This window comes from Cupressus sempervirens, chromosome 7 (genome assembly GCF_028749045.1).
Source record: "Cupressus sempervirens isolate cs-2001-9-10 chromosome 7, ASM2874904v1, whole genome shotgun sequence".
Taxonomy (NCBI): domain Eukaryota; kingdom Viridiplantae; phylum Streptophyta; class Pinopsida; order Cupressales; family Cupressaceae; genus Cupressus; species Cupressus sempervirens.
The window spans coordinates 143,962,135-144,034,223 of NC_143124.1; the positions used below are offsets into that span (position 1 = coordinate 143,962,135).

General features: G+C 36.4%; 2 protein-coding genes across 2 annotated transcripts; both read right to left on the reverse strand.

Annotated features, from left to right (window-relative positions):
* Positions 1–27,526: 27,526 nt before the first annotated feature.
* LOC149545934 (uncharacterized) lies at positions 27,527–29,892 on the reverse strand. The gene is made up of 5 exons (XM_089793863.1): positions 29,587–29,892; positions 29,153–29,475; positions 28,689–28,987; positions 27,834–28,573; positions 27,527–27,708 (listed from the first exon to the last, which is right to left on the reverse strand). Exons 1-4 carry the CDS (start codon positions 29,890–29,892, stop codon positions 28,158–28,160), a joined length of 1,344 nt encoding a protein of 447 aa, XP_089649989.1. The 3' UTR covers positions 27,527–27,708; positions 27,834–28,157.
* A 6,743-nt stretch (positions 29,893–36,635) lies between these two features.
* Positions 36,636–40,309, reverse strand: LOC149545935 (transcription termination factor MTERF8, chloroplastic-like). The gene is made up of 2 exons (XM_089793864.1): positions 40,263–40,309; positions 36,636–37,446 (listed from the first exon to the last, which is right to left on the reverse strand). Exons 1-2 carry the CDS (start codon positions 40,307–40,309, stop codon positions 36,636–36,638), a joined length of 858 nt encoding a protein of 285 aa, XP_089649990.1.
* Positions 40,310–72,089: the final 31,780 nt, after the last annotated feature.

The following is a 72,089-nucleotide window of genomic DNA, read 5'->3' on the forward strand; positions in this document are numbered from 1 at the left end:
TTCTAGCTCTTTGATGGCATCACTAGGATTAGTAGAGAGAACCTGTGAAGTTGTAATAAGCTCAATAGTAAGATCACTTTGCTCCTCATCCTCCTTTTGAGTTAAATCTGGATTGACAATAGGGCTTGGATTTTCATCTAACGATCCCTCTTCCATAAGTAGTCCCATTTTTTGCAATCAATTACATTTCTAATCATGGCAAGAACTAACTAGAATATTTTTTTGACTAGATTCCATTCTTCCATAAATGCATAGGACATTCCACATTGTGTCATCCTTTAGATACCTCACTTTATTATTGATCTTTGATTTAATACTGATCTTAATATTTTGATAATCTAACAACTAATTTGATAAACATATAATTAATTTTTAGTTGTTGATTCATTGAGTAATGACATCATTCTCCAGTACATTCGCCAATGCATTATATATATTTTCCATCAAATGGGGAAACTCACCTAATCTAATATATATATTTCCTATCCATTAGGAAAAATTGCCTAATCCAATATACATTATTTCTAATAAACCAAAAAAATTGCCTACTGCAATATATATTTTTTCTATCACAAGGGGAAAAATTGCCCATTAAATTTTATTTTATTTCTATGACAAGGGAAAAAACCATCTCAAATTTATGAAATTTTACTATGATCAAAGAAAAATTGCTCCTAAAATTAAACTTTCTCCAATGTCGAAAAAATCACCAATAGAAATTAATTTTTTCCCTAGAAAACTAATGTTGGATTCCCCATGAATTTATATATTTTTTGAGGAGGGGGTTTCTTAAAGTTATCCCTAATCATGATTTTGTTCATGTCGCAAATAGTAAAATTTTGTATATTGTTCATTAAAATACTTATCAAATTATGTGAGATCACAACATTCTTACCTCCATTAGATTATTGTATGTGATACATTGGATGGCATCATTGTGACCAAAAAATATAAGAATAAGTTGATTACATACTACATCTAATCCTACGACCAACAAGTCTTCTCTATACTAAATATCAAATCTATCCTAGGTGCTTCTAGCTATTCCTATAATTCCATTTAAGGCTTGGAGAATAAATTCTCTAGGATGGACTATAGGATTAGTGTTGATATTATGTTGCGCCCATGCTCTTAATGCCTCAATACATTAGAGATTATTGATTGGACCAAAAGAATTAAAAAATGACCATGGAGGATTATCCACCTTGAAATTTTGTAGATTGCAGAATGGACTCGAGTAACCATTGTTGTCTCCATTTTTTATGTTTTTCATGAGAGCTTGTTGTTGTTTGATAGGGAATGTCGTTATATGTTCCTATAGTTGGATCCCAATGTTGGACAAGCTGAGGAACTTCCTTTCTAGGTAGAAATTTAGCAAGTAATCATGAATGCTCATGAATTTCCATACTAGTTGTGCTCAAAGGAAAGGACATTGGTTGATGTGTAGAAAGGCTATGTTGCTTAGGGGATCGCAAGACTTCCTTTGAAGTAGTCACCAAGGCAATTGAAATGTTCGAGTTGGATTTCTTTTGGGATTCCCACCATGCTTGTGCTATATTTTAGAAAGTAAAAATCTTCCTTATGCAAAGCAACTAATTTAGATTGAAGGTATTGAAGATGGAATTCAGAGAGTTATTTTTCAAGTACAATTAGGCATGCAATGACATCATGGTTGTGTTGGGTTTATTGATTATGAAACTTTTTTTGTGAGAATTCAACAAGCTATTGGGAAATGTGAGCATCGTGCAAGAGAAAATTTTGTTTGTGTAAGCAATGGTTAGTCCAATTAAGCAATTTGGACCTAGAAGGAATATCATCACCAATGGGAGCAACATGTTGCGACTAGTATGGAATATGAAACTTTTGGCGCTTGTTTATATGCATAAAATCACAGTCTTTTGAAATAAATCCAAGGGTGTATGAGATTCCATATGAGGCATCATTTTGGGTGTCTATAAGTTCAAGCATATATTTTGGGATTGAAATAGGTTTGGCAAAAAACATGTGAACATGCCCAAGATGAAACCTATATGGACAAGTACGACATTTTAGCCATCTAGAATCATCAACTTTAGAATAAGAGGCATGTAGACAAACTTGTTCCATGAATTTTCTTGTTAGAATGTAAAGTCCACCAATACAACTAGGAGGGGAGAGGGAGGGAGGGAGGGAGGGGCAAATCAGTTGCATGCTTTATCAAACTTAAACTTAAACTTGTCAAATCCAACTTCAATGACAACAATGAACAATGCCAAGAGATGGAACATACACAATGACAATAATATGTTAACTAGGGAAACCATTGATCAAAGGGAAAACCCTGGTGGTGATAGTACCCAAAAATGATGTACTAATATAAAATTTCCTTGTAAGAGGATATGACCTTGTTAGGAGCCAATTACATATAGTCAATATATGAGTCTCTATTAGGAGACTTTGAATCCCTGTCAAAAGATTTTAGCCTTGTTAGTAGCAATATGGAACACATCTAAACTCACTATCCAAATTGCTTCAAAAGTGTTACATTAAATAGATCTCTAGGATAGCATATCCCAAGTAGTGAACTAACCAATACAAGAACCCCTCTTTGCCAATATAGCTCCTTTGAAGTTCCCAACATCATCTATTACTCTACTCTTATCAAACTTGCATCCTTTGACCACATTTGCATCTATAGAATACAATGTGATTATTACAACCAAGGAAACAACCTTTCCTTTATAACTTGTCCTAATAACTAATTGAGTCATCCATTAAGGGATTTCCCAACATGCAATGAGTAATATAGGACCTCAATAAGATATTACAATTAAGTTCCACATGCTACAACATACTTTACAACTTCCAAAATAAATCTCAATTGCAAAGTCGACTTCTAGTGAACATGTCATGCATTACACTCCACCAACTTCCAAAGAATGATCTTCAACATTTGATATCCTAAACATAGCATTGTGAACATGCCTTCAACCATGATCTAAGCTCGCTTACCTTCATTCCATCTTTTTTTTCAAATACAACTGAATTACTAGTACATTGTTTCTTGCACACTAGCCTACAACCAATCTTCATTAAATCAACTACAACTGATGAAATCCTCCAAACAAACTTGCACGAACATAGATGTAGGATCTAAACACATCCATGAATATAAATCTAAGTTGTATAGCTTAACTCACTATACCCAAACCTCGTTGATCAAATTTTCCTCCACGATGTATTGCAACTCTATCTGTCACATATCAAATTGCAAATATGTTGACATCAATAACAAACCAAGTCATGAATGAAACATATAAGAAATCAATCCAAGTGCCAACCACTCGACAATCTCCCCCTTTGGTATATTCTTAACAATATGCTAATATTTCTATCAAGTATTGGAGGCTACAACGAACACATAGATCTAGCCAAAGAGCTTTGTTTAGTCAAATTAGACGGTTGTGAACTCATTGGTTCATCAAAATTTATAATGGTTGAGCTTGGAGACTCTCTTCTACAAACACTACATAACTACATTGGTCTAGAATCTTATTGATCTTCACTAAATAGCTCAACTAACCATTCTTTGGGCAACCAAATATCTCTCCCATCTTATATTTATACAAGCTCTCAACTGAGATGTGGCATTGGAAGAGGTCTAGTTGGTAGAAAATTGTTCATTGAGAGGAAGATCTCAATGGGGCGTCATCCATAAGCGACATGATAGTATTAAACAAATGAAAATGAATAACAAAATAGAGGTTGCGATCTTTGGAACCCTTCTACATGAGAAAATTTATGGTTTTGAATTTAAATGTAAGGACATTATCAAGGTTATCATCCCACAAACTTACTGAGAAATTTAATGACGAGTCAAATATAATGGGACCATTGGCCATCCTATCACATACAATACCAAGAACGACATCAAGTATAAGGCTAATCCATACAAGTTAAAATAAGGAATATTATTATGCTAATGAGGATGGTTATGTCAATGAATCTAAGAAGAGTAAAGGAGAAATTAGTTTTGTTGGTATTGAAGATGAAAATCTTATTAATGAAGAAAGAGCTTTTAATGGATGTTCTCATCATATGATAGGCGACAAATGTAAGTTTGTGCAACTTAATAAGTATGATGGCAATGTTGTTAAATTTGGAGACAATATGCCTTGTTTGATCAAAGGAAGGGGTTCTATAACTTTTATTGGTAAAATTAATACGAATGATGTTTTATTTATTGATGGATTAAAACATAACTTGTTGAATGTTGGCCAGTTTGTAACTCAAAGACGGAAAATGCACAATCAAAGATCAATCAAGAAATATGATTGCATCATGTAAAAAGATAAGAGGTAATGTATTTCAATTGAATCCTTTAGAAGTGAGTATTTTTGTTGCAAAGGTAGATGACACTTGGCTATGGCATAAGACGTTTTGCCATGTGAATTTTGATAACATGATAAAACCCTATAATTCTAATATAGTTAGAGATTTTCCTAAGATAGAGAAGCCTACTAACAATATGTGTAAAGAATGAGTTATGGAAAAGCAAGCAAGGAGTAGTTTTCAGAGAGAGACCAATGCTTCTAACAGAAGGTTGGATCTACATTCATACTGGTCTTTGTGGTCCTACAAAAAGGAGGTCATATTGTAGTGAGATATACTCTATCCTTTTTCTTGATGATTATTCTAGCATGATGTGGGTTGCATTTCTTAAGGAGAAGTCTAAGGCATTTGATAAGTTTAAGATCTGCAAAGTAGAAGTTGAGAATGAATCAAGTTTGAAAATAAAATGTTATGAATTTATATTAGACAGATTTAATGCACTTTGTGAGGAGCGTGGAGTTTGCATACTTTTACACCTAGAACTCCACAACATAATGGAGTGGTACAAAGGAGAAACAAGACTATCGTTGATAGTGCAAGGTCAATGCTGCTAGAAAGAAAGGTTCCATGAGTACATTGGAGAGAAGTAGTTACTCTACAATCTATACTTTTAATAGAGTTCAGATTAGGCATGGTACTGGTAAGACTTCACATGAATTATGGTTTGGTCATGTACCTTTTGTTAAGTACTGTAGAATATTTGGTATTATATGCTATATTAGGAGAGATGATGAGGTAGGCAAATTTGATCGTAGAAGTGATGGAAGGGATATTTCTTGGTTACTCTACTAAGAGAAAAGCATATAGATGTTATAATTTCAGATTGAAGAGGATAATTAAAAGTGCTCATGTAAAGGTTGATAAGAGATTTTTGATAAAGGAGAGTTTATAATTTTAAAAAAAATCTGGGAAAAATATACCTGCACAACATACCAGGATAGTCCAAATAGTTTTAACAATGCAATTTATATGATTTTATAAAATTGTAGATTCAATACAATGTCTCTTAGAAGAATAACATATTTACACACACCTTCATACATGTATTTAGAGTTAGTGTTTCATTAAAATATCTAATAAATTGTTTCTTGAAAAAAACATTAGTTAATGTTCAGCCTTTTTCAAAGCACCTGAAATCCTAGGTTGTTACGTGTCTGGAAGAAATGGTGTTTGCTTCAAAAAAATGCCAGCAATGTTTTTCTCTTTGGAATCTACTTTAATAGCGAGGAATTGTATTGAACCACTACTAATTAAAATAGATCACTAGCTATCAAGCACAAGAAGTTCTAATCTACATCTATTTCTAAGAAGTTGCATTACAAATACCCAGAATTAGTCAATATAACAAACAATGATATGTGGGAAAAAAAGCCTACAAGGGGGAGTTGTTTGTAAACCCAAAAGATATCACAAGAGGAAAAAGATTGCCTAATTCAGCATAATAAAAGGAAACGGATGGATCCTAACCACTCGAATCATTCCTCAGAACAAAAAAAGGACATGAATTTCAAATGGAGTAAAGTGTCAACTGTTTCTTTACCTTGTTTTCCTTTGGCCAAGTACAAATTGGAAGAGTAAATTTGGTTTAAGAGGGCTCCATTTGTACATGATGAATCCTCCTCTTTTCACAGTGAGGAATGACATAATTGAGGGTCACACTGGCAGGGGACTGTCAATGAGGAATAATAATCCCTCCACCAACACAACACCTCTGCAATGCCTTTGAAGCACACCATCAGGTTAAGGGTTAAAAATGTACACGAATCAAAGGAACCTAAGAAAGTTGCAAAGGAAAAGGAACAAGCTCAAAGTCTTAGCCTCAGGAGGTCTACTTCTTTTCTTTCCTCAACAAATAATACCAACAGTAAGCTCTCTTCCTCTGTTTTAGCTCCAATTTGCAAAGGCAACAACAACAAAGAGAAAGAGAGAGTGTGCCATTCATGATAGGATTCGCAAAATGGCATGGGTATCAAGGAAGAGGATGAAAGGATGATGATACCCTGTTCACCTAAACCACCACCTCCTCCCCCCACCAATGGCATAGCATAGTCAAGGCATGTGGGCTTGTAAGTTTCCACATATTATAACATTACAAGACATCCATAACCTCCCCAATTTTACGTTAATTTTGAAGCAGCAAAAGGAAAATTCAAATAGCAAAAATGACCTCAACCAATAAAAAGAAGAAATTAAAAGTCTAAAATTCACTTTAATAGAAAAGTGCAGAAGAAGCTTAGGTTGGTTTTTGCAAAATTCCCAAAACCTGAATTAATAGGCTAACGCAACCAAAAACATTAGTCTCCTATAGGGACTAATAGCAATACAAAGAAATAGTCAGATATAAAAAAAAAACATGAGCATACAAGGATCAGACTCTTAACAGGATATGGGGCTGTCATTAATGGAATAGATTTGCTGATAAAAACACACACATTAGCAAATTTCAAGAGATGAACATGCTTATGTACTATACAAAGTACCAAATAGAAAATCTAATCTAAAAGAACAAAAAAATGTCTTCCCCATGACTCTTTTAATCTTAAAGAGTACAGTTTAGTATACTCAACGAATAAGTGAATAATTTAAAGTAAAACCCTCCTGTCCCAGGTCTAAAGGTCAATCCAAGGATGCCGTCTTCATTTTCACAGAACTTGGTCTAAATAACTCTCACATGAATTTGTGCTTTTTCTCAAATGAATATAAGTTTTGTTCAACAAATTAAGGTAGAATAAAATGGTTTGGAAATATTTCACAGATCAGGATTTTTTGTCTTCTTTTAGCATTTGGTTTTGGCCAATCCAGGGATGTTGTCTTCACTCTTATGTTTGAGTAACTCTCTTGTGAATTAGAGTTTTTTTCTCAAACAAAAATAAGCTTTGTTCATTAAATTAGGGTAGAATATAATGGTCTAGAATTATTTCAGAGATCAAGTTTTTTTTTCCTTCTCTTTTAACTATTATATCGGATCAACGTTTTAGAATAAAATTTGTGGATTTAACTAACTTAGAACTGATTTCTATTTATATTTTGATTCTTTGAAGATCAACTCAATAGACATGGTGACTGTTCGAACATAGGACTGAAGTCCGTGCGCTGAACAGTGAACACTACATCAATTTCAGTGCCTCATGACATGTTTGGAAGCGTCTCTTCCTTTAGCTCAAAAATTATGAAATGAAGAAGCAGATGTCTTATGGACGTCTCAGAAGATTATTGAGGGGACAAATAATTTGTTATTCAGAATTATGTGTTGCTTAGTGATAGGAAATCTATTCTGAAACATTAATTTAAGGAAAAGATAATTATAGATCTTTCATATATAACTATTTTAAACAAATTAGTTTGATATTTGAAGTTCCTTTCCACCTGAAGAGCTTGTGCTTGACAAAATGGTCTAGATAAAACTTCCAGATTCATTAAGAATGTTAAGTGATTTGAGTTCTGATTGTAGGAGCGGGGGTGGAATGGACTGGAACAGAATATGATTACCTAATGTCAATTGGTGGGAGGGCTTTTTCATAATTCGAATTTGAAAAATTTTGTGTTTGTTTCAAAATTGACAAAATGGAATTAGAATACCTGACTTCTAATTTTGTCTCAAAACCAGGTTATCAGACTTCCATCTCCAGACTAGGAATTGAGATCTAAAACCCAATTTCACTTTTTGGGGAGTAGATCAAAATGAAAATCGACAATTTTTGGCATCCGCCCACGTTTTTTGGTGATTGCCCACATAAATATAAAGATGGAGAGAGTGAAGTGAGATTTAGAGGCATGATAAAGAGGAAATGGGGGAAACACGTGGCAAAAATTAGGTCAAGAAAAAGATCACGAATATAATTAGGATCCTTCTTCACTGTTGATGTTGCAGCATGAGCTTACAATATTGCCCTCTTGTGCCTCCAAGGACCCAATGCAACATCTTTCAACTTCCCAGACTCAACTACATTGGAGGTGGCAAATGCATGGAGAAATCATTCACCCAACGTTATTTGTGCAACAATGATTGCAGTTGGGTCTGAGATTGACACAGTTCAGATACTTTTGCTACAATGATAACAATCAAATCTTTTTGGAGGCTACAAACAGCGCTGAGAATAAACAAAGGACTAGTTGAGGAGAAAATGGGAGAAGAAGAATAGGTGATATGTGATGGAAAGTCTTCAGTATGAAGACCTTCATCTTCTGACTTAGCTACTTTAAATACATGGACTTCCAAGGTGCCCCAAATGTTTGCTACACAATTTTCAAACAAATTTTATCTAAATGCAAATTGTAAGTAAGTCGGTATAATTAGATAACTTATTTCATTGACTGTTTTCACATGACTTGGCAATCTAGGACAAAATTAAAAAATCAAATTCCAATTTCAATTTGAAGAACTAAATGCATAAAAATGTATCTTCCTACTCATCTTCAACGTGAAACAAACAATTCAAATAAAATCTCAAAAATAGGAATTAAGATTTGCAAAACCTTGATTTGGCAGACCCTTAGAAAACTCCCCAAGCTTTAAACATTGATATTGAGGAACTTGGCATTAGGTGGGGAATTGACTTTGAATAATAGTAGAGTCAAGATCACTGTCAGCCTTCAAACTATATATATTAGAGATGTGAATAGTGCAGAGTACCTTCATAGCTTTAAATCCATTCCCTTTGAGTGCATGGAAAATTTAATTAAAGTGTATTTAGGATTGGGAGCCACACTGAATTTCCAGACAGGGCAAGTTTTATGAAATTGGAGGTAAAAGAGTTTTCAACTTCTGCATGCCAAGACAACTTAGAGAGGGTAATCATCAATGGATTTCTAGAACTGCAAAAGATCATAGGTATTGACGGCTGGGAAGGATTCAGAATCAGCTAACACTCCTTTTCTAAGTAGATGCATGTCATATAATTTTATATCTCATTTGCAAGTTACAGAAACACGCTATATAAGATTATATGAATATCTAATTTTCAAGTTACATACCTCGACATTATTCACAATGCCAATGATAGATATGCTGATTACTGGGTGCAAGGTAATGAATGTTTCAATTGTAAGTTGCAAAAAATTTCAGATCACTGAGCAAATGAATTGGCTTTTGCTTGTAAAAGACAAAAAATTCAGAGTCTTCTAGTGCATCTCTGCTAGATTGCCAGACAAATTAAACGACCAAAAATACCTTGGAAAATTGGCAAATAGGATGAAATAAACAAATAAAATTAAATAGCTTGTGCTTGATTTCCTGGCCATGGTCAAGTGCATCAGCCCAAGTTTCTTTTAACAATCATTCATTATTTAGCAGGGGGTAGTTGAAACCCTGTAAAATAAATCTTGGTCAGATTTGCGTCTTGAAATTGCTAAAATCTTCATGTCTGCAACTTGCAAGCTATAAGATAGAGAGGAACAATTTGATAGCACGGGACTGTTCACTTCATTTTCAAGCATTTTAGCTTCTCCTTGTTCTGTTATTATCCCTTCAAATTATTTCCTGCCATGTGGCAGTACACTTGAGATACCTTTCAATTAATTATTTTTCATTCAAATGCTATTATAAATATAACTTTGTCAGCTCAATATAATAGACTATGATATGAATGTCAAATTTATCAAAAAGGCAAAATATTTACAACCAATTTTGCTTCCATTGTAAGAAGCCTCTCGACTTAACGAAAATGAGATTTTATTTTTTGACAAAATGGATACAGAAAGAAGAAGATAGCTTACTAGTTTTAAACGCAAACTTCCGTGCTTTCAAATACTGTCTTTTGTCTTCCTGTCGCTTATTCGTCATCAACACAGTCCCTTGAATTCTCTTCTTTGAATACGGTTGGTACATCTTTCATCCTACATTAGACCCAAGCCAAAAGTCTTTGTTTTGTCTCTATCCCAGCATCCTGTCTGGTGGCTCTCTCCAACAAATGATTTTAGTTTCCCTTCTCCAACATTACCTGTTCCTAAAAGGATTTGATTCGTCCCAATTTATGTTTTTGTCTCCATTAGTTGTAGATGCTCTTATCATTAATTGTTGATGTTGTCTCCTTGCCAAATTGCACTGAAAATAGGGGTGATGTAGAAATCTACCCTCTGTTAACAGCAATTGAAACACCCTTGAAGAAAGAAAAACCTAGGCTAATTTTATTTTGAAGCTCCAATCACTGTTCTAAAATTCTTTCTTTGACCAATATATTTTTAAAAACCTTGCTAAAAAAATTTAACCAGATTAGGTAGATCGTTAGAGTCTGGACTTTCCTCAAAGATTTAAAAACTTCACTGTAGGGTTTAAACCATTTTTTAATGCTATAACCCAAAATTGTTAGATACAAAGCAACAATCCCAGGCTCAAGACTTGCAGTGTGTACTGTGTACCAAGAAACTCGTGCTTTCCTTCAACTTTTTGGTTAAGTAAAAAGTGCTATAGGATCTAACTAAAGAATTTAACTTATTGGTGGCAAACAAATTTGTTCTTTTGATTATGACCCTTAAACACCCAAGCTTGGAACAATATCTGGTTACAAACAACTGAAAAGCCACCTTTGGGTAAATAGGCTTTTCTCTGAATTGGTAGGTACAACTCCCTGAGATAGATTTTCAGTCAATTATGTTTTATTTCTAAAGCTATTTCGGAGTATGTTCTTGACCCGAGAACAGAAGAGGAAAAACCAAGCTAGATCTAAAAAGAATCTAACTCAGGCGAATGAAAATTTCTGAAGATTTGATTAAGTTCATGAACCCACACATATTATGCATTCAAGAGACTTAACAACACTCCCGACAACATTCAACTTAGCTAATCTAAATCTAAACTATAGTTAGTTAAAGGAAAACGCTTAAAGGGATTTCTCTTCGAACAAACAACAATAATTCTTATCACATTTTTTTGGTGTCTCGAAACAGGGGAGCAAAACTATGTTCTTTCCTTGCTTCAATTCAGGCAAAAGAGAAAACACAAACTAAAAGTGACAAAAAATGGAACAGGAAATAATTGACACAAAATACCATTAATTGTCTTTGCAACATCAAGTATCTCACACCAAAAATTTGCCAACCTTTCATTAATCTTTCCATTTCATACATATAGAGTTTCGAGATGATAGTTACAAAAGAAGCTTAATCAGTTCATCTTCTGAAAATGACAAATGGCAAGATGCCAGTTTGTCGTATTACAAAAATTACAAAAGAAAATGAAAAGAGGGCATAATATGAATCATTTAGACTTCTTCCCCCTTTTCGTTTTCGCTCTATATGCTTTAGCAGCAACTATAATTGGAATTAGCTCTTCATGGTTGGGCACATGTATATTGGTGAATATCAAGAGCCATTTTGAATGTTCCCTGGCCAGCTCTTTCACATCATTCAACTAATTTGGCAACTCTTTCACGGCCACATGTATACAACCATTGAGTGTCTGGAGTTCTGTAATTCTGTTTTGACTATGGAAGTTTACATCAGATAAACTATCCAAAAATCTAGAAAAGTTCTCCTTCATGACATTGACTCCAATAGGTGCTTTTCCTTGGCCACTAGTTTGCGAATCTGTATGTAATCCCCTCAGAAGTTCAAATCCTCTATCTTGAGTCTTTCTTTCTTTATCCTCTATTTCTTTAAGTCCTTTTTCAGCTAGTTGGATCATTTCTAGCTTGAACTGCATATTTTGGAGCCATTCGAACAGAGGTTCATTTCCCTTCTTCAAAATCTTTGCTTCGACTATTTCTTTCACTTTCATCTAGATGACCATCTTTAGAAGAGAGATGCAATCATCACATTTGACCCTCTCTTCAGCCAGAGTATTACTATTAGATAGGATGTTTTCCCTTTCTGTTTCCAGTTTGAGGATAACATTACCAATTTGATCTATGATAGAAACTCCTTCTGATTTGAGTTTCTCAATCAATTCCTTTCCAATTTGGCTGAAGTGTCTATCCTCCTGAAGTTGAGAAATGAGGGCTTGTACTTCAACAGTAGTAGGATTCTGGGTTACTGACACCCCAGAGATAGTGGCCAGCAGGGTGACCAGTTGCCTGATGAACTTGTTCAACTCTTCTATCTCGGCTTTCATCTTGATCTTTGATAACTTAAGACTTTCTAATTGTCCTTCTATTACTTCATTTCTTGACCTCCACAAGCCAACCTTTGTATCATGTCTGGCCTCTCCAAGATCAATTGAATGCAAAGTGAAATCATCAACCATCATATCCTCCATTCTCCCTCCTTTGTTTGGTTTGGCTATTTCCATTGTCAAATGCCCTTTTTTTGGATCTTTCCCAAGTATTGACAAAGTCTTTTGCTTCTTAACTTTTGTCAATGCAAACCTAGAACGAACTGCGAGAGATAAAATATCTTTTGTGGAAACACTTTCATCCTTTCTCTTTCTCTTCCTTTCCAAAGTATCCTCTAACCATGAATCTATACCTATCACTTTGGAAGTTGTTCCAAGTGATTCAATACTGAACATCTTTTTCTTAACTGGAGTTACTATTACAGCAGTTGAAGAGAAAATATTTTTTGAATCTTTAGAGATAAACCTAGAAGAAGTCTGACCCTTTTCCACTTCTAAAGTTTTCTTCGCCACCTCATCTAACTTAGTAGACTTGCTGCTACTACTCTTTCCATCTCCCAAATCTACTATTTGTACAGGGGAACCACTTGGCCTCAGAAGTGAAGCACTTACTGATGGAACGAGGCTATGATGAGGAGATGGAATTAGAGTGGTATGAGGAGATGAAACCGGGGTAGTGTGAGGAGATGGAACTGGAGTAATATGAGGGGATGCAACTGGGGTGGAGGCACTATCCTTTAGCTCTTCCATCTTCTTTTCTTTAGTACTAGTCTGGGTTCCTATGACTGGGAGGGAACCATCTTGACAAGTCTGAGTTATTGAAACGCTCTTGTCTAGAGGTTGATCACCTCCTCCTCCAGGTTCAGCTGGTCCTTGACTGGTTGTTGCTATTACACTAGGTGTGGCACTTTGAGAAGAAGTGGGAGTAGCAACTACCGAAGAAGCTTAAGTGGTCGTGCTCTTACTCTGACTCTTTTTAGCTGTCTATTCAACCCATTTCCCAATTCTCTTAATGATTCGAGCCACCATGACATCAAAACTCTCCTCAACATTTACATAAGGCTCTAAACTAACAGGAAGTCCCTTTAACTTAGTTAAATATGTATTACTATACATATTTTGGCCATCGTCCTCCAAGCCTTCTACATCAAAGTTGATACCATATGTTTTAATCTGATCCACTGTGACCCTAGCAAAAGCACGATCTCTGCTTTCAAGCTCATCTCTACAATCCACCAAATAGTCTTCAATAGTGGTAACATGCTTAATCATGCTCCCAATCTGCAACACATCTCTTGCATACCCATTTGGGTCAAACATAGGTGTCACGACCTCATATGTCTCTAATTTATATTTAGTTTCGAATGCCTTAAGCATATTTTTCACATCAGAACGAGACTCACAACTATAAGCTCCAACCTTCATAGGGAATTCATACCCTTTCTTCGTCAAGCTTGCACTTAGCATGTTCACCTAGATCGCTTGCCTCATGATCTCTATAAGCACAATCAGATCACTTGGGTATCTAGGCAGCTTCAAAGGGAATCTATCGAAAGCTGCAAGATGCAAATACGAAAAGGATGAGAACTAAATAAAATAGCTACCAGAGTGACTGATGGTTGCCATTGCCTCCGGGCTGAACCTCCTCTCTAGGCATCCTTGGAGTTCCCTGCAAACTCTCATCATAAATGAGTCATTAACACATATTCTGCATAGCTATTCTGTAAATACAAGCATGGATAAAATTCATAGCTTTTCACATCATCAGGAAAGTTCTCTACTCTGGGAAGTCCTAGCCATAGTTGTAGAGAAGCTAACATAAAAATCAAGAAAGAAGACATGTAGAAGGTATTGTAAAACTTTGTGACACTGAGGGCTCTAGACAGATGCTCACTTACCTCATAGGCCCAATCAACATAATGTGTATTTGAACAGATGATTTGTATCAAAAAGAAATATTTTTCAACAAAATTGAGCGCTTCTACCTCACCTTTCAATCGAAGTAAGAGAACCAAAATGTCTATGATCTCAGGCTTGAGATCGGTGCCGAATAGAGTCTTATGAACCTTACTCTTAGCTCCCCGTGGCTTTTGGAACAATGTAGTGCCTCTCCCATTTGACTTCTCTGAGTCATCCTAATGGATGCAACCTTGTTGATCTCTCCTCGAGATGGGATCATGATTGTGACCATAAGTGGTCTACATCGTAGAGGTGATTTGATGTATGTTTCTATATCAGTTGCCTTGATTATGCTTTGACTGATTTATGAGATTATGATAATTTATGGTTCACTGAGGTTTGTGCCAGTGCTTACCAAGATCAATGTGGTATCATGAGGTTGTTCCATGATTACCCTGAGATGTGTGTAGAGATTGCACTGTGTACTATTACCATACTACACTGGACAAGGTTCCTGTAGCAGTGGGTAGTCATGTTTATGACTGTGTTCGCTTATGTGTTTTAACTGTCTTTTTAAAGTTGTTTAAACAACCATTATTAAATGCTTAAGTAATTAGAAATGGATTGTCCATGTTGGATTATTTGGTTATGTGCTGTGGATATTTACCTTGTTATATTTTGATCTGAGAGATATGTGTTACTTATGTTTTACATTTGAGATGACTTGAGGGTCAAATGTTATACCTGGATTTCAGTATCATAGATGTTAGACTACTATGTTGTTCAGTTAATCATATTGCATGACGATGTTATTTTGAGATGATAGTGTGTTTTATGATGATGTCTAGTTATCTGGTATTTGGACATACCTCTGATTATGTTAGGTGATGGATTTAATGCTATGATTATTTACTTCATTCCTGCGTTGTTATGCTTTATGTGAACGTGAGTGATGTAAATAGATTATTTTAATATAAATTAATAAAGGGTTAAATGAGGTGATTTAATGCATTTATTGCTTCGGCTCTATTATTATATGCAATTGCACTTGAACTTGTTATTTAGTGTGCAAGATTTATATCCCTGGTGTATATGAGCAATGTTAGTATGCTAATAGAAACCAAATTTAAATAAAGCTTCTACAAACTAAACAAAATTCATAAACTTCAAGATAGACTAAGATGAGCTCTCAATTGAGAATATGAGCCATTAATGGACTCTCTCAATAAGAAGCTCTCTTGTTGAGTAGCTTTATCTAAATGGATAGGATGTATGCTCAATATGCTTCCAAAGGCTTCAATGGATGATTGTGGATTTTTGGTGTGGATAGATGGCTTTAGTATGGATTTGGCTCTCAAAATAGCATTATAACTTTACTTCATGGATTGTGTTAAAATGGCTTGGGAGAGGATTCCTTAAATAGGCAAAGGGCTTGAGGGATCAAGGGCTAGGATGCAAGGATGAGAAAAAGCTCATGGAGGGCTTAGATTGCATGAGAGGAGAGCACATGGATTGTGCTTCCTTATAGCCAATCAAGGAGTGACACATGTCACATGGTGAGAGGATGGAGGAAAGGGGAAGGATGAGTCAACAAAGGAGGCTCAAGGGATAAAATCTTCATAAAGACCCTTCATAAGTGCTTTGTAAGAACATTTATGACTTTGTGGGTTTTATAAAGTTTTGTGGTTGAAGATATTTGTGAGAGATACCATGAAATTCGAATTTGAGGGTTTAGGGGGGTTTTAAGCTTGCTTAGGGTTGTAAAAATGATTAGAGGAAGGGTTAGAGATGGCTTAGGACTAGGCAAGTGGATGGCAAGTGGATTGCAATTAATGAGGGTGGGTGAAGGAGGAGATATTTGTTAACTTTGGCTTGAGTTAGCAAGTCTTAACCCATGTTTAGGGAATGTGACAAGGTTAGGAGGGGATTAGGATTAGTTTTAAAGACATCTTCTAGAAGAGTCTAGACTTTGGATGAGGATAAAGACTTTCTAGAATAGTCTAGAATTTCCTAGGATGAGGATGAAGACTTTCTAGAAGAGTCTAGAACTTCTTAGGATGAGGATAAATTAGATTTTTAGGAAATAAATAAAGTTTTATTTATTTCAAGGGTTTGGGTTGAGGAGGTATTTATTAAAACTCTTTTAATAAACATGAGGATTAATATTTAATCTTAATTAAATATTTTGAGTTGGGATTAGGGGTAGGAAATGATGGGATTAGCCTTTAATTAAAATTAAAGAAGGATTAGAAGATTTTGGAAGAGGTTAGTGGTCTTAAGAAAATTGGCCAACTTTTGGAGAAAAAAAAAATAAATTATTTATTTTGAAATTTTTGGTCAATTTATTAATTAAATAATTAATAAATAAGGAAATAATGTTTAAATAAGATTTAAACATTTTTGGGAGGGATTCCTTAATTAAATATTTTTAATTAAGATAAAGGGATTTAATGGCATAAAAATAAATTAATTAATTAAATAATTAATTAATTAATAAATGATGATGTCATCAGGACTTTTTCAGAAAATAAAAAAACTTTATTTTCTAAAGGTTTTTAGGTGTCTACATTTTGCCCCTCTTTGATGTGATGCCGCAAGTGGCATGGCATCAAAGATAAGAAAATAAGATGCCTAAGGCTAGAGCAAAAGAGGAGAGAATGGGCTGAATTAGCTCAAACTCTCACTATGGGAGAATGATAAAGGAGAATCAGATGCACAAGAGGAAGCAAGCTTAAGACTTTAGGGAAGGTGGAGGATGAAGGAGTAGAGCGCTATAAAAAGGAATCCAGGATAGGGAGATGGATGAGGGGATTATAAAGCTGATGCAACAGGATTTCAAAGAGTCAGATTAGTGGAAGATGGGTTTCGGAGATCCCTAGGACTAGGATTGTGGATCTCAAAAGATGAGGCTTGGTGGATTGATTTGGATTGGTGGATCCCTAAGACTAGGATTGTGGATCCCTAAAGCTAAGAGTGATGAGTGATTCAAAGAGAGACTGATGCATAAGCTGGGGTAGGAGAGACAGATGCTGGATATGGATGGGGGATAATGGAGATGAAGGAAAACCATTGAAGCTTTTTGAGCGGGGGAGATACTTCAAAGAGAAGTACCACCATGTAGTTGAACACTAGATTTACTATAGGACTATTGGTTAATTGCCAAGGTTACCAAGAACATCAAGGCCTTTTCACCAACCGTCCAAAGGACTGACAAACTAACTCAAAACAAACACGCAAGGATTGCCCCAGCATCACACATGAGTCCAAGAGGAAGCAGTGTGGAACCGACACTGGGTAACCCACAAGCAGAAAAGAAAAATAAACAAAAGACTTGATCAAGACCTTACGCTCTGATTGCCCCATTCGCAGTATACCATGATATGGAAGATCGTGGCAACCTTGAGGAGGGAACAAGGAGATTGCTTGGAAAAGATATTTCAAGACCCAAAAGGGAAGATCCCAAATCAAAAGAAAGTGAAAATCCAAAAGAGAGCCGTTTGCCAACGAGATGGGTAGGACAAGGTACTAACGGACCAAGATCAGACATGAGGAAAGCTATATCCTGGAAGGATCTATCAGAGAGCACCTAAGCTGATGGATCTAGATGAGTGATGCGTCTGGCAAGCTGAACTAAGAAGGATAGCACTTTGGTGATAGGAAATCTAGCTAAAGGATGCATTGGAATAGCTAACCAAGATGTGCGATGGGTGCAAGATGCTGATCAAGGACGAACTAACACGAACGATGGATAGATACAATGGTACTAAGCTAAAGAGGATGTACAAGCTAACAGACCAACATATTTACAAGCTGAAGCTGACCAAGATAGTTACAAGTAGGCAAAAGCTCAGGATGATAGGATAGCGGGATGGTTCGATGTTGTGCAAGATGTAAAAGCTAAGGGTGGGGTGTTAGTGAAAGATATGGATTTGGCAAGATGCATCCAATGATGATGAGAGATTTTGTGACCAAGGATAGCTAGAGGAGAAGGATGAGATGGCTAGATAGGATGGTAGATAGCTAGGATTATGATGGGTATAAAGAGATGACATTGGGTTTGCATGAGGATAGCCGAGAGCTAGATACCAATGACAAGGGAGGATGTACAAGACAAGATCTCCAAGGAATATAGTGCCCCCAATCAGAAGATAACATGTGGAATGAGGTCTTATGATGGATGTGATAGGATTGAATCTAGGATGGAAAAAGCTGAAGGGGCTAGGAAGATGGATGATAGCTGGGATGGTTGGCTGAAGCTGCAGGAGATAAGTGGATGGTGTGAGATGGAAGATGGAGGGTGGAGGATAGGTGGATAGATTGGAAGATGGAGTTGGATGTCAAGAGATGACCAAAAGCATGAGGGTGATAGGCTAAGCTGGGGATGGTAGGATTACGCATGATGCTTGTTTGCCAAGTTTTCATCATGGTACTTGTCCAAGGCGCTTGAATTGCCAAGTTTTCACCAGTGGACGCTTTATTTTTCTTTTCTTTTTTGACGTTTTGACTTTGGACTTAGCTGGAATGATTTTGGCTTTCTTCAGCTATTTTGGCTTTTTTGGGATTTTTCACTGGCTGTTGGAATGTTCAATTTTGTTGCTAGCTGTTGGTACACCGGATGTGTGATTTATGCAATGGATCAGATTAGATGGGATTGATGGTAGGAGATGGAGGGATGAAAATGCTGGAAAGGAGCATGAGATGGGGATGCTTGCAAGAGCAACATTGGCACATGTTGGAACGGGTGTGAAAAGAGCATATGGGGGATAGATGGTAGATGCGGGTGTGATGGAGGATTTGTGGAAGCATGCTTGGGGATATAGGCACCCAAGATGGAGTTAGGAGATGGGGGACATAAGTCACTAGATGGGGGATTAGCAATGGTGGATGCCATTATGCATTGGGTTTCAACTTTTTTCTTTGGGATCCACATGGTTTTGGTTTTTCTTTTCATAGGCGTTTGCATTATTTTGCATTCTTTGATTGGATTTTTCCTTTTTGGAGTATGTCTTTTAGAATAGACATATGATTGCCTGGGATGTGGATTTTTAGCTTTATGCATTTTGAAGTTGGCATTTACATTGTTGTGGTAAGCTTTGGGAAGATGGTTAGGAGAAGCTTTGTGAGATGGAGAGGATATGAAAGAGCATGTAGGGGGATAATGATGGATGATGTGCCCTGATATGTGCCTTTTTTGATCTTGCATAGGAATGGATGGAATAGGATTTTTATGATGGCTGATAGGAGGATGGAGGATGGTAGATTTTGGGACATAGGGACCCAAAATGGATTTAGTGGATGAAGGGGGGATATGGTAGGTTGTTTTGGGTTGCAAAGATGATGGAGGGGGGATGACATAAGATTTCTTGAAGGAGTGATGGTAGGCTGGCATGGTGGGCTTGGAGATAGGCTTGGTTTGGGGGTGTGGTGTACCAACACCTTTAGATGGTGAGCCTTTGGATACATATCCAAGACCATGAAATCCTAGATTTTTTTGTGCAATAATAGGCTCTCTGATTCCTTGCTCTTGTGGTCCTAAACCTTGACCTTGATAATGCCATCGATTGAGCATTTGAACAAGCTAAGGAAACTTTTTGCTTGCAGAAAATGGTAGAAGTGATTTATTAGGTGTATTGCAATGGGGAGATATTGTTCTTAATTCTTCTTCTGAGAGAGGGCCACCGTGGATGAATGTAAGTGAACCAAGAGGGTAGATTATAGATGGTGGAATAGCTTGGATAGGTGGTAAGATGGAAGCATGGAGTGGGGGAGATGGAAGGATAGGATCTTGATGTAGCTGGTGGGATGACAAGATATCTTGTAGTGGAGGAGATATGGCTTGAGGTTTTGGAGATGGAGGAGATGGTGACTGCACTATGGATGTAAGACATGGTACGATGATATCTTCATTTATGCTTTGGGGGATGTCAACATGCTTTTGGGTAGGATCTTTATAGGATTGGTTTGGAGTGGATGGTGCGATAGGAGGTGAAGGGAAGGATTCTTCAAAGGCAGCAGATGGATATATGGGGGATTCAGTAGTGGAGATGGGTGAGTAGAAGATGGATGCATAAGGGTCATTACGAGAGATTTGGGAAATGCTTGGAGGTGATGTGGATAGGATTTGGAGGGATTTGAAAGGTGGTGGGATTTTGATGCTTGCGGGAAGTGGAAGGATTTTAAGCAATTTGATGGATGGTATGGGGATGATAGCTATGGGAGATGGAGGTGATATTATAGATGGGGAAGCTTCATCACTGACTACTTCACATGGTTGGATTAGATGACATGGCTTATCAACTGTTGGAGGCAACTTTTCTTGTGTTTCCTCTAGGAGATTCCTTGGAGACTCGTGTGTCGAAGGTGGAGGTGGATTGACAGGAATAGCTAGTGTGATGGGGGTGGAAGATTGGAAGCTTGGTTGATGGGGTGATAGAGGGGAAGCTGGAATATCAGATGGCATGAATAGATAGTTTGGAATAACTCTTGGATTTTGGGGGATGCTTGGGGGAATGTTTCTAAGGCTTTCAATATACCCGTCATAGTCAACAAGATTTTCATCATCATTGGAATAGGAGGTGGCGGGAGCAAGGACAATGCGACCAAACACATCATGATAGGATTGGTACTTCATGCTTTGATGATGAGTTTGATGGGGATGGGGTCTTGTGTATGGATGAACACGGAAGCTCATGGTTGGATTTGGGTTAAGCACAGATTTTGGATTGGCTAATGAAGATTTCCTAGGGAGAGTCAAAGTGGCATGACAGACCTAAGGAGGATTGGCTAGAGATTTTTGGCTGTCTTGCGGGTGGAAGACTTCAAGGGTATGCTGTCAAAAAGTGAGAGTTTTTCTTTCCTATGTGCTGGATTTGGTGGTGGCTATGTCAACTTGAGGATAGACTAATGATCCTATGGGCATGACACGAGATTGACCACTTGTGGATCCCAACCTTTAGCTCAAGGTGATGAGGGATGCAAGTGACAAAGCTAGATTACCCTAGACAATGCTCTGTCAGAGGGATAACCTTGGTGAGATTGGTTGATTGGTAGGATTGATTGGATAGTAAACTCTGGCAGAGTAACAACAACTCTTTAAAGGCTTGGGTGATTTTGGATTGGGTTGCTAGCTGGCTGGGGGGATGATTTGGAGAGACTTTGGATTTGGGATTGTTCTAAAGCAAGGAACTAGATAGATTTGGTTGCGACGGGGGAGCTTGGATGATTTTTTGATAAGGCAGTGACTACGCTAAGTATGCCTTGAGCTGGGGGATTTTTGCTTTTCTGGGATTTCGACCAAAATTGGCAAACATTCATTCAAAAGCTATGAACAAACAAGCAGACAAAAGTTTTGAGCAAGCACGTCAAACACACCAACATCTTAGGAAGCTTTCTACAAGGATGAAATTTGGTTTAGCTAGGGAGTCCTCGATATACGCAAGGTACGTGAGGCCCAAATCTGTAGATGAAACCAAAAATATGTCACACAGCCGAGAGGAGCGGTAACCCACTTCTCCTCTTTCACTTCTCAAGGGTATAAAGTTCTTTGAGGCTTAACCCGAGTGACAAAATTTTGATCCCAAGAGAGGTGTCTTTGGATTCACCTCCCGATCTTTATACTCCGCCGAAACGCTGGAGTTGAGGTCGTCCCAAGGGGTGATGAAATCCCCAAGCAGGCCTCCTAAAAAGCTAAGACAAGATTTTGGATCCTAATCTTATGCACCCAAGATGGCCTCGAAAGATGACAAGGGGAGAGAAGACTTGGATGATCTTGGGCTAAAAAGCATGCTTGTTCTTTTACCAACTGACGCTTAAGTTTTCTGATCTAGACTTTGCAAGCACTCATGTTTAAGATACAATGTTTATTCCAACTTTGAAGCGTCGACAAAAATAAAATTGATCAAAGAATGAGAACAAGAAGAAGAGTTAGGGTCAACAAGAAGGTAAACCCGTGCGCCCGGAGGCCCTCCACGTCAAGTATCGATTGATTTTTCTTTAAGGCATTCAAGATTGAGTGTGAGTTTATTTTAAGCCCAAAACAAAGGTGTGTGAGATTCAATTTCAAGCGCGCGCCCGAAGGCCCTCCACGTCAAGATTTGTCCAATTTTTATGCCCAAATAAAGTGTGAGCGAGATTAATGTGCATTCAAGAAAAATTTGATTTTAATCCACGACATTCAAGAGTGATTTTAGCAACATGCATTCAAAGACAAGTGATTAAACATTCAAGTTTTTTCCTTTGAGCATTCAAGATTGAGATTTTGTGTGTTGTTTTAAGAACTTTGAAGTGCTTTGTTTTAACCTTAGATCATTCAAGATTGTTTTGGACTCAAAAGTGAAAATGACTCTTTGGACTTTGCTTTTCATTCAAGATTTTGTGTTCTAGTTTGCATGTTTTAAGCCCAAAAATGATATTCCTAGATTGTTTTGATGCATGAAAATCCTAAGAAACATTCAAGATTTTGCAATAAGACATTTGTTTGGAACAAATAACAAAGCTTTTAGGACAATTTTTGGCAACCATTTAGGACTCTTAGTTTTCATGAGATTTTTTAAAAGAACTTTAGTGTGCACTTAGTGTTGATTTTGAACCTTTTGAAATGGAAACTTGAAGTTCTTTTTAAATTCCCAAAAATGAAGTGTTCCTAATTTTGCATGAATGTATCTAAAACCTTGATGTTGCAAGGATGCAAATGATTAGATTGGTTTAGTTTCACTTGTTAAAAGATTTTTTCTTTTTTGCAAATTTTTAATTTTTCAATGGATTTAAGTATGATTTGGGGGTTCATTTTAAGCACTAAAAAGAAGTGTGTATGATTTTGCTTCCTTAAAAAAAAAAATGGCCAAGATCTCCCACAAGAAGAAGAAGAAGAAGTAGATGGAATAAGAAGAATATAGACAAGAAGAAGAAGAAGAATTTCAAGTTCTTTGTCCACCTATAAGCTTGAAAAATCTGCAAACACTATGAGATAGATTATGAGTTCCTTTGTCTTCTTCATGCTCATGTGGACCTACAAAACCAATTTATACAATCCTACCAATCACAAAAACAAGAAAAATTAGCCAAAATCAGCAAATGACATACAAAACTTGACTAAAAAAGCTAATGAAGATGACCCATGCGGGGTCCCACCGGGCGTGCCAAAATGTATATGAGCAATGTTAGTATGCTAATAGAAACCAAATTTAAATAAAGCTTCTACAAACTAAACAAAATTCATAAACTTCAAGATAGACTAAGATGAGCTCTCAATTGAGAATATGAGCCATTAATGGACTCTCTCAATAAGAAGCTCTCTTGTTGAGTAGCTTTATCTAAATGGATAGGATGTATGCTCAATATGCTTCCAAAGGCTTCAATGGATGATTGTGGATTTTTGGTGTGGATAGATGGCTTTAGTATGGATTTGGCTCTCAAAATAGCATTATAACTTTACTTCATGGATTGTGTTAAAATGGCTTGGGAGAGGATTCCTTAAATAGGCAAAGGGCTTGAGGGATCAAGGGCTAGGATGCAAGGATGAGAAAAAGCTCATGGAGGGCTTAGATTGCATGAGAGGAGAGCACATGGATTGTGCTTCCTTATAGCCAATCAAGGAGTGACACATGTCACATGGTGAGAGGATGGAGGAAAGGGGCAGGATGAGTCAACAAAGGAGGCTCAAGGGATAAAATCTTCATAAAGACCCTTCATAAGTGCTTTGTAAGAACATTTATGACTTTGTGGGCTTTATAAAGTTTTGTGGTTGAAGATATTTGTGAGAGATACCATGAAATTCGAATTTGAGGGTTTAGGGGGGTTTTAAGCTTGCTTAGGGTTGTAAAAATGATTAGAGGAAGGGTTAGAGATGGCTTAGGACTAGGCAAGTGGATGGCAAGTGGATTGCAATTAATGAGGGTGGGTGAAGGAGGAGATATTTGTTAACTTTGGCTTGAGTTAGCAAGTCTTAACCCATGTTTAGGGAATGTGACAAGGTTAGGAGGGGATTAGGATTAGTTTTAAAGACATCTTCTAGAAGAGTCTAGACTTTGGATGAGGATAAAGACTTTCTAGAATAGTCTAGAATTTCCTAGGATGAGGATGAAGACTTTCTAGAAGAGTCTAGAACTTCTTAGGATGAGGATAAATTAGATTTTTAGGAAATAAATAAAGTTTTATTTATTTCAAGGGTTTGGGTTGAGGAGGTATTTATTAAAACTCTTTTAATAAACATGAGGATTAATATTTAATCTTAATTAAATATTTTGAGTTGGGATTAGGGGTAGGAAATGATGGGATTAGCCTTTAATTAAAATTAAAGAAGGATTAGAAGATTTTGGAAGAGGTTAGTGGTCTTAAGAAAATTGGCCAACTTTTGGGAAAAAAAAAATAAATTATTTATTTTGAGATTTTTGGTCAATTTATTAATTAAATAATTAATAAATAAGGAAATAATGTTTAAATAAGATTTAAACATTTTTGGGAGGGATTCCTTAATTAAATATTTTTAATTAAGATAAAGGGATTTAATGGCATAAAAATAAATAAATAAATAAATTAATTAATTAATTAATAAATGATGATGTCATCAGAACTTTTTCAGAAAATAAAAAAACTTTATTTTCTAAAGGTTTTTAGGTGTCTACACCTGGCAGTGGCACATGGAGTTAGTGATTCAACCATTCATATTTTACCAATGTCATCCTTATATGGTCAACGTATCCTTAATTAAATGTTTAATTTAAACCTTTTGGTGATTATTAAATCCAAACTCATTTGCATTATGTGATTAGACTAGTGAGTGTGTGTGCATTTAGAGTTTCGCATTGTCGCAGAAGTTGTTAAGGAGATTTTTGTGTTTTTGGGTTTTTGGGCTTTTTATTTGATTTATTTTAATTTCTAGTAGCTTTGCCATAGATGAATTCCTATTTCAAGGAATAGCCTTTTTTCGTTTGGGTCAATTCAGGGTTTAACTAGGTTGGCTAGTTATTTTCCCTAATCGTTTATTCACTTGAAAAGTGAATAAATATCCAAAAAAGAATTTAATTCCAGACTTCTCACTTTTGAAAGAGATAGTTGGAGAGTAAAACTCAAAATCCTCTTCATGAGGATTTACTATTTTGTTCGTTGTGGGAGTTATAGGCGTGGGATCGTCGCATGGTTGAGCTCGTTGGATCCAACTCAAGGAAACCTTGGATTGCTGTAATTTTCAGCTACTTCTACAGGCTATTTATTTTATGGTTCAAATTCCCATTTTGCCCTTTTGGTTGTGAGGTAGGGCTTTCCTATTTTATTGTTTCTGCTCTATTTTTGCTTCTATTTTTGGTAGTCGTTTGTTTGGAGGCTGAGAACTAGTCTTCCCCTCCGTTTCGGTATGCTAGTTCTACCTAGTTGGGAAGGTACAAATATTTCCTTGTTTTTCGAGATGAGGGTTTGGGGTTTTGCATCGTTATGCTGGCTGTTTTTGCATACGGTGTCTGAATTTGATTATTTTTGAATTTTTGGGCTTTTTGTACCCAAAGGCCAAATGGGTTTTACTTTTGAAGTTTTCCAAATTTGGGGTTTTTACCTCGTTTTGCATGATGCCCTATTTTCTTAGGTTTTCTTGCCACAATGTGGGTCGAGGACTTGGATGATCCATTTGGATATCAGTCAGACCACTATTGCACTTTTATGTTGCATTGGGATGCGTGTTGCATCTATACTCCTAACATGTTCGGTTGAGTGATTTTATACCTGGTGTTATTGTTTCTTTTAGACCTTTTCTTTTGTTTCATGAGTGCTAGGATTCGTGTAGAATCCATACTCTCGAATTGAGGCCGATTGAGTGATTTTATGATGTATGATTTTATTGGCTTTGGGATTCGTGTAAAATCTGTCCTCTTGAGTTGCTTTCGGTTGGGTGTTTTGTTTTGCATTGTGTTCTTATCCTGTCCTTGTGTTTTGATCTTCGTGATGGTGGTGCGTCACACACAAGTACGTGTGTGTACATTTGTCGAGTGACTTGCGAGGCTCAATCTTCTATGGTACTTTCAGAAGTTATGATCATTGGGGTTGGGATGAGAATATGCATGCCCATGGGAACTTGTCATAGGATGAGCATGGGTAGGGTAGGGTAGCACATTGATGTAAAAATTGCCTGAGGAGATTAATTGCCTAGGCTTGAAAAATTTTAATCGGAAAAAATCAGGAAAAATCGAGAAAAAATTGGGAACTAAAAAACCACTAGATTTTAATTTAAAAATGCGATTTTTTTACAAAATTCAATTTTTTTTGCATCTAATGACTTAGTTACTAACAATACATAATAAACAATCATGTTTAGATATATATCAATGCAAAAAGAGTTATTAATCGGTAAATTACTAACAAGTAAGTAGTGACAAGTTGTAAATTACTAACAACTAACAAGTTCACAACACATGAGAAGTATTCTCATAAATAAAGTGTCAAATGTAAAGAGTTCAAATAAGCAAATCAACATGACTACAAATAAGTACAAATGTCAAATACAGGACTACATCTTCCTCTTCCCAGTCGCTTTACTAGCGAGTGCGGGAGAGGGTAAAGCTCTAGAACTAGAACCCCGCAGGGTTTGTGCTCGTGTCTATGTCTGTGCCAATGTAGGAGATGGTGTAGCTATAGAACTAGATGTTGGTAGCTCCACATTCGCTATGCGCAAGATGTCAAGGTCATCTGCAGTAAGCTCAATGTCATCATCCTCATCATTGCCCTCCTCGATGTCATCCAAATCGATGTCCTATCCAGTTCCACCCCCTTCCTCCTCCACAGCCTCCCTCTCCAAATTGGAGATGTCCTCCTGTGTAAATAAGGGAGCCTGCTCCTGTGCTGTCCAATCATAATAAGGATCTATCTCATCCAAATCAATTGGCCCAGGAGAATCTTTTTGTCCTTTTTCATGCGCAATTTAAGATTATATTGCACACAGACCATGTCATTCATCCTCTTTTGGGACAACCTACTTCTCTTTTTTGTGTGGATGGCCTCAAACAAACTCTAGTTGCGCTCATAATGTGATGCGCTGCAAGGCTATGATAGGATTTTGGGAGCAAATTTTGCAAGATTTGGAGTGCTTGCACCCCAAGTGGTCCAGCAAGCCACTGCATCAAAAAAATTGTACAAATTAGAAAATACTAATAGACAACAAAAAGTGAAACATAAATGTTAATTTAGCATTTGAGATTCAAAAGTTTGCAAATGTATTACTTGGGGTTTTTTTAAGCCTTTCTCTCTTGCAAAGAGAAGTGGAGAACACCTTGCCCCCTGCTGAAGTGAAGATCTCCTGCTCAGTGATGATTTTATTTCTTGTTTCCTCGTTGGTTACCATCTTTTCGACGCACTCACTTAGGCCTCTGATGACCTCTCCATCAGGATCTGCATATGTACCATCAGCCCTAAAACCAAAAACCAAAAACAAATAAGTCTTGCAATTTTAGTACACACCCAACACCCTACGAAAGCAAAATGAACTCAAGTCTTCGTTAACTTAAATTTGAGTAAGAATGAGCTTACGGTACACCTAAAACATGGGTTGAGGAAATATGTTGTTGCATGAATGGGTTGGTGGTGTTGATTGTTCCACCTTCTATCAATGATCTACCAAATGGATTCATATTTGATGTTTTCCCCCTTGTAGTAATTTTTGACAAATTCTTTGGCCTTGTCCATGGCCTCATATAGTCAACCCATTGGCGTTTGGTCTCCATCAACCAAACGCAGAACTCTGACTAAAGGCTCAAACACTTGCAATATAAATTTGAAATTAGTTGACAAGTTACAAAATTATTATTTACTTGAGTTACAAACTTAGTATGTTATAAAGTTGTAAAGTGTAAACTAAAACTTAAAGTTTTGTAGTTACCTTTATTATTTCATCAACCTTATCTTTAAAATATTTATCAAACACAATCCACACAACATTCTCTCCTTCACTCTTCTTTGAAAATGTGGAAGCAAGCCATTTTTTGGAAACAAACATTTGCTTCAAAGAAGCCAAATTATCGAGAATGCTTTGCAATGTCAAAAAAATTGTTGCAAACCTTATGATGGCAGGCCTAGCAATTTCTTTGCCATCAGTGTGCTCTCTCATCAGGCTAACGACCCATGGGTGATTGTATATGTATTTTGTCACCCGCCTTGCATCCTCCACAATTGGAGTGACCCACTCAAGTTTGCCCATGTCCTCCAAAAGAAGGTCAAGGACATGTGCTGCACATGGGGTCCAAGAGAGAGTGGGGTGCCTCTGCTGTAGGAGTTTTCCTGCCAAATGTAAAAGAAAATACTAATTAGTTTCCAACTTTTCAAAAATATCAAACTATTAAAAATTCTTGTTGTGAAATTCACAAAGCACATGCAACATAAAATTACAGTTTACCTGCTAATACATATGCAACAACATTGTCTGTGATGATTTGTACCACATTTTCAATGCCAATCTCTAAGACCATGTTCTCCAACATCAATGCCAATGTCTGAGCATTTTTTACCTTGTTGGAGGCATCGATTGATTCTAGGAACACCACATTATCATTATAGCAGGCCAAAAAATTAATTGTGGTCCTGCTCTTCCCATCCATCCACCCGTCAGAAAGAATGGTGAAACCAAATTTTGTCCATTCTTGTTTCTGTTCCTCAACAAATGCTTTGGCCCTCTCAACAGCATTTCCAATAAGCCTACAAAAACAAAATTTAGTTATGTTTTAGATTCTTAGTAATTTAAAATTGATTTAGACTTTAGTAATCAACATTCTAATTTCTAGATAAATTAATTAAAATTTAGAACTAAGTAAAAAGTTAAAAATTAAAAGGAAATCGAGTGTAATAAAATTATTCGCTTACCTGCCACCCAACACAAAACGAGAAGGGGACTTGTACCCCTTTCCTACAACTGTCAACCCTATGGCCAAAGCCTCCCAATAGGGACTATCAACAACACTAATAGGAAGGTTGTTGAAAACCCAAAAATCTGCTAGTGCATTGTCCAACTGGTCATGGACCTCCTTATTCCATCTAGTGGCCTCTAATGAAGGTTGTGCACCAGGTGTGTGCCTCGGCACAAAATAGCTCCCTATCCCAAAAGCACCTGCTGATCCTGATGGTGCGAAAGTGCTAGGAGGTGTAGGAGTAGGAGTGGGAGCAGAGCTCTTGAAAGAAAAACCACCCTATTTGCGGACATGCGGCCCACGATAAGAGCAGACCATGCTCTCAATGGCTGCCTCCTCCTCCTAAACATCAACGAAACTGCCTTGGGTCTCTACTATGGTTGCCCTGACATGCAATTTATTTCGCTCTCTTTGCAATTTGTTTTTCTCTCCAGTTTCGAGCAAGGCATTTGCTAACCTTTTTATTTCTTCTGTTGTACTCTCACAAGGATTCGTATCATGTTTTGAGATCCCTGCGATGCAATATTTGAATCGGTAAATGCCCTCGGATATTACTTTTTCACATCGAATGCAAATCACTTTGGTTGGTTCATCGAGTGCTTCATAGGCATATTTCCATGCTTGATCTCTCGCATTCTTTGGCCTAGTGCCAATGTAGCCTGAGGGACATGGAGTCAATGGCCATTTGTCTGCCATTTAAAACTATTGCGGGCTGCCTACACATATAATTTTTTTTTTTAAAAACTATAAATAAATTATAAAAAGATCAAAGTTAACAGTTAAACAAAGAATTCAAGCAACATTCCAATAACAATGTCAATAAATTGAAATCCAAATAACATTCAAACAAACTAGCTGCTAGAGTTTCAAATTTTTCAAAAATGTGCAAATTTCTAGCATAAATTCGATCTAGAATGGAAAAAAATGCAAATGAATGCATTTAATCTTGCTTACATTCATCAAATGCATTCCTAACTAATTAGGAATGTATTTTTATCCATTTACATCCAAGAAAAAAAAATACAATCCGTTGCAAAATTAAAAACAAAGATTCAAATCACTTACCTAATAATGAAGAAATTGAATCAAAAGGCCTCCAAATGCACTCGATTCCGCCTGTTTCTTGCCAAGAAATCCTCCTCTATCCTCTCCTCTCCAAAATGCCCTAAGAAATGTAAAAACATAATGAAAAAAATGTGTTTTTTTGCCACTTTATGTGACTGCTGGGTGCGGGCGATTTTTTTGCAACAAATCACTATTTTTAGGCAATTAATTTGTGATTTTTTGGAAAAAAACTGCAAAAAAAAATTGCGATTTTTGGGGCGACTAAATCGCTGGCCCCAAAAAATCATGATTTTATCTCGTATCGGCGATACTCACATCTATGGGGTAGCATATGGAGGGGGCTTCTATCTCGCAGCCTGGCGATCATGATGCCACGGTTATGGTTGAGAGGAGCTTTAATTAAGTGATAACTAAAGAAAACGTGTGAATGGTAATAAAACTTAAGATAATAAAATGCTGTGCCGAGCCATTCTCCATTGAGGGGTGCTATATTTGCATGATTTGAGCTTGGGCTTGTTGATGACAAGCGACTCTCCATGATGTCAGCCCCTACTTAGTAGCCTATTGAGTCTCTAACCAGGACCTGTACTCCTTGCATTATCTTAGGTTCTTGGTTACAGCCATCATACTGTCTGGCGTGAGTGTTAGACTTGGATGTTGTGCTTTATGTCTGTTTGTGGTTGGATCATTATCTCCATTAGCACGGTGGGTGTTGAGCCATTCTCCTTTGAGGGGTGTTGTATCTGCACGATCCAAGCTTGGGATTGTCGATGCCAAGCGACTCTCCACGATGTCAGCCCCTACTTAGTAGCCTATTGAGTGTCTGACCAAGACCTTTACTCCTTGCATTGTCTTAGGTTCTTGGTTACCGCCATCATACTGTTTGGTGCGAGTGTTAGCCTTGGATGTTGTGCTTTATGTGTGTTTGTGGTTGGATCATTATCTCCATCAGCATGACGGGTGTGGACCTATGGGGTCCATGTGGTTGGGAGGCATAGCTACCTTCACCACTGCTACAGACCGGTGTACAGAGATGATCTTTTGTCTTAGTGCGACCGTTGCTAGATGTTTTCACTTGGTACTTCGGGTTCCAGAGTATGCTTTCTTGTGATTTATGCTTTCATTGGAATGCTTGGATATCATGTTTAGATGATGTTAGTTTATTTGACACATTCCCATATTATGATGTTTAGCATATGATTAGATGATGTGAATTGCTGTAGCAGTGTACCTATTGCTTATTGGTTTAGCATGTTAGATTTCCTTATTATGATGTTCAACATGTAATAGGTGATGTTATCTACTTGTAGGATTATTTGATGCTTTACTACTAGCATGTTAGATTTCCTTATGCTTATGTTGGTAGCATGTTTAGTAGTGACGTCCCTATTACGACAGTACTGACGATCGGATTGGTGGCTTGGGATGTTACACGTGGGGGATGGCTAGGACCCATGATGGTCTTATGATGCTATTGACGGTTGGGAGGAATTGCGTACTTAGTTTGGTTGTTTTGTTACTGTGATGCTATTTCTGTACATTGCAATGTTACTTTTGTTCACTGTGATGTTGCATTCAGTATGTTCTTTAGTGCTATGATTTAGATGGATAGATGTTCTTCTTTTTTGTTGTTTATGCTCTCGAGTGCTCATTCCTTGATTTACGTGGATCCAGTACTCCCCAATGTGGAGGGTTTCATGTTTTTATGCTTTTTATTCTTATTTTATTGTTGCAATGTTGTGTTTTCTCGCATGGTTGGGCAGTTCCTCGCGCAAGAATGTACTTCCTTGCACGATAATGTACTTCTTTGCGTGAGAATGCATTTCCTCGTGCGAGAATGTGAGTCCTTGCGAGGTGTGCTACGAATCTTTGCTTAAAGCTATGCACTTTCTCGCGTGAAGCGTTGAAAGGTCTCACGCAAAACTCGAGACCAGTGTACTTTCTTGCCTGAGTAACAGGGGCTATCTAGTCTTGTCGGATGAAATCTTGAAAGTTGGTTTTGGACACCCTTTTGGGTTTTACACCTTCCTACTTCAAAACAGATTTCCTTAGGGGTTTAAAATATATCGTTTAAGTATATTTTAATATATGCAACAAATCTTTTGAGATAGGTTTCAGACCTCTCGAAGATGAGATAGAGATTCTAGGAAATTTCAGGGCTTCAAAAATCCAGACTTAGCCAATTTTCAAGGCTTCAGGATTTCAAACTTAGCCACATTTCAAGATTTTGCATTTTACCCCAGCTTGGTGTTTTGTTGATGAGTGGTTGTTTCTTGAGCCCTCATCATGTGTGTGGTCATTGTTGGCTTTTGTTTGCTTATGTTAGTTTGGTAGTGGCATTCGAAGATTCATTGGTTGTCAGGATTGTGGTGATGTCTTTTGTTGCGATCGTTGTGATCCCTATATGATGTTGTCATGTGCATTCATACTTGTAAAAAAAAAGTTCTTGGCTTGTATTTCATCCTTGTTTCCAAGGATCTCCGAGCAGGGCATTACAACCAGGACCTCATAATTTCTTTTCTCCACACCATCTTCTTTAAGGGGAACTTGGACATGGCTCCTCCCACTGTCAACTCAGAAAATTCTTCTCGCTCTAGAACCTGGAGGCAATTTACTACAGTTTGCCTATCAATAGAGATTAAAATTGTATGGTCAGGCAGCAAAATTTGTCTAGTGTCCGAGTTGTAATGATTTATACATTCGACAATCAACTCAAGATCTTGAACCGCCACCGAAAATCCAGCTACCTCCACTAGCCCGCTTCCTCAAAGCTTTTTAGTTATGGGGTGAACTGGTTCTGACCTCACTCTCCTTTGAAAATCTTGCATGTCAAAGAAATGGAGCAAGGTTTCTGTAACATTTTGCAATGTAGATTTTATTTCGTTCAGCCCATCGAACCCAGCGAATCTAGTTGCCATTTTGCTTAAGGTAGAAACAAATTGAAACCTTAAAATTGGAAACAACGTAGAGAGTAGAGTTTGCAAGTATAAGAGCTTTAAGAAAGCTATACAATTCAACAACATAACAGTTCAATAAAAAATGGTAATTTGAAAAACTATTATGTTCCTCTCTATATAGAAATCTTGATTCACTCGTTAACCTTCAAGATCCACGCCACACGAGTGAATTAAAAGATAAATCCGTTGGATTAGTAAATGCAGGAGTTTCTAACAGCCTTTCCCATGTCTTTTCACTGTTTCCATTGGCCCAACGGTAACTTTCTTTTATTACATACTTACCTTCCTATTTTTTTTAACCAAGTTCCATAGAATTAAGAACGGAGTACTCCGTGAGGAAATATCCGCTCAACTAGATTTTGCTCAAAATACCTTTCCAAATGTGATTAACTTGTTTCCATTACCATTTTAAAGTATCTTGTGATCAATTTATGTGCCCAACATGCTTGCAGAATTGATTTCTCACTAGATGTAGAAAATCGCCTTCAAGGGTTGAAAACCCACCGAGGAGAAAGCAATTTTTGTTTTTCCACCCTTGCTTTTATTTTCACTTTACCTTTTAAGTCAATAAGCCTCTAAGTTTCGGAAAATCTTAAAAGGGCTATAAAAGTGAAAGCGGGACCCACTTGTTTTTCTTTCCCACAAATGCCTTTATCGAAAAACTGACTTCATGGGTCGAAAGCCTGCCACGGAGAAGTCACTTTAGAGTTTTTTGCTAGAGATAATTTTGAGCATTATGATGAATCTTGAGTGTCTCCCAAGATGGAAAACTGTAATGTAGAGATGACCTATCCATAGAACAACACATTTCCTTCTTGCTTCAGCTCGTAAACCTCATTCGTTGATTTGTGTGGAAAATCACCTTCAAGAGTCAAAAATCCGCCAAGGAGAAGACAATGTTGGATTCTCTGCAAGCTTCATTTTCTTTATGTGCAAACTATGATAAGTCACGAACAAGTTTATCCTCGAAAATAACTTTGTGAAAATCATTACAAAACAAAAGAATCTCCATCAAATTAGGTTCTAGACTACCCACAAACTCACGACAACAAGGAAAACCCACAAACTCACGACAACAATGAAAACCCACCCAATTATGTAATGCGGAAGGGAAAAAGGTGAAAAACCGATGGAGATACTTTTCACTTAAGGAAAAAAGAACTAGACTTGGACATACCCAGACCAAACTAAGACACAAGACATTTTCCACTTTGCAAAATGGGTACAGGATGAAAAGTGGGGCAACACCTATTTCTTCCTTTCAGACCGAGACTCACCATATGTTTAGTTTCACTTCCAAGATTCCAAAACTAAGGACTTTAACCACATTGAGGCTTTTGCAAATGCTACTGAACCTTCCAGAATGCCTATACTATTCTTCAAGTACTCCACTTGATTAAATCTGCTTCTCAAAATCACTCATCGAAAGCTAAGGTGCCTTTCTCAGAGTCATGCACAAATGGATCTCTGAGCCAAAAAGGGTTTCGAAAAGGAGGATTCTAGGGGTGAGAGTTTTTTAAGCTCAAGCCAAGCAATTAAAGTGCGCAAAATACAATATGTGCTATGTCTTGAGTAGTCAAGGCCATTTTTTTTAGAAATTACATCTTGGGATTCACGTTGAGTATAAGAAAAGTTGGGTAGCTAAGAACGATACCCTTAAGCTTGTTTTCACTGAATCCATAATCTTTCAGGAGATCAATGACCTTTCTAGCAGTGTGGCTAGATTTGCTCCTCAACAGTCGTGGGTTTCTTTTCATGACAATTGTCACTTGAGAAGAAGAAAACTCAAATTCTTTTGCTAAAAGATCTGTAATGATATAAGGAGGGGGCGGGGGAAGGGAGGCAGCGAAACAAGATGGTGACAATGAAGAAAGTGGTGAAAGTTGTGAGAATGTAAATGATGGTGAATGCACTTTGATTATGTTCATCTGGAAACAACTGTGTTCTATATACTTGTCCTTACCAGATTGTAGATTAAAAACATTGTTTGCACATAAATGTTTAAAGAGTGAAAACTCGTGAGTATAAGTCAATCATCTTATCTGATCATATCCTTTCTAGATGAACAAATAATGTCAACTTAAAATATGAACTGTAGGAGTTCTGAATTCCAAACAAAACAAGTAACTTATATGAACCATATTTGTTTGCAAGAATTAGACTAGGGCTTCTAAGGATAAAAATAATATATAAATTACTGGCAGATATAATGCAGCAAGCCCCTTGAACAATGCAAATCACAGCAACATTAAAAACCATTTCTAAATTATACAGGTTGAAATATGAAACTAATCTAAGGTTAATTGTGAGCTAAAGCTATTCTATATGAAACATCTTTTGAAGTAGTTTCAAAGACAACAATATTAATCATCTAGAGAGAAAACGATAGGCGTAAGCTATGTGCATTGTACAATAGATCCAATAAAATACAAAGAATATTGCACATTACAAATTATACTGTTAGTTTCAAGCAGGATAACATATACATATGTGAAACGAGGAATTTCATATTGCCTAGAAACTCACAGTTAACTAGATTGCAATGAATGTCATATTTTAAGTATAACATGGAAAAGAATCTTAACTGCACTTGCCTATTAAGGTTGCAATTAGGCTTTGTCAAAATAGACTGCTACCAATATCACGCTTATTGTTAAAGTCCAAGCCATGCAGAAAAAGAAAATTGTCAACTTCCTCTGTAATTGAATATCTAACTGTGAATTGAAATCTAAACAACAAATGAAGCTAAGCAGCATTTAATGACCATTTATTTCAGAAATATTCCGAACACAAGCCAATTTATCAGTCGAATTTAATTACATTGATAGGGATATATGAATTTCCATTCAATTATATGAAAAATAATTGATGCAGACCCAACTGAATGGACAACCAATCCTGGCAGTCTTGAACAATTGAATCATACAGCTTAAAATAGCCAAACGGCAAGGGAATCCCAGGTATGACGTAATTATCCACACAGGAAGAAGAGATTAGCTTCTTTTCTGGGAAAATAAACATAAACAGCATACTACTACCGAGCCCTTGTATCATGGGTAGATTATTTTACATATACTCAAAGGAAGATTAAATGGGGCAGCTTTGCAACACTGAGTATTTTCTCTAGAAACCCTTTGACTGAAGAAATATGAAACTTGCATAATCAGTTCTGATAAATCAATACAGAAAGTAAGAGATTGAACATACAGAAAGTAAGAGATTGAACTGCCCTGCTTTCAATGCAAATTCCCATGCTTTTAAATCCTCTCTTTTGTCTTCCTATTGTTGTTTTCTGCTTTTTAATCAAGACATTACCTTGTCCGAGATGAGTTTGAGAGGCCTCCAACACCTCCAGACTCCAACCCTTGAAGAAAGAAATAAAGAAATACCTGAGTTAATTTTATTTGAAAACTTCCGTCACTGCTCTAAAACTACTGCTTGAGGAGATTGTAAGTCGTTAGACTTGACTTGAGTATCGTATTGGCTAAACTTAGCAAAGAATTCTCGCTCACTTAGCCTTAAGAAACAAGTCAGACTAGGTGAACCCCTGGCGTGTGGACTTGTCTTCAGGGATTTATATACTTCATAGCGAGGTTTGAGCCTTTTATCTACGCTTAAATCCAAAAGTCTTGGTTCCAAAATAATAGTTTTGAGCTCAAGGCCTGCAGTGTGTATCAAGAAATCAGCGTTCGCCTTTAATTTCTTGGTTGAAAGAGCAAGTGCTTCAGGATATGTCTTAAGCGTTCGACCAATTTTCTCCTCTGCCAGACCAAGACTCAACATATGTTTAATTTTCACTTCCAAGGTTTCAAAACTGGGGTTTATAACTACAGAGAGGGCTCTCAAAAATGTTGCTGAACCTTCTGAAATGCCTATCCTATTCTTCAAGTACTCCACTTTAGGTTTCACCTGCTTCTCAAAATCACTCGCCGAAAGCACGGGCGCCCTTCTCAAAGCCTGGCACAAATGGACCTTTGAGCCAAATAGACTTTCAAGATGGAGAAGTCTAGGAACTAGACACTTTTCCAAGCTCAAATTAAGAAATCTAGTTCTGCAAAACAAAATATGTGCTACATCTTGAGTAGTCAACCCTATTTCTGGCAAAAACTCTATTTTGGGCTTCCACTGGCTATCCACTTTGCGTAAAGGAATACCTGGGCCTCTGAGAATTATACCTTTAAGCTTTTCTTCAAGGAATCCATAATCTTTCAGGAACTGAATGGCTTCTCTAGCAGTGTTGTCCCATTTTTAATTCAATAACTGGCGTTCTCTTCCCATGACAGTTGCCACTTGCGAGGAAGAAAACCCACATTCTGTTATTAAGACATATGAAATAACGTTGAGAGGAGGTGTAATCTGAGAAGATGTTGACGAAGAAATTGATGAGAACGGTGGGAATCTGAAGGATGGAGAATCTAGTTTAATTATTAAAGCAAGGCATGACGACGATCTCCCTGAACAAACTATGCATCTCCAAAACGATAAGAACAACACTGTACTTGACGGAAGATGTTAGCAAAACAAAATAAGATGAATACCAGTGTAAATTTTAGCATTTAAATGAGGGTTCCTTCTCTTAGGATTAGGGTTTACTCCCGCCTTCACATCAGGAAAGATGATAAAAAAAAAAAAAAATTATTATACATTTTCTTCCATAGCTGATTAAAATTGTTTTGTTGAACATTTTCTTCCCAATATTTGATCACTTTCAACTGTCTCGTCGATTGCAATGGGCTCGCGATCCACCGCAGACCTGAAAGTGCATTTGATACAATTTTTAATTTAATATAAATTTATTATAATTTAACTTTATAAATTTCAATTAATGTGATTTGAGATGATGTTTCTCAAATTGGTTCCTTTTATTTAGGATTGTCTTAAAGATTGATGTAAAGAAAACATTCACAACCATATATACAAGTAGTGAATTGTATTTTAATGGTATTGGCTACTAATCTATCCCTTTTTTCAATATCTTTGTCTCCCATCCTCTCACTCTCTATTTATCTATATTTCTAACTTCCTCTCCTCCCTTCATATCCTTATTCTTCTCAAAAACTAAAAACTAAAATAAATAATGACGATGAATCAATAGATCCAAACATTTGTATTGTCAATTATGTATCTACAAATCTAAGACAAATGGGGGGGAGCCCTAGAATCTCACAAGGATGAAAATAATTTATGCTCAATGATTCACAAGAATAGGTGTGATTAACATAGCTTAGAAGCTTGGTGGGACATCCTGTGACATAATTGGCTTGCCAAATTTGAAATGTGGCTTGTGGAAAAAAATGCCCTCACCCACCACGCTTGATATTGATTTGTACATCAACTTTATGAAGAATCTTGGAAGGGGTTTGTTGACTTTAACTTAGCTAAAGAAGAGTGATGGCCAACATGAAACTTTTTCACCAGATTTGAAGACATGCATTGACAAAATGGAGATAAATATTAATTAAAATTACATTAACTTGATGAAAGCAATCCAAAATGCGGCACATAGACCTCTCTCTCTCTCTCTCTCTCTCTCTCTCTCTCAATAAATAAATAAATAAATAAATAAAATAAAATATAAAATAAAAAAAGTCTTGTTTGGATCCTTATAAGTGGATTCATAGTTGATAAGAATCTATCGCTTCTCCATTTATATCTTTGTTCCACAAACAACATACTATGGTAAATGGCCTCCTAGTTGACCTTGTGTGTTTGTACATCTCAAATTCAGTCTAAACAATATACCCAATTAATTTCATTTACTTATTTTTGTGTTTATTTGATACAAAACACCTAGTTTGAAAGATATGCTCATTATTTTTGGCCATTTTTTTGTTGGTAAATGTGTGTGTGTGTGTGTGTGTGTGTGAGTGCGCGCGCGCGTGTTACTTTTTTAAGTTCTTACTTTTCAGAACGAGTACTTTCCACCATATTCTCATGTTATTATTTGTTCTACCTAGACTATTGTGAACCTTGTGATCTACTGAATCTAGAATTGGTAAATTTTTTGGTACAATTAAACATGATTCAAGCTTTAAAACAAATTATAGAGAGGCATGTTTAGGATAGCAGACATTGTTATCACAACTCTACAATGCTCAACATAGTAGATAGGTTTAAAAAGTGATGGCATTTGCTCAAGGGCAATATTGATAATCCCACTTGGGCAAGGAGAAGGAAAGAAGGGAGAAGAGGGAGTATAAGGCAAAGGAGAGGGTAGTTGTTGAAGCATACTTACCTAGGTAGATAGTGAGCTAAAAAAGAAAAAAGAAAAAAAATTGAACATAAAGAAGAGATAGTTGCTTCTAGAAGAGAAACAGGTGATAAAATACAAAGTAATCCTAAATAGGAGGAAGACCAAAGGTTACAACATTATGAAAGAATATGTAACTACAACATTCATTGTGAACAAGAAGTGAAAGAAAAAAATGTACAAGGTGTTGCCACTAAAAATTGTAGGGTCAATTTTGAGTACCATTGAGAAATTTGAGGCCTATAAATGCTTTGTGAAGCCTATGTACCCAGTTGTACCTTTGAACCCTATGAGGTGTTTTATGCTTCTAGCACCTTTCATTTAGTGTATCTAAGTGTTCCATGAAGTTAAAGCGTTATTTTGAACCATTCTGCGAAGTCTTGTTTTGAGTGCATTTCAAATCTGCATTCTACCCTAGTACCAAACAATGACAGGAGGCAGTGTTTGCATCAGAATATCTCACACCCAGAAAGGATTTGTAACTTTCCACTTTGAGAGTGTCTAGTGTCCATACCTGAGAACCTATGTTTCAGATTTTGAGTCATTTCGAGTCCATTTGACTAGGTTTTGAATCCCTCAAAGTTGGTCAGTTACTGTTTTCATGTTTTTGCAAAACATTCAAAATTCTGGGAAGCCCTGTTTGACGAGTAATAACTTTTGACCAGTTGATCCAAATGTTGAATTTCCTTTTGCGTTGCATTATAGATGTCAGAGACTTGTCATGTTTCAAGTTTGAGCTCTTGATGAATCCATTTGATATGTTTTTGAACGCGATTCCAAACGCAATTTGTAACCTTTTACTGGTCTCAGTATTTGCAGATTTGTTAAGACCCCTGTTCATGGCGTTATAATTCTTAATCTGTGATTGGTGAGATTGAATGGATTGTACCACTGTGTTTTCCTCCGAAAATACTTTAAGTGTGCCAATTTTCAAGTCTTGATGAATCCATCTTCACACTTTTCCAAGTCAATTCCATTTGCAAAAAATGTTTTCTATCAATGTTCCTAGTTGCAAAATTTTGAGTAGCCTACTTTGAACGTCTGTCATTTCTGCCTAGTTATTCATCATAAGCCTAAATCATAGATCCATAATGTCCTCATGACAGAGAATGAGTGTCCCAGATTTCATTTCCCCATGTGCTAATTTGCCCAGTTGTCAAAGCCAAATTCGAACCCACTTTGTTGTTTTCTGACATGTTTTCTTGCAGGTAATTCTGAGAAGGCGACTTCGACAGTTAATATCTTTTGACTGGGAATTCGTCATGAGACAAGATTCGACAGGGTGTAAGAATACAGAACAAAGAGTTAGTGTGCCAATTTCAGAGCCTAGTCAAAGGTTTGAGTCAGTTTTTAAGGCCAGTTAAAGGAGCTCCTGGCACCAAAGTGACAGCTAGTAGAAAGTGATAAAATGAGTTTTAAGGATCAGTTTGTGCTCAAATTCAATTCCAATCAGTATTAGATCTTCGACTGATCAATTTTCTAGCTTAGGTGTCCGAAAACGAAATTTTTTTTAGCCGGACCCACTTTGGGGCCCGACTGAATTCATCAGATTAGTGACAGCCAGTAGGATTTGATGATGGCTTTCTGTGCTTGAACTTTTGAAGTATGAGATTAGCACGACCCTATGCTCAAGGGATAATTTAGATTTACTACATGGAAAGCAAGGAATTGAAAAGACTATTAGAATGTCATGCAAGCCTGCTAGGGTGTCATCCTCTAGTTTGCCATCAAGGAGTATCATTCATAAATCACATAAAGAGATTTAGAAGGCTCCTGCGAAATTGGGGATCTACATTTGGCATGTGATCGATTCAATGATTACAACTCTAAGTTGCTTGCAAGATTATTGGCGAAGAGCTTTTAATGTAAAACAAGAAAGGAGCAAAGCCATATATTCTTGAGAGTAAACTAGATGGAGTGAATTAATGGAAACTTCGATTGAAGGAGGTGAAGATGAAAATCCGTTGCAAGTTAAACTTAATGGTATTGTAACAATTCCTCAAGTGTACAATTTCTTCTCCTTCCTATCCATTAATAAGTTGCCTCTGCCAAAATGTTGAATTCATTTCCTTGTGGAGGAAGTTTTGTCCAAGTATGATTGAAATCTATATTGATGAGAGGTAAATACATCCAAGACCACTGTATGAAAGCCTACACATGACACAAAAATAAAGGGAGTCAGCAGCAGGGATACAGATGTACAACATCTCTAGTTGTTGCAAATGCTAATTAGAATATTTGTTTCAAGATGAAGGTCACATGCATTGAAGGAGGAGGCAAGTTTTAATGTGCAAAAAAGAAGAACAGAATAGAATCTAAGTTGAAGGCAGGGCATGACTTCATCAGTGGCGTCCCTAGTATTAAAGCTCCCATAGTAATCACAAAGTGCTTACAACGCAAATGGAAATAAAGAAAGGGAAACAATAATCATAAAACCCACACCTTTTTACAACAAGAGGATATGCTATGCACCAGTTGGAGAAGCTTGCGCAAACAGAGGCAAGAGCAAGTTTGTAAAGGCCAAATGAAAGAAGGTAATGCCACGGGGGTGAGTAAATCGCTGAGAGGGCAGAGAAATAAAAACAGAGCCCATGCGAATTAAAGATAAAGACCAGGCAATAGTAAAATGGAGCAAGATGTGGCTCAGGTAAGGGGGAATTCATGCACAGTAAATAACAAGCTGCTCACCTTGTAAATGAACAAGCTCACATTGGAAATGGGAGCCGCGTTTTCAAAGGAGCCTCCACATATTTGAAAGAAGAAATCACGCTAGGTAAAAGAGACCGTAGGCAATAAAAAGCCATCCAGACAGTGATAAGGAGGATACCCATGCCAGCCGAAAAGCTTCTCATACATAAGCAAAGACTCTGCGCAATACATAGGAAAACGTTTTAAGGAAGAAGTGCCAGTTGATGCGAAAAGGAAAATCAACTTGCGAGAAAAGTTTGCTGGCAGTCAGAAATTGTCTTTGGCAAGGGAGGCGTTATGCATTGGAGAAGGATCTTCATGCTGTCAACGCATGGTAAAGCCACCAGTATAAGAAAATCAAGCCGCAAAGAGTTCCTCCCATGCCGAGAATAGGCAAAAGGTTATAATAATTTTATCCCACATTGTTCACCGCTTCAATTTTTATAGTGTTCAAATACTCCGGCACTCAAGTTGTGGTTTTCTTCCAAAGCATCGCCTTTTGAGATGCGTGCTTGTGGAGGAACCTACCATTTTGGCGAGTTGGAGGCAAAGCGGTAATAAATTTTAAATGAATACGCATAATAAATTGATGACATCAGCAAGGGATAGGCACTGGATAAGTCAACAATCCGGCTAGTTGCTATGTCGCTAGCCGAAAAATTTGAGAAATTTCGGCTAGCAACTTAGCGAGTCGTCAAAAAAATTCAAAAATCCGGCGAAAGATGGATGAGTTCAAATGAAAGGGAATTGCAACACGCGAATAATCCGAGGGTGGTCGTTAACTCGCTATGAGGGGGATGATCACGCGATAGCATAGCGAGTTAACGAGAAAGTGACACGTGGCAATGGGTCCCATGTTCAATGACGTGGTAGGTAATGCAAAATAGGCAAGACAATCAATGAATGACACATGTCGTTAAGCCAGTCAAACCAAGTTTGACCTTAGATTCAAAGGCTAGGGAAAGTTGTGAAGGCCAATGAAAAGTATTTTTTAAATCATTTTATGCAAAATGGATGCCCCTGAAAGTTTTTCAAAACTCAGATAGGATTTTAATATCAAGTTCTAACCTTAGAATATTTTAAATTTTCTAAAATTTAAAATCAAATGTTGCAAGTCTGAGTTTTCAAACAGAAGGGACTATTTTTAAAACGAAGATTTTAGGCATTTTCGAGAGGCTAGATATGCCTTATCATATACCGTTGGAATCGTGAGAATCCAAAATTTTCATTTTTGAAGTTAGTTTTTGACAGGTGCTTCCTAATTTGAGCTATAGCCAGAAACATAAATTTTGGGGCTTTCTCAATGGAATGGGTAAAAAACTGAAAATCTAGTTAGGGGATCAGTAAAACTTGATAAGAATGTGGTTGGAGTTCACTTTTCTCACATTCACTCAATTTAACTCAATTTTTGCCAAGCATTTCAATGGGTAAATCAGATATTTTGGTGACTCAGCAAGGTTTCATCATTTCAATAGAAATATTTTGCAAGTCAGTAATAGAAATGATGAAACAAGATTAGATCAGAATGAAAGATGGAAGGAAGAAGTTATTCAGTTATAAAGGATTGCATTTCAAATGGACACTTGTCATTTGAATATTAGATCCGAGATTCTTTCCCTTGCTATATCTTTCTATCTTTCTTTCTTTCAAGGGGTTCCAGTTTTTGCACTGAGAGACCATTCTTCAGCATTTCTTCTTGTATTGAACAACATTTTGAGTTTTATGCAAATAGTTCATGTCTGTTAGGTGATTTATGAAGTATTCTGTACATCTTTCATGTATTTGATTTCAAGGAAAGCAAATAAAGAGCGGCAATGGTTTCAAATTCAGTCTGAATCTTGTCTCCTTTTTGTGGATTTGTAATCTTTTCTAGTTTATGATTAAAGACATAGATTAGGTTGCATCTCATTTAGTAATGTATGTGATTGAAATACCTTGCTTATGGAACCAAGAGCCATATAACCACTTGGTGTTTATCACAGGGTTTACTGATTTCATGATGGGATATTCTGAGTATGAGATTCATTTTGATGCAGATGTCAATTCACAAAGTGAAGGATAGATCAGGGATCTTGATGTAGAGATATGTCTGAGATTTCCAGGAGATATATGGTTATAATTCATTAAATTGCCCAATAGATAAGGTACTGATCACAAATAGGATCATTAAATTTTGTTGCTCATACCTCGATCTTGCTATCATCAATATATTAAATCATTTTCATTTTATGTTGAAAGGTATTCAAAGTATAACCTGCACTTAGCTTTCCAGTTTCATGAGTCATGTCCTTAGCTATTTCATGCTTGTGATCTCCTGGTTAAGCATAGAAGAATTAGGGGTTTTTATCTGCATTAAATAGATTCAGGGATATGTTTTGCACTGGTACGGTATCAATTGAATCACAGGTCTACTCGCCTAGGTTTTGCAGAGCCTGAAGTAGAAGAAGGGTCATGCCTTATAGTTGGCCCCGTGTCTGAAATGATATGTAGATAATGGGAGTTAGCTGCCCCTAGATGTGTCATATTCTCATTGGGATAATTGGAAACAGGTAACATTTTCAAACACCAACAAAATGGTGACTCTACTGGGGAATTGCATATAGAAAGAACTAAAATCTTTGCCATGAAACTGATCGGATATGGCAAATCTAGAGCAAGATGTGTTCCCTTTTCCTTGCTGAAGTTTCATGTTCCCCAGTTAAGCTTTATTCATTATCAGCAGTATGTTGAAACTAGATGAAAATTGTGCTCTATGACTGGAATAGGTCTATCTTCAATCAGTCCAATTTGCAAATAATGTTGAGAAAGTTTCAGAGTCAAGAATTCGATTTATAAAGTATATTTTCTTTTCAAGGTGTTAGTGGTCTGCAAGTTTCCTCCTACATTGAAGGTCTGGTTCAGATTTGTCAAGTGAAAAATTATGTTTTATTTCTCATAAAGTGTGAGTGGTGACTCTCAAATCTCTGTACCAGTTTGTTCCTAGTTGATTTCATTGCAAATTTTTGAAGGACTTTCAGTTGTATGGGCAGATCTGAAGTTTTTTGGTAGATCTTGGAAAGAAAGTTTTAAATTCTTGATAAGTTTTATAGTGTTGTTTGCAATCTGCTGTTATAAAGAACTAAAGTATAAAAGTAGATCACAACAGTGATTATTATATTCCTCTTGCAAAGAGGTGGCGGTTCTACAAATTTTTGACCAGTGGTGCAAAGGATTTTCAATCCTGCACCTATGCCAAATCAGCAGATCGAAGTTTGCATCAGCACCTAAGGTATTTTGGTTTTCATGTTTTCTTTTCATGAAGGTCAAGTGTTTAAAAAGGGTTGCCTCTGTTCATTGGTTTTTAGCACTAGGATAAAGAGGTAGAAATTTCATTCTCAAAATGGATTCAGATTGTAGATCTGATAATACTCTGTCAAGCTATGAAGAGGTACATGAAAATTTGTTTATGTTGTATGGAAAGCTTCATAGTCAAGTCATTTCTTCTATCCAAAGGAATGTGGGAAGTGTAGATGAAATAGATGCAATTCAAATTTACATGCAATTCATGTTGGAAATCTTAGAGCTTCCCATTTCAGCAAGACCTAGTGAATTATCATGGGCTTTTGTGTTTTTATTAGTCTTCATGCCTAATTCAGTACATTGGACAACAAAAGCAAGATTTGAAAAGATTAAATACTTTGAGAGAATATTTAGAGAATGTGAAGGCTATTTAGAAAAGAATGGTTACTGTTTTGTTGAAATTGAAAATGTTGATAGTCATAGTGAAAGTGACGAGTCCTATGACAATATGTTTGAGAATGAAAAGGGTTATAACAGTAGTCTTGAAATATCTTCCTTCAACGAAGTTGAATGTAGAGACGCATCTAATGTCCAGATGTGGTGTAGGGAAGAGGATATGTATTGTGAAAGTACTACTAATTCTTCAGATTGTATGACTAATGGTGTTACTATTATAAGTTCTTTAGATTATTTGAGAAATAATTGCAATCAAAATGAAGAAGTTTGTGAAAGTGATCTATTGAATACAAATGAGGTCTCAGCCTTGTTACAGCATGAGTTTGAAAGGTATATGTCAATGTGTGATTCAACTTTGCCTTTATTAGTGCGTGCATCTCATAAGGATGATGTAAGGTATGATGTATACCCCTATGTTTATTCTCTTGCATATCAACATTGTTATTCTTTTGAAGACTTTCAGCATAAGCATGAAGATTTGTTTGAAGAAATGAAAACCAGTAGAGATGTATTTACTACTGTCATGAGTGATGTTAAATCAGATCTATGTTATAGAGATGATAACGAGAGGTTGTTGATATCTTTTGATTCTGATTTAACATTTAATGAAGAAATTCATACGATTGATGTTACTGATGATGATGAGAGATCATTTGGTTTTTTATCTGATCCAGATGGAGTATAATGATAGTAATCTGCAGTTATTTGAGATGAGATTTGATGATTCATACAGTAAAGTGAATACCAACAATGGTACACATGAATCTATAGTTAAATCTTCTCTACAGGTTGGTGAGTCTTATGCTAATGAGTTTGATGCATTCACAAGTATCTCTAGCAATTTCTTTGATAAGAATATTGATGCCAGTAGAGTTCCTACTGATGAGAATTTTAATGAAGATTCTTTTCATATGTCTGATGAACCTTTGCTTGAAGACTATGGTGATAATTTTTTAGTAGGTTTCAGATCTGATTCGGTATGTGATGACATGATACATGAAGTTGATTCAGATCCATTGTATTTTTTGAAGCCAGAGGCACAAGGTGAGTTGCAAGTTTTTGGTGTTTGCAACTTGGTGAATGATGTAGCTTATGAAGTTTTTGTGTTTCCGATCAGCATGCATGAATCATTGTTGGATTTTGATTCTGAGTCCAATTTGTATGATTATGAGCATGTTGATTTGTTCTCTCATAATGAACATGAAGTAAAGGGTAATTCTGATATGTATATGCATTATGAGAATGAAAGTGTGAATTCAATTTTGCTGAGTGTTTTGCTTCAAACTGCTAATCTGATTGGTGGAATTGATGGGAAAGAGAGTTTCAGTTCACCTCAGAAGGATGTAAATGAAAATCAAGTATATGATAGAGGTAAAAGTTTCTGCTAAGTTTGGGGGCACTGTTTGTACATAGTAGAGTAGTTCCCTTTTTTCAATAAAGTTGTTCGAGAGAAGTTTTTGAAGTTCAAGTGTGTGGTCTACTTCTCCCAGAGATCTGAAATCTTGCCATGCTCACAAGGGGCATACATCCCCAGACAGAGCCACTGTTGGCACTAAAAATTGTAGGGTCAATTTTGAGTACCATTGAGAAATTTAAGGCCTATATGCTTTGTGAAGCCTATGTACCCAGCTGTACCTTTGAACCCTATGAGGTTTTTTATGCTTCTAGCACCTTTCATTTAGTGTGTCTAAGTGTTCCATGAAGTTAAAGCATTATTCTGAACCATTATGCGAAGTCTTGTTTTGAGTGCATTTCAAATCTGCATTCTACCCTAGTACCAAACAACGACAGGAGGCAGTGTTTGCATCTGAATATCTCGCACCCAGAAAGGATTTGTAACCTTCCACTTTGAAAGTGTCTAGTGTCCATACCTGAGAACCTATGTTTCATATTTTGAGTCATTTCGAGTCTGTTTGACTAGATTTTGAATCCCTCAAAGTTGGTCAGTTATTGTTTTCATGTTTTTGCAAAATATTCAAAATTCTGGGAAGCCCTATTTGACGAGTAATAACTTTTGACCAGTTGATCCAAATGTTGAATTTCCTTTTGCGTTGCATTGTAGATGTCAGAGACTTGTCATGTTTCAAGTTTTAGCTCTTGAGGAATCCATTTGATATGTTTTTGAACGCAATTCCAAACGCAATTTGTAACCTTTTACTGCTGTCAGCATTTGCAGATTTGTCAGGACCCTTGTTCATGGCATTATAATTCTTAATCTGTGATTGGTGAGATCGAATGGATTGTACGACTGTGTTGTTCTCCAAAAATACTTTAAGTGTGTCAGTTTTCAAGTCTTGACGAATCCATCTTCACACTTTTCTAGGTCAATTCCATTTGCAAAAAATGTTTTGTCGATGTTCCTAGTTGCAAAATTCTGAGTAGCCTACTTTGAACGTTTGCCATTTCTGTCCAGTTATACGTCATAAGCCTAAATAATAGATCAATAATGTCCTCATTAAAGACAAGAGTGTCCCAGATTTCATTTCCCCATGTGCTAATTTGCCCAATTTTCAAAGCCAAATCCGAACCCACTTTGTTGTTTTCTGACATGTTTTCTTGCAGGTAATTCTGAGAAGGCGACTTCGACAGTTAATATCTTTTGACTGGGAATTTGTCATGAGACAAGATTCAACAGGGTGCAAGAATGCAAAACAAAGAGTCAGTGTGCCAGTTTTAGAGCCTAGTCAGAGGTTTGAGTCAGTTTTTAAGGCCAATTAAAGGACCTCTTGGCACCAAAGTGATAGCTAGTAGAAAGTGATAAAATGAGTTTTAAGGATCAGTTTGTGTTCGAATTCAATTCCAGTCAGTATTAGATCTTCAACTAATCAATTTTCCAGCTTAGGTGTCCGAAAATGAAATTTTTTTTAGCCGGACCCACTTTGGGGCCCAGTTGAGTTCATCAGATTAGTGACAGCCAGTAGGATTTTAAGATGGCTTTCTGTGCTTGAACTTTTGAAGTATGAGATTAGCACGACCCTACGATCAAGGGATAATTTAGAGTTACTACATGGAAAGCAAGGAATTGAGAAGACTATTAGAATGTCATGCAAGCCTGCTAGGGTCTCATCCTCTAGTTTGTCATCAAGGAGTATCATTCATAAATCATAGAAAGAGATTTAGAAGGCTCCTGCAAAATTGGGGATCTACATTTGGCATGTGATCGATTCAATGATTACAACTCTATTAAGTTGCTTGAAAGATTATTGGCGAAGAGCTTTTAATGTAAAACAAGAAAGGAGCAAAGCCATATATTCTTGAGAGTAAACTAGATGGAGTGAATTAATGGAAACTCTGACTGAAGGAGGTGAAGATGAAAATCCGTTGCAAGTTAAACTTAATGGTATTGTAACAATTCCTCAAGTGTACAATTTCTTCTCCTTCCTATCCATTAATAAGTTGCCTCTGCCAAAATGTTGAATTCATTTCCTTGCGGAGGAAGTTTTGTCCAAGTATGACTGAAATCTATATTGATGAGAGGTAAATACATCCAAGACCACTATATGAAAGCCTACACATGGCATGAAAATAAAGGGAGTCAGCAACAGGGATATAGATGTACAACATCTCTAGTTGTTGCAAATGCTAATTAGAATATTTGTTTCAAGATGAAGGTCACATGCATTGAAGGAGGAGGCAAGTTTTAATGTGCAAAAAAGAAGAATAGAATAGACGCTAAGTTGAAGGTAGGGCACGACTTCACTAGTAGCATCCCCAGTATTAAAGCTCCCATAGTAATCACAAAGTGCTTACAACGCAAATGGAAATAAAGAAAGAGAAACAGTAAACGGAAAACCCACGCCTGTTTACAACAAGAGGATATGCTACGCACCAGTTGGAGAAGCTTGCACAAACAGAGGCAAGATCAAGTTTGTAAAGGCCAAATGAAAGAAGGTAATGCCACAACGGTGAGTAAATTGCTGAGAGGGTAGAGAAATAAAAATAGAGCCCATGAGAATTAAAGATAAAGACCAGGCGGTAGTAAAATGGAGCAAGATGTGGCTCACATAAGAGGGAATTCATGCACAGTAAATAACAAGCTGCTCACCTTGTAAATGAACAAGCTCACGTTGGAAATGGGAGCCACATTTTCAAAGGAGCCTCCACGTATTTGAAAGAAGAAATCATGCTAGGTAAAAGAGATCGCAGGTAATAAAAATCCGTCCAGACAGTGATAAGGAGGATACCCATGCCAGCCGAAAAGCTTCTCATCCATAAGCAAAGACTCTGCACAATACATAGGAAAATGTTTTAAGGAAGAAGTGCCAGTTGACGTGAAAAGGAAAATCAACTTGCGAGACAAGTTTGCTGGCAGTCAGAAATTGTCTTTGGCAGGGGAGGCAGTATGCATTGGAGAAGGATCTTCATGCTGTCAATGCATGGTAAAGCCACCAGTATAAGAAAATCAAGCCGCAGAGAGTTCCTCCCACACCGAGAATAGGAAAAAGGTTATAAAATAATTTTATCCCACATTGTTCATAGTTTCAATTTTTATAGTGTTCAAATACTCTGGCACTTAAGTTGTGGTTGTCTTCAAAGGCAACGCCTTTTGAGATACGCGCTTGCGGAGGAACCTCCCATTCCGGCAAGTTGGAGGCAAAGCGGTAATAAATTTTAAATGAATACGCATAACAAATTGATGACATCAGCAAGGGATAGGCGCCGGATAAGTCAACAATCCGGCTAGTCGCTATGTCGCTAGCCAAAAAATCTAAGAAATTTCGGCTAGCGACTCAGCAAGTCATCGAAAAAATTTAGAAATTTGGCAAAAGATGGATGAGTTCAGATGAAAGGGAATTGCAACACGTGGATAATTTGAGGGTGGTCATTAACTCGCTATGAGGGGGATGCTCACGCGATAGCATAGCGAGTTAACAAGAAAGTGACATGTGGCAATGGGTCCCGTGTTTAATGATGTGGTAGGTAATGCAGAATAGGCAAGCCAATCAATGAATGACACATGTCGTTAAACTGGTCAAACCAAGTTTGACCTCAGATTCAAAGGCTAGGGAAAGTTGTGAAGGCCAATGAAAAGTATTTTTTAAATCATTTTATGCAAAATGGATGCCCCTAAAAGTTTTTCAAAACTCAAAAAGGATTTTAATATAAAGTTCTAACCTTAGAATATTTGAAATTTTCCAAAATTTAAAATCAAATGTTGCAAGTTTGAGTTTTCAAACAGAGGGGACTATTTTTTAAACGAAGATTTCAAGCATTTTCGAGAGGCTAGATATGCCTTATCATATATCGTTGGAATCGTGAGAATCCAAATTTTCCATTTCTGAAGTTAGTTTTTACACAGGTGCTTCCTGATTTGAGCTATAGCCAAAAATGTAAATTTTGGGGCTTTCTCAATGGAATGGGTAAAAAAATGAAAATCTAGTTAGGGGATTAGTAAAACTTGATAAGAATGCAGTTGGAGTTCACTTTTCTCACATTCACTCAATTTAACCCAATTTTTGCCAAGCATTTCAATGGGTAAATCAGATATTATTGTGACTCAACAAGGTTTCATCATTTCAATAGAAATATTTTGCAAGTCAGTAATAGAAATGATGAAACAAGATCAGATTAGAATGGGAGATGGAAGGAAGAAGTTATTCAGCTACAAAGGACTGCATTTCAAATGGACACTTGTCATTTGAAGATCAGATCCGAGATTCTTTCCCTTGCTATATCTTTCTATCTTTCTTTCTTTCAAGGGGTTCCAGTTTTTGCACTGAGAGACCATTCTTCAGCATTTCTTCTTGTATTGAACAACATTTTGAGTTTTATGCAAATAGTTCATGTCTGTTAGGTGATTTATGAAGTATTCTGTACATCTTTCATGTATTTGATTTCAAGGAAAGCAAATAAAGACCAACAATGGTTTCAAATTCAGTCTGAATCTTGTCTCCTTTTTGTGGATCTGTAATATTTTCTAGTTTATGATTAAAGACCATAGATTAGGTTGCATCTCATTTAGTGATGTATGTGATTGAAATACCTTGCTTATGGAACCAAGAGCCATATAACTGCTTGGTGTTTATCACAGGGTTTACTGATTTCATGATGGGATATTCTGAGTATGAGATTCATTTTGATGTAGATGTCAGTTCACAAAGTGAAGGATAGATCAGGGATCTTGATGTAGAGATATGTCTGAGATTTCCAGGAGATGTATGGTTATAATTCATTTAATTGCCCAATAGATAAGGCACTAATCACAGATAGGATCATTAAATTTTGTTGCTCATACCTGGGTCTTGCTATCATCAATCTATTAAATCATTTTCATTTTATGTTGAAAGGTATTCAAAGTATAACTCGCACTTAGCTTTCCAGTTTCATGAGTCATGTCCTTAGCTATTTCATGCTTGTGATCTCCTGGTTAAGCATAGAAGAATTAGGGGTTTTTATCTACATTAAATAGATTCAGGGATATGTTTTGCACTGGTATGGTATCAATTGAATCACAGGTCTACCCGCCTAGGTTTTGCAGAGCCTGAAGTAGAAGAAGGGTCATGCATTATAGTTGGCCCTGTGTTTGAAATGATATGTTGATAATGGGAGTTAGCTACCCCTAGATGTGTCATATTCTCATGAGGATAATTGGAAACGGGTAACGTTTTCAAACACCAACACAAGGTATAAGGAGAGTGGAACAAAGAAAAATGGCAGTAGCCAAGAGGTCCTAATCTTAAGTTAAACCATAATCCTAAATGGTAAATCCTCATCTGAACTACTAAACCTTGATCCTCAATTGTAAAATAGGGACTCATATATACTATTTAAATCTAACCTTAATTGTAAACACTACTCTAACTCTAATCATGACATAAACCTAAACTATTGTCCTGAGTCTAATAGTAATAAAGACCCTAACTCTAATCATAAAATAACTATGTTCTTAAATATAACTTCAATCATAAGCTTAACCCTTTTCCTAATCATAATTTAACCCTAGATCTTGTAATAACCATGATGTAACCCCTTACTCCAAACATAATTATTATACTAAACTATATTGACAACCCTAATCCCAAGTGTAACTATAACCCTAACCCTAACAAAAGCATTAAATTCTAATCCTAAAAAATATTATAATGCAAACTCTAAACCCAACCATAACCCTAACCATGGTGTAAAATTAAACTCTTCTACTCACCCTAACTCAAATTTTAAACTCTAGTGAAAACCCTAACCTTAACCATATTTACAACCACAATATAAATCTTAAACCTAAACATACTCATATCATAAACCTTACTCATAACCCTAACAATAAGACTAATGATGATATAAAGTTTAACCTTAACTATAATCCTAACCATTAACACTAAAACATAATCATGTCCCTAACTACGAACTATAACTGTAATCAAAAGCCTAACTCTAACCATTATACTAATGTTAGGATTAACCACCGATAGAAATAATAGTTACATACAAATATAACCAATATTAGAAAATAATAAATCACATAGAAGAGAAAACAAGACACAAGGATTTAACGTGGTTCACCCAATCTCTGAGCTATGTCCACCAACAACAAGTCCAATATTATTATTATCTAGTTATTACAATCTACAATCTCTTACAACTCAAAACCATCACAAGAAGCTACAATTTCATTTACATTATGAAATCCCTAACCCTAAGGCATTTTATACAAGCTTTTTTCACTTACAAAATTAGGGCTAGAATAAGTCATCAAATAGAAAAAACAATAGTCGACACCTTTTACAATAGTAGAGTTATTTTTGGCTTTGGGATGTTTCCCTTGAAAACCCCCGTAGGAGCATTGCCCCTCGACCCCACCTTGTATTGCGATAGGGAGTGCAACTAGGGTGCTACCCCTTGACTCTATCTTGGGGGTGTTGTCCCCAAACCCTTGTAGAAATAATCTAGGGGGAAACCACACTGAATAAACCTTTGAGTCTGATTAGGCTCCAAATCACAATAATATCCCACTTGGAGACTAATTAGATTCCATGAAAATAACCTCCCACTTGGAGATTGATCATAGCACCACTAAACGTGTAGATCCTATTGGAATATCAAACAACCCTATACTATGTTGTTCTTTTATTCTATTCAGTCTAGAAGACCAACCAAAGGTGAAGAAGAGTTCAGCTTCTCCCTTGTTACTGCCTTGGTAAATATATATGTTGGATTATCATCAATATGTATCTTCACCAGTTGTAAATTTCCATCATCCAAAACTGATCGAATGAAATGGTACCACAGCTATATGTCTTTTGTCTTTGAATGTAGAGCAGAATTCTTAGCAAGATGAATGACACTCTGGCTATCCCTATGTGGGTGTCCCAATTTTTCCATGAAGAAATGAAGCCATATCATCTCCTTGACTGCCTGTGTAGCAACAACATACTTTTCCTATGTAGTGGATCAAGCATTAACCTTTTACAATTGAGAAATCCAACTCATTGTTGTCCCACCAATAGTAAATACATAACCTATAGTACCCACCCACTGTATGTATAATACTTAGCCTAGTACATACCATGGCATAAATTAATCTCCCTACAACTAAAGCATAGGGTACCTTGGACATTTTGTCCTCCTCTTCCCGTTTCTTAGGACACATCTCCTTAGTCAATTTTGAATGACTAGGTAAAGGTGTGCTGACAGCTTTAACATTCTCCATAGAAAAATGTTGCAACACCTTCTCAAGATAATCAGCCTAAGAAAAGTCAATTTTTTATTTTTTCTATCTCTACAAATCTTCATACCAATGATTTATTTTGATGCCCCCAAATCCTTCATAGCAAATGAATGTGCTAAATGTTGTTTCAACCTCTTAATGTGATCCATGTTAGACCTAGCTACTGTAATCACCTAAAAATGGTCATCTAGACTATTAGCCCCCTTCTCAGCATTTTGGATAATTTAATTAAATCATTTACCTAGACCAAATTGCTAATAATCAATTAATTTGATTATAACCTATAGTTTGACTATGCTATCCTAAGTTCATTATTTGATTAAAAGAACATGTCCCCTTTTAATTAAATAAAAGATCCCATTCTTCTTGTAAGAATTTGGCTTAGGCTAGAATTCACCCAAGAACTAAAGAACTCAACACAAGCACACAGTAGAGCAAAATAGGTAGAGTATGATCAGAATGCCGATATTTATTCAATAATTGGATGCAAGAGTACACTACGAGTGCCTAAATATAAAGGCCTCAAGAGAGCTTCTAGAATTCATAGAAGTCAGCACTATGATATGGATTATCCTCCATTAAGCATGAGATTAAGTGCGATGATGTAAGGATAAGATTACAATGGTGTAGCACGCAAATTAGTGGAGTAGACAACATGTGCTGAATAAGGAGTGTTTAAAATTGTGTTGTCATCATAACAACTTAGTGAATGATGCATACTCCTATGTTGTAGACACCTTGTGCATAATTAGAGTTGCGTAACTCAATGAGAGTTCACAAACTCCTAAGTGTCTCATCTAAAATAATAATAAAATAATGCAAAATAACTAAATAATGCATTAACCTAAGTAAAACTTAAGTAAGTGTAATAAGTAAATAATTATTTACACCAACACTTTTAACCCACTTAAAATGCACACATAAAGTCCTTTTTTAAATTTTCAAATTAAAAGAAAAGGCTTTGTGTGACTTTTGTCTCATATGACAAGTCAACTTATATTCTATTGGTTGACTTGTGTGTGCACATGGATCACTCCTCTTTTTAAATTTGATCGTTGATCATCCCTCATCTTCATCTTGATCTCTACCATCCATATGACTGTAAAAGCGAGAGAGCTTTCCCCCTCAAAGGGTACACCCATTTTTTTTATTATAATGTTGTAGGTTTTCTAATAGGTTTCTTTTGAGCTTTATGGAGAACTTCCATTTTCTTTTCTTCATTCTCTCATTCCATCATATTCTAGCTTAATATCCTTTTGCATGTTAGTTTAGTTTCTCTTTTGCAATGATTTATCTCACATAGCTTAACTAGGTTGGTGGTAACACTCTCATCCTTGCTTAACATAGCTGCACTTTGCATTCTCATTCTAGCTTAGCTTCATCTTGCATTGCATCATTGAGAAACTCCTTGTGGACATTTGTATTCTTGCATCTCATCTTTGGAACCTCCCATTGTATGGTTTACTAGCAAGAAGAGTATTCCTAAGGCTCAGCTGAGAGCTCTTGTATTTGAAACACACTCTCTTGCACTCCATGGATAGGGAGCTCTAAGCTGGCATCCAAGTATTCCAAGCTCATGGAATTGTTTGGATAGAAGGGTTTAGAGTGTTACACCTTTTGAGTGTACATTTTCGGTGCCCACTATGGGGTAGAACATTTAGTTTTGTCCTTTGCTTTGTTGTTTTCATTGCATTTTTTGCTTACTGTCTATACTTCTTCTTTTTTTAGTCACAGATTTCAGGCAACATTTTTCTAGTTTCGTACGATAGTTCTTATAACTATTGGGCAATAGTTTTTTGGAAATAGTGTCACATGGATATACTAAAAACTATCACCTTAGTATAGTAAGTTTTGTCGCCTGGCTTAAGCAAAAATATCACACAAAGGAAAACTATTGCACAGGTATATTGAGAAGTATTGTACGACAATCTTCCAACATAAACTATCGCCTAGCTGGAATTTGCTTATTGATTGAGTGATTGGATTAGTTTCTCAGTTGTACTCGTTTTTTGTTGGGTTTTTACAAGTTTGACTGTCTGATAGGGATTTTTTTACAATTTTTTTTGCTGCTATTTTGGGACTAACTTGTGGTATACTCGAAAAAATAAAATAAAATTTGACTTTTGATGGTTTCATAGGATTTGGCCTTTTCTAAGCTATTTTACATGTATAAAAAATGACAAAAAAAGTTTTTTTTTTTCCCATAGTCAAGCTCTCATGTTTGTTATCTACTTTCATGTGCTCTAACTTGTGATTTTTGTAGGCAATGCATGTCAAAAGAAAAAAAATAAAAACCTAGCAAAAAAGAATGCATGTCAAAGCTTCAAATGCGCAAGGGCTACTAATGTTTTGTTGCAGGGCTGCCCAAATCATAAAAACCAAACTTTCTTGTATTTCTTTTATTCCACGTGTGGCATTCTACTAGTTGCTTTCATTTCCTAGGCACATTAAACTTGTGACTGGGGTTCTTTGGTGATAGGAGAGTATGCTCTTCACCCTTATGGTGAATCAGAAATCATTACTCACCTTTGGACTTCAAAAGCAAGGGGATAATTGGATCTTATTGGTGTGTTTGGGGGAAACATTCAAGATAGGAGAGTATGCTCTTCACCCTTGTGATGAATAAAAAATCTTGACTCTTGAAAGTGGATCCAATCTGTGGTAGTTAGAATCCTTTAGAGGGCTTGCTCTTGGACAACCTAGGAGGAATGATCCAAGTGGGGACAAGCTAATACCCAACTATTCCAACCCACTATAATCTCAAGGCTATCGAGGACACAAAATCTTGGTAGACGTAGCACTTGTCTTACCCAGTGTGATTGCTTGTGGGATTACGACCATGAGGAGATCACTAAGGAGGAATGCTTAAGGTACTCTTATGGTCACGAGATTGGTTACTCATTGTAAGGTGAGGTGTCTTGTATTAGGAGAAAGAGGAGTGCTATGAACATAAATCCTTTCTAAACACCTTATGTTAGTAACTACCTTATTTTGCTGCTCAACTTCTTGGTGAAAGGATCGATCCTAATAGATTACTTGGATCATCCCAAGATTTTACACTCACCATCTGTGTTCCCTTGGTTGTGCTTATGACACTTCTATGACAAAGCCAATATCTCTTATGGGCAACCACTTGGTGTAAGGTAAAGGAGCATCAAGCATGGACCAAGTTGTTGAGTAATGAACTGCATCCTTTAGGTAGATATTACTTGATGTGTTCTCAAATGTGTTATACCTATGGAAATATTTTAAACATACACATGACGATAGTTCTAGGGATTTCTTTTGAGACCTCACATATGCTTGTATCATGCAAGGTTGCTTTTTCCCTTGCTTGATTGTTTGAAGACTACTCCAGGTGTCACTATCTTGCTTGGAAAAAAATTGCTTCTGAACATCAAACTTGCTATGCTATGAACTATTGTCAAACTTTGTCAACCAAGTCAAAACATCAGGTGCAAACATTTTCTTGTGTTGCTTACTAAGGGGAGTTTCATCATTTGGCTTTGATTTTTTATGTCCCTAGTGCTTGAACATGCTTAAAGAGACTCTTTGGGCTTAGTGCTCTTGGTCTTTCTATCTTTATGGTCTATGTCCACTTGCTAGTTATCTTTTTGCTGAAATGGTTACCTTGATTTCTTGACTACACTCTTGGGTTGGGAAAGTTGTTTAGTTGTCACCCCACTTGCTTTATCTATTTGGTTATTTGGACTTCTTTCCTAGCTCTTGACTTGAGTCATTGGTGTCTTGAGTTTCTTGGACACTTTCTTGACAAGTCACTTTACTCTATCTTTACTATATTGGAAAGTGAATCTCATTAACCAAAGAACTTATATGTGATAATGCCTATTGGGTTGAAGGACCAAAACATAATCTATTGAGTGTAGAAAAGCTAATCAATATTGGATTCAAGGTGGAATTCATGCATGGAAAAGCTAGACTACTGGATCACAAAGGAAAGCTAATTGGATTAGGCAAATGAACAAAAGGTAACTTATTTTATCTTGATCTTGGTGAGTGATCATGTTTTATTGCTCAAGTTGAAGAAAGTTGGTTATGGCACAGAAGGTTATGTCATGCGAATTTTGATAACATGGTGAAGCTAAGAAAATTCAGGAAAGTAAGAGGCATTCCTAGTTTGAAGAAACCTGATGTTGGTCTATGCAAGAATTGTCAGATTGGTAAGATGGGAAAGACAAGCTTTAAAAGTAAAAACTATTAGTCTGAAGATATTTTGGAAATTGTGCATACTAATTTGTGTGGACCTATTGGAATTGAGAGCTATACTGGAGAAAAGTTCTTCATTCTTTTTGTTGATGACTACTCCTGAATGATAACTGTTATGTATCTGAGAGAGAAGTGAGAAGCATTTGAGAAATTCAAATGGTATTTGGCTAGAGTAGAGAAGGAAATAGGAAAAAGACTAAAATGCTTAAGATTAAACAAAGGTGGTGAATTCATCTCCAATGAATTCAATAACTTTTGCATTGAAAGAGGAATCAAAAGATAGGTATCAGCCCCTAGAACTCCTGAGTAGAATGGAATAACTAAAAGGAGAAATAGATCTATCATGGATTGTGCAAGGACTCTAATGATTGAGAAGAACATTGCTATCAAATATTGGAAGAAAGCTATCAACACTGCAATTCATACCTTAAATCGAGTACAGTTGAAGAAGGATTAATTCAAAACCCCCTATGAGTTGTGGTATGGCTATAAACCCAATGTAAGTTATCTAAAAGTATTTGGAAGTAAATGTTACATTTTGAAAGAATCTAGAAAATGCAAATTTGATGTGAAAGGTGATGAAGGTATATTTTTGGGATATTCTTGCAAGAGTAAGGCATGTAGATGTTTGAATTTGTCTATTCACAAAATCATAGAAAGTGCACATGTGAAAGTTGATGAGTTTGCAAAAAGGACTAAAGAAGAAAAAAAAAAGGAACCAAAAGATTATAGGAGATTTGTTTTCATTAAACCTGATACATTGCGTGACACATCTGTCAATCAGGAGACTTCTACTCCCAAGTCTTCCTCAGTCACTGAGTTGCAAGAAGTTCAAATCGAGTCACAGGAACCTAAGTCACATTCAAATGCTACCAAGCCAATGCCTATTAAGTCTAAGTAACCAAAAAATAAAGTTGAAGTTCAAGAGGATGACAATTCAATTCATTCAAGTGGCAAGGAACCTATATTGGCAAAGTATTTTAGGAGGCATCATTAACCAAATCAGATTATTGGAGACAAATCAGAAGGTACTATGACAAGAAGTAAGCTAAAAGGTACTTTTTTACTTGCTAATTTTGAATGTAGAAATGTCAAAGATGCATTGGAAAATGAAAGTTGGATTGAGGCTATGAATGAAGAGATAGAGAAAATAGAGAGAAACAAAACCTGGACTCTTGTACCTAGGCCTAAAGATAAAAATGTGATTGGAACAAAATGGGTATTTAGGAATAAGTTGAATGAAGATGGTAAGGCATCAAGGAACAAAGCTAGATTGGTATGTAAAGGCTACTCTTAAGAAGAAGGCATAGATTATGGTGAGACTTTTTCTCCTGTTGCAAGATTGGAAGGTGTTAGGACCTTACTTGCATATGTAGCACATAAAGGATTTAAGGTATATCAAATGGATGTTAAATCAACATTTCTCAATGGTATTTTTGATGAAGAAGTCTACATTGAACAACCTAAATGTTTTATTGATCCAGATAAAAAGGACATGGTCTGCAAATTACACAAAGCATTGTATGGTCTGAAACAAGCACCTAGAGGATGGTATGAAAGATTGCATAACTATCTTATTCAAATTGGTTTCCAGAGAACTAATGATAATAGTAGTCTGTATATCAAGGTAGGACCAGATAACAAGATTGTTTTGGCAAAAATATTTGTGGATGATACTTTGTTTACAGGAAATGATGACCTATGCAAAGAGTTTTCAGAGCAAATGAACAAAGAATTTGAATTGTCTATGTTTGGTGAGATTAAATTCTTTGTTGGGCTTTAGATTCAGTAGAGCAAGAATGGTATCTACATCACTCAGTCTAAGTATATCAAGGAGATTCTCAAGAAATTTGGTATGGGAGATTCAAAACCAGTTGGAACCTCCATGTGTACTAGACTAAAGCTCACTAAAGATGATGATTCAAAAGAGGTAGATCAGACCTTATATAGATCAATGATTGGAAAATTACAATATGTAGTTCATACAAGGCTTGATATTGCTCTTGCAGTTGGTATAGTGGCAATATTTTCAGCAAAACCTAGAGAAAATCATATGATGGCAATCAAAAGGATCTTGAGATACTTGAAAGGCACTGAAGATTATGGATTGTGGTATAAACTTGGAGGAAATCTAGACTTAAAAGTGTTTACTGATGCTAATTGGATAGGAAACATTTATGACAGAAAAAGTACAAGTGGTGGAGCATTCTTTCTTGGCAAAAGATTGGTGTCTTGGACAAGCAAAAAGAAAAATTGCACATCCCAATCCATAGTAGAAGTAGAGTATGTTGTAGTAGCAGTGAACTATTCTAATATTGTTTGGTTTAAACATTTACTGGAAGGCATGAAGGTTGAGATCAAAGAACTAGTTTTTATGTTTTGTGATAACACAAGTGCAATTAATATATCAAAGAATCTAGTTATGCATTCCAAAACAAAGCATATTTCAATAAAATATCACTTTATCAGAGAATTGGTGTAAGATAAGGAAATTAGATTGGAATATGTCTATACAAAAGAATAGATTGCAGACATATTCACCAAGCCATTACCTATTGATGCATTCTTGTATCTAAGAGATAAGTTAGGGGTCATTCCCCTATCTGAAACTCACTAAAATTAAGTTTTAGTGATGCATCAATAGGAACCAAGTTGAAGATCTATCAGTTGATGCATCATAGTCATGGAAACATTGCATATGAATTAGTACTCAAGGTACATTGATACTTATTTGATATGTGTTGTCTTTGGCATGTGTTGTCAAAGAGGGAGAGTTTACTGTCACATCTTTCTGAAATTTGTTTGTCGAAGAGAAGCTATGTAATTCCTTCATAGAGGGAGATTACTGCATTAGAGAAGTTTATGGCATACAATCTTAGAGGGAGAAAATTTCTATCAGAGAAAGTCTTATTTTTAAATTTCATTGTGCTATGACATGTTGTGTTTCCATCAATGCCAAAGAGGGAGATTGTTGGATACAATTGTCTAATTGAGTGTTGTCTTTGATGTTACACAAATGTCATACCAGTTGGCAGTCAATATCTACCAAGCTTAGTCGATCAGCAAAGCAAATTCTTGAGTCTACCAAGATCACTCGGGAGTCGAAGGAAATGTGGCAGCATGTAGTGTTAATCGAGCTCTCATGGTTAACGAAGGAAATTTAGTGTTTACCAAGTTCACTTGGTCTCTAAAGGTTTTTGTAGGTTCATGGTGTTAATCAAGCTTCGTTCAGTTAACACAGGAAATCCTTTCAAGATCAGTGTTTACCGAGCAGGGTCGACTAATGAAGGATTTTATTGTTTTGGAAATTAAAGTTTAATTGTTTGAAGTATTGATTCTAGCTAACTAAGGTTATGATTATTGGTAATTGTAAGTTGTAAATGAGCCAACTTGAAAATTTGTAAGGTATATATGAAAGGTCAAGTTGAGAATTCAATTGTGGAATGAGGGAATATACAAGTGTGTTAATTGTTTGAAGAGGAAAGTGTGAGCGAACTTTGAAGGATGGTCATATATCCTTGAGGAGCATTAAAGTTTTATTTGATCAAGAAGGATCTATTAAAGTAGAACAAAGATCTATATTCAACAAGTTCAATTGCATCTCATTTAGGTCATTTCATTGTTACTTTCTCACCATTGTAGCAGTGATTCCAAAATCTCTTAGCAGAGTTGGTTTAACAACAATTTACAAATCCTCTAACAAGGGGACAATTCTATAGAATTATTTCAAAGACCTCTTACAAGGCCACTCCTAGTAGGGTGATTAAATCCTCTAACAAGGTCACACCTAACAATGTGTTTTGTAACCTTTAACTAGGTTGGCTCCTAATAGGGCTCACTTCAAAAAAGTTAAAATTAGTAGCTAGTTACTTCATGGTTTTTCCCATATTGAGTTTCTATGTTAAATTTGGTGTCTCATGTGTTCATGTTATTTCTTTTATGGTTGCATGTTAATTGCTATTAATTTTTAAGATCTGCTAAAGTTAACATACACTACATTTACCAAGTTACATCATTTTCCATATGTTTATCGAGTGCCAATAGTAAGTACTTTTTTTTTAGACATCTAAGGGATTTTTGGATTTGTTTTTGTGGTAACTGATTCACCCCCCCTCTCAATTACTTCATCTATATTTCCAACATGGTATTGACTTCATTGGACCTATTGAGCCTCTTCTCATGGAAAGTTTTACATCTTAGTATGTACAGATTATGCAACAAAATGGGTTGAAGCCAAAGCTATGAGACATGCTAGAGATCACAAAGTTGCTGAGCTTCTTTATGAATGCATATTTACCAGATTTGGAGTACCAAGGGAGATTGTCACAGATCAAGGGACACAATTCACATCTAACCTCATCATTGAGTTGATGCAGGAGTACATGGTGCGTCATGGAAAGTATTCACCCTATCACTCTTAGGCCAATGGCTAGACTAAAATCACAAATAGGGAAATAGAATATATTCTCACTAAAATAGTAGCTTTGTATAAAAAGGATTGGACTACTCACCTTCCTAAAGCCATATGGGTTTACTGTACCACATGGAAAACAACCACAAGGTTTACTCCTTTTGAGTTGGTAAATGGAAAATTTGCCTCTATGCTAATCGAGTTCCAATATAAAACACTTCACACTACTTTAGATTTGGATATAGATATCACTAACACATAGCAAGACCAGTTATTGCAATTAAATGGATTAGGTGAATACAAGAAGTCTGCTCTACACAATACAAAGTTGATACAACAGCAACGAAAAAAGTGACATGATAAGTTCATCCATGATAAGAAGTTTTCTATTGGAGATTGGGCATTGTTATATGATTCATGATACCAAAATACACTAGGGAAATTTCATACCAGATGGCTTGGGCCTTATGAGATTATATCAGTATTTGACAATGGAGTTGTACAACTTTCAACAATAGATCTTGTTCAATTCAAATTACTCATTAATGGGCATCATTTGAAAGTTTACCACAACCTATAAGACTTGACAATTTCCTCAAGTAGTTCCAGAGCACAGTTGAAACAATAGTTCCTGTAGCCAAAGAATTTGGGTCTTCCACCCATGATTTTGCTGATTCTTGATTCCATTCAAGAACACCATAATAAATATTTCACATTTCATGGAGTACTTTCTCCATAATAATTTTTCATCTCACCTTCTCTCTTTTCCACCCAACCAACCCATTCCATCACTGCACATATGCATGTGCAATTTTTTGGACAACTTTTGTAACACCTCTAGGTTAGTGCCACATATACTCGTACATATATTATTTCTATTCATTATTTTTTAGGATTCATTTTTGTTTTAATTTTTCACTCTTGCTTAACTTGGCTTGGTGAGACCCATGAATTCCTTTGTTGGGGGGGGGGGTGGGGCGGGGGGGGGGGAACTATTATATTTTCAATTTTTTTAACTTGGCATGTAAAATTTAAGTTCATGTCTTGAAATATATCTGGGACATGACATGATGATCTATCCTTTTGTGATTGCATCATCACAATCAAAATGAATTAAAGATATTAAAAGATGATCTTGATTTCGTGCAAACAAATCTTTAATTTTATGAATCGAGTTGTAGTTTGTATGCCATCTTTCTTCTTCAACATTTTATTTTGGGATGCATTGAGGTCTATTACTTGTTATTGCCAAATTTTTTGAGAACTATATTTTGCAAGTTAGAAACTTATCTAAGAGAAGCAATGGGAGGTGACCTCCAAAGGCATGAACCAATGGACCACACAATTTTGTTAAATGATGTGCCCACTTGTGAAATGTTTAGAAGGAAAGGGTGACTGGATTACTATTTAAGCCTTAAGGGGTTTAACGAGGAAGTTACTTTGAAATTTATGTCCACCTTGAAAGATGGGGTTGGAGAAAGGTTGGAAAGTTGAGTTCACAAAAGAAGCAATTGCTGAGGTGACAGGTTTGCCTCAAGAAGGTGAATAGTGGGTGAAAGATTTCGACCTGCAATCAGCAAGAGCATAGTTCACTTTGCATAGTGATCCTCAATTGGATATCAACAAGAAGCAAGGAACTTGGCAATTATTTTTGCCCCTAGAGTTCAATTCTAAAGCCTCTAATTCTCAAATGAAGAAAAAAAAAAGTGTAGAAGCTCCTAATATTTCAGAATCTTCACTGTCTGTAAGGACAAGATCTACATCTCAGAGGGGTAAGGGTAAAATAATGGAACTAGAAGAGGAAACACTAGAACCTTAGCCGGTGACAATGCTGATAATATGGAAGAAACCCTACATTCTCCTAGGGAAGAGAATACTAAAAAACCTCCTGAAGTAGTGGCAGAGGAGGTGGTCATTAAGAAGGAAAAGAAATGGAAGAATCCTTCAAGCTCATCCGCACCCCCTATGAGGAGAAGTAAAAGACTTTTTCATTATTGGCAATGAATGATAGTGCAATAGGTTATGACATGGCCTCTGAAGTCCAGCATTGGGAAAGACTCAAACAAACTCATGGATACTTTGATTATATTCATGATGAGCTAGGGCAGAGAACAACTAGTGATTTGAGGGTCCATGTCAAGATTTAGAACTTTATGATTGCTAGGAGCCAACAATAGTTTAGTTGGGGGGGAATGATGGGCTCCTAAATTAGTCATCTTTCTCACCAGTTTTCATCCTCTTTCTAAGACATTTGATTGCACATAGACATACATTTATGGTTTTAAGCATATGAACTTATGGTTTCTATGTATATGATTATATATGTGTGTGAACATAAGATGGAATTTGGATACCTCTAAAGACATAATATCTACTTAATTTCATGGACAAGAATGGTGAATATGATAGTTATACATGTTAATGGATGTTTTCTCTCCTAAGCTATGATTTGGGTAGTTACCTCCTATAGCCGTAGGTTTGCAAGAATTATAATTAAGACTAACACCTTTTCCTAATATTGATGATGTGGATATATATATATAGTTGGATATGTGCGCATTAATTATCTTGCAGGAGTTGAACATGGATATTCAAGGACCAGCATAATAGCGCGAGAGTAATCTAGAATCTTCACAAAGCAAGTCAATGCTTCCTGTTGCATGCAATGCACAGATTTAGTGTGCACTATATTCTGGGATTGTTCATGGTCAATAATGTTTTTGTTATGAAACTTTATGAGTTGTAACTGATCCTCATTATGAAGTGATCGTAGGTTTAGGAGTTAGTGGTAGCTTTCCTTTTAAATAATTGACTCTTTTGACTCTTTTGTAGTTAGTCAAACAAATTGGTTTTTAATATAGAACTCTTGCATACCATTTCAAGAAATTGTAATCATTTTTATGGATAAATAGAATAATCAGTTCAAGTTTGCAACTTTCATCTTGATTGTACTTTCCATTCACTCATTCAAGGGGGCCCACTTGATGAGTGAATCACTTTGTTAATATAGAATTCATTTCCTATTCATTTATATGTTTTAGAACTCTGCCATTTCTGCAACCACTGGTACTAGAATTAGTAGCCTATTCCTACAACATAGTCAGTTGGAGTAGTTCCTAACAATAATTTCTTGCTTTGATTAGAATACATTTTCTTATCAATTTTATTTTAGTTTTCTTGAAGCATAAGCATTTGAATTCCTTAAATAGACTTAAGAGAGGAAGTTTGAAGCATATACTTTGCAGATGCCATTCCAAGTTTAAGTCCCTGGTCAATAATTAAATGAGACTAAATAGTGCATTAGGAATCATTTGGGGTGTCCAATCCTGAATTAAGCAATCCATTGCTTTGGGTTTTTGATACCATTGTTTGGCCAAGTAAGAATCAGTGTCAATTTCTAGTTGATGGTATTTTTAAAACATATGGCCAAGTGTAGAGACTTCAACACAAATCTAAAATTTTCACTTGGCTCATTTCATCAACATTTAAAAAATCCTTACATAGATATCTTTCATTTTATCTTCAACGTGCATGAAGGCTGAAAAAAAGAACATTGGCCCTTTCCTTTAGATCACCTATTGTTGGTCTATTCTCCAAAGACCAACTCTTACTCCTGTAGATGCTAAAAAATGGTTTGCATCTAAAACCTCATCACTTCTTCATACTAATTTGTCCCATTTTCTCATTCTACTAACTTCGATCTTTTGGCCAGATTGACCATATTTCGTCATTTGTATCCCCTTTCACATCAATTTCAAATCAACTTGGAATCACGCCAAATCAACTCGAAATCACTTGAAATCAGTCCTAATTAACTCAAAACATATCAAACATCCCAAATCAATCATCATTTATCCACTCCTAGGCATTTTTGTGGCTTTCAATGTCTTGGAAACCTATCAACTTATCAATCTTATCAATATGACCTTAGTACTGTCATGGCTCTCAGTGCTAGGTCAAACTATCATTCATGTCATTCAATCTTTGACATTGTTGAGGCTTTCAATGTCAGATCATGGCATCATCGACCATTTTAATAACATTGACAATGTCCGTCGATGTTATTATGATCAAACCTTATCAATCAATTTCAATCCTGTAGCATTTACAATGTTGGTTAAATGTTACATATCAATTCATTCATGTCATGTGTCCCTGGCATGTTATCAATTTCAATCTATCAATTAATTGGACCATGGTTTTGGTCTACCTTTTCATCATCTTATTCGATATCCATCGTCGTCACATTTTCATCAAAGGATACGGTTGCATTCATTTAATCAATTTGGCCAATCATCTACTAATTTTCTCTATAGGATTAAATAAACCATAATTTAATTCTATTATTCTCACTAATTATTCTTCCTGATTATCATCCTCAATTAATTAATTTTATTAATTAATTGATTCATTATTTGCAAACCATGGAAATTTACAATTTCCTAAGTTCTATTTTCCATCATTAATTCCATTTTCTACTAATTCTTATTTTGTGGAATAAGAGGATTTTTAATTCAAATATTCCATAAAATATTGTGTCATCATGACACTTGGATGTGACACCTCGTGGATCCTCCTTTGACACTTGGCTGAGACTTGTCATAATCAAATATTATTACATCTTACACATGTCCTTATTTGGCTTATTTGTCATAAATTCTTGGCTTTAAGTGGGTTGAGGAATCTTATGACTCGTCATAGATTCTCTTCCAAATTTGACTCTCATGTGTCATAGAATCCTACTTTTGGCATATTTTGTCATATGCGTCATAGAAATCTCTTGCCACATCGCATGTCTCTGGGTGACAAATCCAATGCTCTCACCCTACATGAAAATTATAAAATGGACACCCTTCCTCTTGTTTCAGGGCTAGAATGCTTAAGTATTGAATCCTTGAATCTTTGAGTTTTTGAGTTTTTACTAATTTGTATTTTGCATTCTCTCTCTCACATAAAATCACACTTCAATTATTCTCATGGCATTATCACTATCATAGGCTTTTGCTTCAATTTTGTGTGCACTATAGGAAACTTTGGAGCTACAATCATTTGGAGAAGAAAGAAGGACATGGGAGCTACAAACGGAAAAGGGAGTTTTTGATTATGTTTGCTTTCTTTTGTTTAGTTTGGCTTTCATGGTAGACTAGTGGGTGCTAACATATGATTATTGAGTTTGTGATTTTCTCATAGTATGTTATGCTTTTAGCCCATTTTTTTGGTCCTACATTTAGTGAACCCATTGTGAACATGCATATCTAACTTGGGTTTTCTTGTTTGTGCTTGTAGGTGCAAGGAAGGAGCTCACTTGGAAGGGTATAACGACTATCTGCTCTTCCTTTTCACACATAGATTAATCAGGGGGCCTAGTAAAATGCTTATATGTTGTTGTTTCATACATTCTATTAGCTTTCTGTCCTAGGGCGCATTCTGCTCTGTCAGGGCACACTTGGGACCCCTAGGAGTAGTTTTAGGAGCCCAAAAGACACCAAAGCCTCTTTTGGCTATTTCCAACTTACCAACTGTGCCCATCTCGGCCCCAACTACATCATTGATGTAGTCTACACTGTTTGGGCACACTTGGGAGTGTAGGTCTAAAAATTTCAATTTTTGGGTCTTGACTAGGCACCCATTTGCCCACACCCTGCACCTGACTTACCAACTGCACCCAGAAACTACCAACTACATGCAACTGGGCTCCAACTACATAATTGATGTAGTATGCACTATCTAGGTGCACTTGGTGGTCCTAAGATCAAATTTTGGGTTCCAGATAACATTTTGGGGCTTCAACAGTGTCCTTAGGTTCTTGGTTAGCTCCCCTTGCACTAGCTTGCCTAGATCTGCATTCTACAACACCTAATCTTCATCACCTTCACTTAGGAAATCATTCTATACATCATAACCTTCATTTTGCATCTCCCAACCCATCCTAACATCAACTCCAATATCCTGGCTTCCTGGCATGTCAATTTGGTAACCATACCCCTCAGAATCAACAAACATTCTTCCTAGCTTACCAATTGCGCCTAGAAGCTACCAACTGCACCCAAACTAGCTCCAAGTGCATCAATCATCCAGTTGGTACTGTTAGGGTGCACTTGGCACTATTAGGGTGCACTTGGGTACCTACATGACCATTTTTGGCCTCTGAATTGCACTTTAGGACCCTAAAACTGCATCTAGGAGCCTCTAGACCTACCCATTCTGCACTTGACCCAAAACCATATCCTGCACCCAAAATCCCCTTTTGCATCATAGGCATTTTCCATATCACATATTTTCTCAGCATCACCATCATTTTGAGTCCTCAAAATGTCATTTTGAACCCCCAAAACCTTTGAATTCAGTCAAAAATCTAGAAAAAGTATAAGTCTTAGAGTATCTCCTAGTGTTGACGGATAATGGATCTTGACTAGTCCTTTTATCTTTTCTTATCATTTTCTTTGGTCAAAATTTATCTATGTCTTGATATATTTGACCTTTTCATCTTTTATCAATTTGATCTTTTCGTCTTTTATCAGTTTTTGGTCAAGATCCAAAGTCCTTTATCACAAGGTTAAACTCTTAGGCAAAATACTTTCAAAAGGTTTTATCTAAGTTCAAAAATTTCCATATACCCTTGTCATAGCATAATAATATCCCTAGCATCCCCAAATGTCATTTTGACCTACCCTAGTGGTATATCCCCTTCATATTGCATTGATCAAAATCCTTAATATCATTTTCACTACCAATCCCTATCAAATTGTCCACCAACCAAATGACCTTCTTGAGCATTTACCCTCATTTTTCATGTCCCAAACATCATTGTGAACCCTAGAAAATCATCCTTTACATGATACAATTTGCATAAATCAACCTTTAGTACCCTTAACAAGTCCAAAACATAACCCTACGTGTCATTTTGTATACCTTAGAGTCATTTTCATCCCCTCTAGTCAAACTTCAAAACATCACCTTGCATTTGCATTTGCATAACATCCCTAGGATATTTTCACCTTGCACATCAAAACCCTAATTCATTTAGCATTTCCTCACATTGCATAACATTCTTAAACAATTAAAAATCCCAAAAACACTCATATCTAGCATACCCACCACTCTTCGCAATCTTAGGTATCATGCCAACACTTACTAGGAGACAAGTAGCTTAGAGACCAGAGTAACTCTATCAACCTTTGTTTTTTGAGGCACAAGCACAAACAAAACCTCATCCAAGACAAAGAAAGATCAAGAAAATCTAACAAACCTTTGACAAAGACCAAATTGAGGCATCGCAACCATTATTATCAGACCCTTTGACTATGTATCCGCAAGATCCTCATAATCAAGCTATGGTACAACAAACCTTGAACAATGCACCTATCATGAGATTTCCTCCAAACACTTCCCCCACACATGGGATGGTTCAATGGAGTCCTAAATTTTAACCTATATTCGTGCCAATGCCACCAGGAGGTGGAAGTGTACCAACCTCACCTGAAGATGAACAATCACATGCATTTGAATTCAGCCAACCTAACACATCAAACATACAACAAGGTATTGTACACCTAAGTGATGACTCTGACACTGATTATGGCATCACTGATGAAGAAATGGTTAGGGCATGTCAAGACAAAAGTTTTTGCAAGAACTTCAAACGTTTGGCAGCATAAGAAATTATCAAATTTAACCCAAACTTGGAAGGTCCTAGGTCCAAAAATCAAACCAACACAACAATTGAAAACATCCAACCCATGATAAATTTGGACTTAGATAAGGGAAAACAACCTTTGGAGTTTTCAAACACAATAATGGCACCTATAAGGTCCCATCAAGAACCAACAATTGAAATCCTCCAAAGTACATTTGAACACATCAATGTTAACCCCTTGTTTGATGAAATACCACCAATCCCTAAACACCCCAAAAGGACATTAACACTTGATTTTAGTCACATGATGCAACAACAAGATGCACCTAAAGGGACCCATTCTCTAGGGATGCCAGCCATACCTTCTTTAGAGGAAAATCAATAAAGTACACCTTTGCTCCTAACTTTACCAAGTGCTACGACATCAAACACTATAGAACCTCTCATAAGTACAACATGTGAAACATCAACCACAACCATCCCTATGGACACACAAAGGAAAAGTCTTATTGACATTACACCCATTCCCAATAGAAATGTATCTCATAGTCAAGTCAATATGATTTCACAAGCAAGAACATCTAGAACACAAAGGTACCAAAACAACAATACAAACATGACATTCAATTCTCAAGGACTTAGTCAACCCCCATGACAAAAACAACCTACAATGGTACAAGAACTCAACACTTCCAAGGCACAACCAAGTCTACATCATCCACTTGACACACATCCCACATATCAACAACAACATCAAACGCAACAACAACAACCAAAAGTGGGGCAAACATCCAACATTCCTAACGCACAATCCCATGTGGACCCACTTGACTTACATACAATTTATCAAAAACAATTCCAACAACAACAAATGATTTTTACTAAACAACAAGAGAAACTTAAGCAATAGTTGGAATACCAAAGGCAGCTTGAGCAACAGATCTCATACCAGCAACATTTGTTACAACAAAAACATGTGCCACAACAAGCTCAACAAATACCTCTACAACAACAAGCACACACATGGTCTCACATACAACCAACAGAGGTATGCCAACAACAACCACAACACATGGCACAATAATAACACATGGTACAACAATTGCAGTCAATCCCACAACAAGTTCCCCAACAACAGGGAGCTTTCTATCTTCGAGGTACCAACATACCTCCACCACCTAGTGACACTTCATTAGACTCATCAGACATAGAAATTTCATAACCAAGTAGACATAGTTCTCACCACAGCAAACGGTCTA

Coding starts and splice junctions, on each gene's coding strand:
- LOC149545934 (XM_089793863.1), bottom strand. CDS start 29,892: ATGGCAGACAAATGGCCATTGACTCCATGTCCCTCAGGCTACATTGGC. Junction 28,988..29,152: donor CGTTTTGTGTTGGGTGGCAG/GTAAGCGAATAA, acceptor TTGTTTTTGTAG/GCTTATTGGAAATGCTGTTG. Junction 28,574..28,688: donor TGTTGCATATGTATTAGCAG/GTAAACTGTAAT, acceptor TACATTTGGCAG/GAAAACTCCTACAGCAGAGG.
- LOC149545935 (XM_089793864.1), bottom strand. CDS start 40,309: ATGAACAGGGGTCTTAACAAATCTGCAAATACTGAGACCAGTAAAAG. Junction 37,447..40,262: donor AATACTGAGACCAGTAAAAG/GTTACAAATTGC, acceptor CAACACTGCTAG/AGAAGCCATTCAGTTCCTGA.